This window comes from Choloepus didactylus, chromosome 9 (assembly GCF_015220235.1).
Source record: "Choloepus didactylus isolate mChoDid1 chromosome 9, mChoDid1.pri, whole genome shotgun sequence".
In the NCBI taxonomy this organism is placed as follows: Eukaryota; Metazoa; Chordata; class Mammalia; order Pilosa; family Megalonychidae; genus Choloepus; species Choloepus didactylus.
This window is the reverse complement of record NC_051315.1, coordinates 49,404,337-49,476,425: the sequence shown is the minus strand read 5'-3', so window position 1 is coordinate 49,476,425 and position 72,089 is coordinate 49,404,337. Positions and strand designations below refer to the sequence as shown.

At 38.7% G+C, this 72,089-nt stretch overlaps 2 pseudogenes; one reads left to right on the top strand and one right to left on the bottom strand.

Annotated features, from left to right (window-relative positions):
- Positions 1 to 25,957: 25,957 nt before the first annotated feature.
- On the bottom strand, positions 25,958 to 27,303 carry LOC119543730 (annotated as a pseudogene).
- Positions 27,304 to 54,202: 26,899 nt separating this feature from the next.
- LOC119544975 lies at positions 54,203 to 55,457 on the top strand (annotated as a pseudogene).
- The last annotated feature ends 16,632 nt before the right edge of the window (positions 55,458 to 72,089 follow it).

Below are 72,089 nucleotides of genomic sequence, written 5' to 3'. Positions count from 1 at the left end.
AAACAAACATTTGCATAAACCCACAAAGGGGATGATGAGATGCATTTCAGTAGCAGTTGGCACAAAAATAACTTGGGAGTTTTACTTGAGGTGGTAATATGGGGATGGTAAAAAAAAATTGCAAAATCAACAGGACCTTAGAATTCCCTCTAGAATAAGGGAAGCCCTTCTCCTGCTTTTAGACCCATCTTCCTGGGTACTACTCTTTATAAGAAGACCATAGACAAACTAGTTACTAAATGTTCATCCATGTTACATGTGTATGACTGTAGAAATGGAGAATGTTTACCCTGGGGAAAATGGGAAGGATAAACCATTTTGAATATTGATGAAATTCTGCTAAACAGCTACAAAGTAGAACTCAGACCAGAGAGAAAGAGCTACAAAGAAAATTAATTTTGCTTAATTATAGAAAGATCAACATTCCATAGTCAGGAGACAAGACAGGTCCTTTTGGGAGGTAAAGAATTCCCTGTACCTGGGAATAATCAAGCATAAGATGAATGGCCACTGCTTGGGGATACTCAAAGGGGATTCAAATCTCAGATGAGCTAATATTGACTAACACCTATGTAGCATTTTCTACGGTCCAGGAGCAATTCTGAGCAATTTACGTTTGACTTCTTATAATTTAATCCTTATAACTATTCTCTGAGGGAGGTGCTAACCACAATTCTGACTCTCTGTTTGTCTGTTTAGTTCTGTGTACAAATGGAATGTTGTGGAGATGAACCCTCCCTGTGCCCACTGGTCCCCTTCCCCCTTTCCCCTGGTCCTGGCCACTCAGGTGGAAGCAGGACTAGTAAAGAAGCCTCAACTGAAAACAAACAAGCAAAAAGTCAAAAGAACAAAAGAAATTGAGGTATAAAGGTTAAGGACAGAAAGCTAGTAGGTAGAAACTCAGGCATCTGATTCCAAGTCCATGCTCTTAACAACTTTACTTGAGTGCCACTATAGTGTACTTTATTTAGAGCAGATTGCTTCATTTGCTGAATCCATGGAATTTCAAGGAGGTAAAAAGAAATTTGGATGTTTTCCTTAACACTTCTGACTCTTCTACTTGATTTTGAAAGCTTCCAGCCTGGCAAGAGTTAATGAACTGAGAATATAGCACCTCCTATCCCTGCTTCAACATCTACATTTGGATTTAAGTGGGTATATAACAATGGTATAGTTGGGGACAGCCAGAGAATGGGAAAGGAATAGGAAGGTGATGCAGAAAGGATGCTTTTGTTGCTGAATTGGACTTTCTGCCTTTTTTCAAATATGAATTTAAGAAAATGCAGCAGCCTTGGAGCAGATTCAATACCTTTGGTTAAGGAAAGACGACAGTGTACATTTTGTTTCTGCTGATTTACTCACCCTTCAATTTTTTCCTTTATAAATATGTTACGGATTTATCAGTAAGTCTCATAAAAAAAAATCCATGATACTTTCTACAAGGTACATGGTGAACTCTTCAAGTCACCACAAAAATCTCCATAGGTTTACAGAATGTCATTAGGGGATGAGGGCACCTCACCCTAGAAAAGTCTGCCTCAGGTATTGTACATTCTACTTTCTCTTTTAGTGGCCAAGGTAGCAATAGATTTAGTTCATTGCCAAACAATGCCCCCCCCCCTTTTAAAAAATGTATGTACTAGGATTTTTCCTGTCTAAGGTTAATGAGAACTATCAACCAAAAGAATGAGTCTTGCAGATATTTTCTTACTAAACAGAGAAACCCAGAAAAGTGGTCTTGCTAGTAGAACAAAAAAAGGAGCAGAAATTACTTGGCTCACTTCACAGTGGTCCAGAATTTACAAATGGTGGAAAATAATTTTGCCTTTACTCTAAGTTGATATCATTTGAATTTATAAATTATAAATTTATAAATTCATGAAATTGAGATGGCTGTGGTCATCAATAATTTTCTATGTGAGCATGCAGAGTACAGCAATTTAGTATTGAAATAGTTTCTAATATTAGCAGGTTTAATAGATCATAAGTGTAATTCTATAAATGAGGAGATAAAAATATGTTAGCCTATCTATAACCTCTCAGACACAACGACAGTGAGAGAGAAATAAGAGCAGAGAAGAGAAAAATGGGAGAGAGAGAAAAGATAATCCACAAACTCTTTTTTTTTCTATGATCCTAATAAAATAAGGCAGACTCTCAGTGGATATCTGACTCTTTAGCTTGACTACACAGGGATGTTGGGAGGGTTAACTCGCTGAAGCTGACAGAGATATTTCAGGTTTCCTTGTGTGTTCTTTATTCTTTGATTCACCAGTTAAATTCCCTTTTAATTTGATCATATTTGGAAGGATGCCAGAGCCATGATGCAAGATTCAATAAACATGGGTTCCAAGTAAAACCACAAGCTGTTGTTTGAAGGGGAAAAGACTGAGTGCTTAAAGTATAGGAGTAATTGTGTGTGTGTGTGTGTGTGTGTGTGTGTGTGTGTGTGTGTGTGTGCGTGTACATGCTATTCTTTAGATAACCTGGTTGAATCCCTTTACTTCCAAAAGAAGGAAACTGAGACACACATTAATTGGTTTTCTCAATATAGAACAGTTAAATCTGTGTTGACAGATTTCCACTGGCATTAAAGGTCTTAGTTTCAAAGTACTCGATCATCTCTGACTTTTTAGGTTGAGAATGATATTGAGATTTGGAGGCTGAGTGGGGTGTGATTGGAGAACTTTTAAAAATTACCCTTTTGGTGAAAGACCTGTGTGCCTTGTCTCTTCCTAGTCATTGGGTTTTAGATTTCAAGTATTGGTTGATTAGGGGAAAAAAAATCCTTCTAGGAACACCTCCTTCCCATATCATTTGTTCATTATTCCTTCATTCATAAGTTGATCACTTCAGGGAAGAGAGAGACACACAGAACCAAGCTTAATGGCACTTTTTGTAGCACGCCAGAGGAATTAAAAACCACCTCTTTGTTGAGAGGCAGTTTAATAGAAGTCACAGGGGCTGGACTCATATTGCTGAGGTTCCACATCCTGGCTCTACCGTTTCCTAGTTCCTTGCCTAACTTGTATGTAATTATGAGGATTGAATGAATTAATGTATGTAAAGCATTTAAAACAGCATCTGGCACACGGTGAATATGGCATAAGAATATTTGGTTTATTCTTCGCTATATTTGTCTTCACTGTCTATAAAATAGTAATGTAAATTCATGCAAGTATTGCAGAAAAACTAGACAGAGGGAAATAATTTAAGCAAGATCTTTTTTGTTTGTTGATGCAACACCCATATTCCTTTTCCTCTTCCTAAATGCATCAAGATTTTTGTTTGGATATTCATCTCTTCTGCCTTATAGCCTACATGTTATTTGGGAAGCCAACTTCATCCCCAGATGCAGGGGTAGGCTAGGATTGGCTAAAACCAGTCACCACATTACATTTTGTTGGACTTTTTTACTGGCTCAGGGGTGCTCACGTGATACAAACCAGTTGCATCTGAATGAATTCCAGGACTCTTGATTGGAATAGAGAGCTCACTTACTCCCTGACAGCATACAGTGAAGCACAGCCGTCATTATTGCCGACAGTCAGCCTAAATCAACAAAGGGCTTTATTGAGCCTTAGGATAAGTAAATATCATGGGATGGCCAAAAAGAAGAAAAAAGCAGGTCTTTAAAATGACTCTGCCATGCCACTGAATCAACAGATCCTTCTACTTTCCATTTTCTCATTATATAATCCTCAAAGTCCCCTTTTATTGTTTCAGCTAGTTTGAGCTGGATTTTCTGTTTTGAGCTATAATACTCAAGAAAGGGAAAAAGAAGTCAATAACCACAACAAACGGCTAAGGAAAAGTTGCTACCCGGCAAGCACTGCCCTGGGTAGTAATCTTTACAACCCCAAGAGACAGATATTATGATTCTCATTCTCTTCCAAAGTGTGCGACTCTGAATGCCATGTGCAAAGTATCATGACTACAAATCTTATATTTCAAACATGGCCTATTTGTTGTCTAATTTGTGCAACTATTTTTGCAGAAAACAAATGTATAAAGCCTACATAGGCAAGGTCCCCTTTCCCTGCTCCCCCTCCAGTTTAATTTATAAATTAAATACAGGAGGTATTAATTTGGGCACAACTAGACTGAAACTTGACTGTTGATTAAGGCCTTAGTATGTTTTAGTTTGTTTGAAGGTTTTGTTTTATTTTATTTTGTTTTTCTGTTGATTGCAGGTTTAATATGAAAATTTAGTTTTCTAGGATTTGAATGCTCATTGCTTTTTTCTGTCTCATTTATTGAAACCAAGGCATTTGACTCATTTGCGATAGATAACTTTGGCAGAAAGTCAAACTATCTTTGGTTCTTTGCATACTTTGGGCTTTGAAACAAATGCTTTGAAGATTGATTCATCAGGAATGAAGATATTTTTCCTCTAATATCAATCAGTGTACAATCAGGAGACAGAGACCATATAATAATTTGAATAGGGTAAGTTTGACATTAAGAATTATTAACTAATAATAGGTGATGACCTATGAAGGTGTAAAGAAAGCTCAAAAGAATACCCTAGGCCTCAGGGAGGGTACCCAAGGCAGGAGTAAGTGTGGAAAATGGCTATTCTCTCCAAGGCTGGGATTCAGACCATGTTGGAGAGGCTATGGTTATAGCCTCTGGATGGTGGTTTTATGGGTTGCCAAGGCCTGAAGTGGTCCACAGACCTTGGGCAAGTAGTGAACACTCCTCCAAAGTGCAGGTGGGTCAAGGCCCGGAAGGTGACTTTGGGACACCTGTGAGACTTACTGGGAAGCTGTCAACAGGAGTGCCACTGAAACTTGAGTTGTCCACCTGGGCGCCACTTGATGGGGTTGAATGCCAGGGGATGTATCCTACACATGCAACTGGCAGTCATGAGATAGGAATAAGAAGAAGCAAACAGAAAACACCAGAATCAGGGAAAGAAGCAGTATTCCTCTTGTAGTGTCCCTATAGCAACCTATTCTGACGAAGCTTAACATTGTGTTCACGACAAAGGAGAAATATTTAAAGGTTCCATCCGTCTCCTTTTTTGCAGAGCAGACAATAAAGAGTGGCTTTAGTGCTTAGAAGCAATAAAGTTTTAACCAGCATGCTTGAATGCAGGGGATTAGTTTCCAGTATACTTTTTTATGTCAACATTCAACAATAGCTTTTATTTAAGTATATTACTTAGGCTTTTTAAAGGTAGATAAAGTAGGTGTTAGCTGTATAATATCTTTTCAGGTATGATCCTCGCCAAAGCCTTAGGGCTCCCTAAGTCCTCTTTGATTGATGTTGATATAGGTTAGATCTTTACTTGTAACATAAAACTTTGGCCATAATTAAAATGTAACTACCTTGTGAAAAATAACTATTACACTGTTAACAGTCATTAAACCTTAAGGTGACTGAAGACTCTAATGACAACTATTGAAAAAAGAAATGAATTTTTGAGGAACTGGGATGTAGGAGAGATTACTGAAGAGGAAATGCACTAAGAATGAAAAGGCTAGGAATACAAAAGACAGTTTGTCCATTTCTTAATTTAGTCTAGTCTGATAATCATGGAGAAGAGGCAGGGGATAAGAAACTTAAGGATAGTGGAAATTTCTCAGAAATACAGTTATTGGGAATTTTGTACATGATTGGGTGGCTTAGATAGTTTATATCTAAGTGAAATTATGAATGGCTGAATGATAGTGGAAGATGGAAATGCCTCTAATGCATAGAGTGAATGAAAGAAGTAAGGCTCTGTGATGTCTAAGACACCATCCAGTTCTCATACACCAGCAATTTATTGTTCTTTTTCTTGGCATAATTGAATTTCCCACACATGGACTTGTTTATGAGGACATAGGAGAAATTGAGAAAAAAAGAAGGTTGAAGCAAGGGTAAAGGTGGGAAAAGGAAGGTTAGGTGTAAAGATGGCCACATGGACGGAGGAGGACTCCATTCACTGTTTTTGAATTACTCTATGTATTTTGAGCAGAGGTCATGACTTGTTCATCATTTGTACCTTCACAGCACCTAGAAATGCTGTATCTATGCTAGGTTCTTAATGATATCTCTAGTATATGAAGGAATCTATCATATTGGGGTTTGAGACCTGACTGTAAAAGTATAATAGTTCTCTTCCCTAAGAAGCATCACTATTATTACTACTGAATATATGGTCTTACAGGATGAGTTTATATTACTGAAGGAAGAATATCTTATTTGGCATTATATGTTAAGACAAACTTCCTCTAGCAATGAGACTCTTATTCTAAGAACAAGAGGCTAAAGGATTTGGAAATTCACTCTTCTCTTGAAATGAGTTCTACTTAAAAACACGAGGAACCTACCCTATTAAATAACTTAGCCCTACCCACTTACAAGAATTATGGTGCAAGATAGTGAAGAAAGAAACCTTATGACAATATTCAGTACGATCTAATGTTATCACTGGCAGAACTCAAGGCTCTCTTCCAAGATCCTCAAAGTAAATCATGGTAAATGAGAGAGCTGAAAATAAATATAAATGAAGAAAAAGGAAGAAATATTAAGTAACTTCCTTGTGCCAGCCATCACCCTAGCTTCTGTATGTAAATAAATTATCTTGCTGAATCGTCTCAACCACACTATGAAGTAGATTTTATTATCATTACAGGTGAGTAAACAGGCTCTAGGCTTAGTAGCCAGCTACTGAGGGTGGAACCAGAATTTGAATCAAGGCTTTACTCTGGAGCCCATGCTCTTTGTACCACATGACATAGTTTCTCTTATGAAGAAAATCTATATTAATCACAACCAGAGGAAAATTCACTTAATTAGTGTATGCCTATAACTTAGGTCTCCTCCAAGAGCAGAGAAAATTTCCATGGGGTTTGGGTTGTGGCTTTGAATAAGATTGGCTTGGGTGGAGTCAGAGCTTGTCAGAGTGCTGGCAAGACAAGAACCACAGTTGTAGACCAGTTCTAGAACACCTCCAGTGGGAAAGGAGAGCAGTAGTGAAGATTTTCTCCAGTTGGGAGGGGGCTGTGATCCTGTGGAGCCATGGCTGGGATAGCTTTGGAGCCTTGTAAATTGTTGAAGATGAAAGTACCTTAAATATTTATCTGTTTGGCTTTCCCATTACATTTTATTTTTGACTTCCGGAGGAACATTTTTTATACACACACTCTTTCTGAGATTTTAGAAGAAATGATTACTTAATAGTTAAAAGCTGGAATTAAATAGAACAAATTACTGTACACTACTATGTGGGATATAGAAAAGAATAAAACATTATCATCTACTCTAGTAAAAGGAAGGGAGATGAGAGGCAGGGAGATTAATTGGGGATAATTATTCAACTGTATAATTGGCAGGATATGGGAACTGATTAAATGTAAGAAACCAAGGAAACAGAGAAGCTGACAATGCCACTAAGTGAGTGACTGGGAAGTTGGTGTCACTAGGGACTGAGAGTAACTGTTGTGCCACGCACTGTTTTGGCTGCTGGACACAAAGAGTTGACCTCATTGAACTTTCTCAATCACACTACCACCCAGATGGGAGGCTGCAAAGAGAGGAACAGAACCACGGTGGTGGGGAAGAGATGTTCATTTTTATAGAAGTTGATATTTAGGAGCCAGTAAAGCATCCATGTGGAGATGTCTAGTAAGTAGTTAGATATGAGGTCTCTCAGGATTTCAATTCACCCATAAAACATTTAAGAATGTAAATCCTACCAAGGGCTGAGGAGAAATTTTTAACTGAAGTTCTGTATCTTAACCATCATTGCCTTTTGAAATGTTTTGACAAATGATATATCAAACTGAGCTCTCAGAGAGAGTGCCCTCTCTTCTTTTTTAGCCTCAGATACTTGGTTAAAGTCTTGAATGCAGTACTTCTGTCTGAACATATGTTTATGTTAATGAGAAAATGTACTTATCTTTATGTAGGAGGAAAAATTTATTATTCTTCTGACATATGATAAGATGCAGTATGAGGCTACAAAACTTCAGATATTATTGATAGAATATTTGAGGATATAGAAGTTCATTCCTTGTACTAGTAAGATGATAAAAATACTGAATTCTAACTTTTAAAGTTAATTTTAAGTTTGATAGAGGTATGATTCAAAATCTTTGAAGAAGCTATAAGAGACAAAGTATTTAAACCAATAAGCAAAAGAATTGGGAGCCATACATATGTTTTTTCCTCCATTAACTGGTTTATTAGATGAACTGGACTTGGCATTTCTTTTCTTACTACTATCTTTCACCTGTGCTGTTTGAATTTTTCCCGTCCCTGTATGAAATTTAGGTAAATTCCAAAATGTTTCCAGTCACCTTTCCATTTTTAATGTAGTCTTATTTCAAGTTTTGAAGAGTCTAGTTCTACGTAAATCAAAACTTTAAACCTTATGCCAGCTTGGGCCTGACTTGGATTCGGAAACTGCAGTGAGGAAAGGGGCAGAAAAGGGGCTTGATAGGCCTCTTCATTCTTTTCCTACCTCACTCCACTGCTCCCAGATCCCCTCTCTCACTGCTCTACCTCTAGGTCTTCCAGGCTTGGGGGTGGGGTTCGGGGAGGGAGGAGAGAGAGAGGACAGAAGATGCCGTGCTGGTCTGCTGGGGTGGAGGCTGACTTTGGGGGCCTCTGGGTAGCAGATGTCTGGTTGTTTGTGAGACTCTTGCCCTGCCCACTGGTGGTTTAAGCAAAGCAGTCTCTTATCTGACTTCTTACTGTGGTTACTCAGCTGCTGCTTCAACAGTACATAACACACAGTCTTTTTTGAGACTTTGTCTTAGACCTGGTTTCTCCTGCAGTGTCCAGTTGAACCACCAGAACACTCGTGTCTTTGTTCTGCTGAACTCTAGAAGTGTGAGCCCCTTCCACAGCAACTCACTCTTCTTTCTCTGTTTTCAGGTTCAGCTCCAGGTCAGCCTCTTACCTTTAAACTTTTCCAAATAGGATTCTCTGCACCTCACCAGCTTCAGCGGATGCAGAGCAAGTGCTCTAAAAGTTCCTCTGAAGAAAACAAAAATGCATTGTGCTCTGATTACTCTCTCTGAATAAATCTTCTCCCCCACCCCCTACTTAATCTTATTAGGATTCACCACCTTGCCTACTTTTATTTTTGGAAACTGAGTCTCTAGATAAGCTTTTCAGTGACTCCTGAGCAAATGTGGGCTCTTAACACTGTTCTCTGCTTTGGGGCCTCAGGTGAAAATCAGGCAACAGCAAAAAGCCCATATCGTGTTGTACACGTAAGTAATTTTACTATTGAGGCAATTTAACCACAAGGTTTAGATCCAGGCTATATCTAGATATACAACAAGGTGGCTTAATAGACTTGTTTTCTCAAGTATTGCTTTAGTCAATATGGTCAGACCAGTTTGGTGTGTAGAATTAGCCTCAGAGACTTTCATCATTCTTTCTGGGAGGTTCCAATACTGACAAGCAAGTGGATAGACTGAGCAAATGGGACTTATTTTGTAGGCCAGGGCCAACAGAGGAGATGATTTCCAAGAGGTCTGTTTAAGATCTCTTAGGCTGTCTTTACAGAAAGCCTGGAGCAAGGGGCTTCACTAAGCATCCATGTGCCTCTGGAGTTCTGTGTTCCTGATCCTCAAATAATGACCTAATTCTGACCATTCAGTTCCTACTTTTGGCATGGTCACCAGACTGAAACAGCCTATGTGCTGGTGCTGTTTCTGATTTACTCCTGATCTCGATGATCAGATTTCCAATCCTGGATTTACAATCTGAGCCTGATTCCTACTCCTGTCTTGCTTGCTGGTGTTCACGGCCTTTGTTTTGCTTCACCATGATTCATCCTGTTGTCCTGACGCAGCAGGAAGGACCCTAACACTGCTTCCACACCCTCCACACAGCTTACCTACTGTAAACGTTCCTAATTTAGTACTTCCCTACTTCCAAAAGCCTTTTCTTTGGTTTGATCTCTACTGTCACTGAAGATAGTTTTAAAACATGGGAGAAAACATAGTTTTGCCTTCTCTTCAAAGTAAACACAACTTCTCAAAGGTGATGGCAGAATTAAATCCTGATAGAGACCCAGAAACTTGTTCCTTTTCTACATATTTATACAGTGTGGGCTGCTTATAAATGCAATCTGTGACAACGTGATGGAAGAGATCCACATTCTGGAATGACTAAAAAACAAAAAGCTCTTTCCATCATAGCCTGGCATTTCCTCAAAAGATAGGAGAAGGGGTTGCTGTAACTTGGACATAATGGAACCCTGTCAATACAGACCAGCAGATAGGAGAGGGAAGCTGGGAAGGGGTAGAATGGATATAGAGATGGCCTTCTGGGTGCAGCCGGGTGTCTAACGCACAGAGCACATGAAGCATGATACACATAGAGTGGTTCAGGCAGGTACTGATTATCAAGCCTGGTTCAAAAAGAGCAACATCATTCACCAGGAAAAGACCCTAGTACTCACTGTTGATGAGGAAAACATTAGCTGCTGTCAAAAGTTCGTATTACTTAAGCCAATAGTACCCAAATGATTAGTGTATGGACTGTTGTACATGATGAAGTTTTTACCAGACAATGTGAAATGAGAAGGATAAGGATAATGTAGCAATTTTTCCTCTAAAGCTATATTTATTCACTTTAAACAGTTATTTTTATTCTGAGATTAATTTTTCCTGCTTTATTTTCTGGTATTAAAATAAGCTTTTAAGAAATAAAACAATGGTGTTTGTGGATAGTAGTTATTATTTTTATGTCCTTGTTTAGCATATTAAAGGATGACAAATGATCCCAAAATGTTTGTGAAAATATTATTGGTTCACAAAATCCAAGAGTTTTGGAAGTTCTAATTTAAGCCACAGAATATCCAGTGATGTGTACTAGTTGACAAAGAAACAGGGAACCTAATCAGGAAGAGACCAACTGTGTCCTTTGAATGGTAGTAGAGTGTGAGACAAAAGTGGCATCAAAGTCCAGACCCAGTTCTCTAAGTTGCTGCAGGAGCTGAGCCTATCATAGAAGCCACATATGGCTTTTCTAACAATACCACTTCTGAGTTCCATTTGAAATTGTTGTTATTAATCTTATGGAGACGGAAATCAAGTATTTCATAAGAAGCATCAATAAAGCACCAATTATAATTGCATAGTTACAGGTAAAATGAATATTTAATGTTTCTATCTTAAGTGTGTGAGCACTTAAAGATACTAGTTGATTATCACTAGCAGATTGGTGTCACAAAGCAGGAGATGCTAATGAATTGCCTGGTTTAGACAGCATCAAAATCAGTTCCCGAATTTCTGGGAAGACGGCAGATTAGGAGAGACAGAGCAAAATTCTCCATGAAATACACTAGATAAAGGACAGAAAGTGCTCCAGAACAGCAGTTTCATGGTGCCACTGGCTGGCAGGGACTTCTACACCACATAGTGAGGACGTAGCTGGAGAGGCTGAGAGAATGCATTTAGGACAGGTGAGTGTTCAGCCTGGAACACTGCTGGGACAGGCAGTTGGAGCCAGTTGATGAGTGTGAAAGGGAGCAGCCTTCCATGCTTCATGCACCCTTCTCAGCAGCTGGCTGGGGTGATAAACTTTCACAGCCCTGTGGCCAAGAGTCCCTGTCCTGGGGCCTGGCGGTTGCAGCCGGCAGACGAGTGTGGAAAGGGGCAGCTTTCCATGACCTGTGCACCAATCTAAGCAGTTGACTAGGGAGATAATTCTTCACAGCCCTGCGGTGGAGATCTACCGAGCCGGAGACAAAGCTTTTGTGACAGAGCTGGTCACAAAGCGTGGAGCGAATAGTTTTCTAAGTCCATGCGCCTATCTCAGCAGTTGGCTGGGAAGATAACCCTTCACAGCCCCACAGCCAAGAGCTCTGTGAGGGAACTCGGGATTTGGCAGGCTTGTGACTGCAACCACCCTTCCTCCACGGAAGCCAGAGGTGTGCACAACTGAGAGGCAAGGGCACTATATAGAAGTGCCAGGAGCCCCTCCCCAACCCCAGGGGCATTTGAACTGGAGAGTAAGATGCGCAGCCCCAGAGTAGCCTACCCGCAACCCCAGGAACTGCTGGGACCACTGTGCCCTGGAGCCAATTCCCTTCCGAACTGCACAGGATGAGCCTCCCTCCCACAGGACAGGCAGTCCCCAGTGCACACAGAAAATTGGTGTGCTGATTGGATTTCCACCCAGTTTGGACCCTCCTCAGTGCATAGATGGAGTTGGGGAAGAACTAGTGTGAGGGTAAGAGGTGGCTCAAGAGTGCCATTTGCTGGTAGGACAGGGAGAGTACACTCCACCAAGATGTAGCTCTGCCAAGTTACAGATAAATGTTTGAATGATCCTGCATATCCTAAAATAACCCTATCAAGATAAGCAAATGTCATGAGGCCAAAAACAACTGAAAATTATAAACAACATGAAGAAACCAGAAGACCAAATGACCAATTAAAAAGCCAGAGGAGACACAGATGTTGGAGCAATTATTCAAAGAAGTATACACAAATCTCCAAAACAACTTCAAAGTGATGTCTAAGGACAAAGAACATCAAGAAAACCCTAGGAGAGCATAAAGAAGAAGTTGAAGGAGTAAATTAAAATACAGCAGATCTTATGGAAATAAAAGACATTGTTGATCAAATTAAGCATATATTTGAGACACAAAACAGCAGATTTGAAGAGTCAGAGGAAAGAGCAAACTAGAGGACAGAGTGATGTAATGCGAAAGCACAAAAAACAAATGGTGAAAAAAAATCCCTGAATTTGAAATTGTTCTCAAGGGAATGATGCACAACATGAAGTGCACAAATATAAGAAACATTGGTGTTCCAGAAGGTGAAAAGAAGAGTAAAGGGCTAGGAAGTGTATTCAAAGACACTGCTGGGGAAAACTTTCCAACCCCTCTAAATGACATAAATATGCAAATCAAAGATGCCCAACTAACTCCAAATAGAACAAATCCAAATAAACCCACTCCAAGACATATTCTGATCAGATTGTCAAATCCTGAAGAGAAGGAGAAAGTTCTGAAAGTAGCAAGAGAGAAGCAATCCACCACATATAATGGAAACCACATAAGATGAAGTACCGACTACTTAGCAGCACCAGGGAGGTGAGAAGGCAGTGGTATAACATATTCAAAATTCTGAAAGAGAAAAATTGCCAGCCAAGAATTCTTTATCCAACAAAGCTCTCCTTCAAAATTGAGGGAGAAATTAAAATTTTCACAGAAAAACAAACGCTGAGAGAATTTGTTAACAAGAGACCTGCCCTGCAAGAAATACTAAAGGTAGCTCTACTGGCTGAGAGAAAAAGAAAGCAGAGAGAGGTCTGGAGAAGGGCACAGAACTGAAGAGTATTAGTAAGGGTAACTTAAAGGAAATAAAGATAGAGAGGGGAAAAAATCTGGCAACAAAAACCAAAGGATAAGATGGCTGATTCAAGAACTGCCTTCACAATAATAGCATTGAATGTGAATGGATTAAACTCCCTAATTAAAAGATACAGATTGGCAGAATGGATTAAAAAATATGACCCAGTGATATGCTGTTTACAAGAGACTCATCTTAGACCCAGCGACACAAAAAGATTGAAAGTGAAAGGATGGAAAAATATATTCCATGCAGGTTACAGTAAAAGAAAAAGCAAGGTAGCAATATTGATTTCAGATAAAATAGATTTTAAATGCAAAGATGTCATAGGAGACCATGAAGGACACTATATACTAATAAAAGGGACAATTCACCAAGAAGAAATAACAATCATAAATGTTTATGCACCCAATAAAGGTGCTCCAAAGTACATGAGACAAACTTTGGCAAAACTGAAGGAAGCAATAGATGTTTCTACAATAAGCGTGGGAGACTTCAATACACCACTCTCTCCTATAGATAGAACAACCAGACAGAGGGCCAATAAGGAAACTGAGAACCTAAACAATGTGATAATGAATTAGACTTAACAGACATATATAGAGCATTACAGCCCAAATTACCAGCATATACATTCTTCTCTAGTGTTCATGGTATGTTCTCCAGGATAGATCATATGCTGGAGCATAAAACAAGCCTCAATGAATTTAAAAAGATTGAAATTATTCAAACACATACTCTGACCACAATGGAATGCAACTAGAAGTCAATAACCATCAAAGAATCAGAACATTCACAAATATGAGGAGGTTAAACAACACACTGCTAAACAATCAGTGGGTCAAAGAAGAAATTGCACGAGAAATTGCAAAATATCTAGAGATGAATGAAAATGAGAATACAACATATCAAAACTTATGGAATGGAGCAGAGGCGGTTGCAAGGGGGAAATTTATAGCTCTAACTGCATACATTAAAAAGGAAGAAAGAGCTAAAATCAAAGAACTAACAGGAAAACTGAAGAAGCTAGAGAATGCCTAGCAAACTAACCCTAAAGCAAGTAGAAGAAAAGAAATAACAAGGATTAAAGCAGAAATAAATGATATAGAAAAAAATAGAAAGAATAAATAAAATCAAAAGTTGGTTCTTTGAGAAGATCAACAAGATTGATGAACCCTTAGCTAGATTGACAAAGCTGAAAAGAGAGAACCAAAAAACAAAATCATAAACTAGAGGTGGGACATAACTGTGGATCCCGAAGGAACTTAAAAAATCATAAGAGGATACTATGAACAATTGTACACCAACAAACTAGACAATTTAGAGGAAATGGATAATTTCCTGGAAACACATGAACAGCCTAGACTGACCTGAGAAGAAATAGAAGAACTCAACAAACCAATCACAAGGAAAGAGATCCAATAAGTCTTCAATAAGCTTTCTACAAATAAAAGCCCAGGGCCAGATGGCTGCACAGGGGAATTTTATCAAATATTCCAAAAAGAACTGACACCATTCCTGCTCAAACTTTTTCAAAAAATTGAAGAAAAAGGAACACTACCTAACTCATTTTATGAAACTAACATCACTGTAATACCAAAACCAGGAAAAGATGCTACAAGAGAGGAAAACTACAGGCCAATCCCCCTAATGAATATAGATGCAAAAATTCTCAACAAAATACTTGCAAATCAAATCTAAAGGCACATTAAAAAAAATCATACACCACAACAAAGTGGGGTTCATCCCTGGCATGCAAGAGTGGTTCAACATAAGAAAATCAATCAATGTAATGTAATACAACAAATAACAAATTGAAAGGGAAAATTCAAATGATCATCTCAATAGATGCTGAAAAAGCATTTGACAAAATTCAGATCGTATTTTGATAAAAACACTTGAAAAGGTAGGAATTGAAGGAAACTTCCTCAGTATGATAAAGGGCATATATGAAAAAGCCAGTATAATACTCAATGGTGAGAGACTGAAAACCTTCCCCTAAGATCGGGAACAAGACAAGGATGCCTGCTGTCCTCACTGTTATTCAACATTGTGCTAGAAGTTCTAGCCAGAGCAATCTGGCAAGACAAAGAAATAAAAGGCATCCAAATTGGAAAGGAAAAAGTAAAACTGTCATTATTTGCAAATGATATGATCTATATTTGGAAAATCCTGAGAAATTGATGACACAGCTACTTGAGCTAATAAACAAATTCAGCAAAGTGGCAGGATACAAAATTAACGCACAAAAATCTGTAATGTTCCTATACACTAGAAATGACCTAACTGAAGAGAAACTCAAGAAAAAAATTCCATTCACAGTAACAACTAAAAAAATCAAGTACCTAGAAATAAACTTAACCATGGATGTAAAAGACCTCTACATGAAAATTACATAATTTTACTAAAAGAAATAAAAGGGGACCTAAAGAAATGGAAAGATATTCCATGTTCATGGGATAGGAAGGCTAAGCATTGTTAAGATGTCAATCCTACCCAAAATGATCTACAGATTCAATGCAGCTCCAATCAATATTTTAACAACCTACTTTGCAGACTTGGAAATGCTAGTTATCAAATTTATTTGGAAGGGGAAGATGCCTAGAATTACTAAAAACATTGTAAAAAGGACAAATGAAGTGGGAGGACTTATACTTCCTGACTTTGAAGCCTACTGTAAAGCCACAGTAGTCAAAACAGCATGGTATTGGCACAAAGACATATTGATCAAAGGAATTGAACTGAGAGTTTGGAAATAGACCCCTAGATTTACAGTCAACTGATTTTTGGTAAGGCCCCCAAATCCACTGAACTGGGGCAGCACAGTCTTTTCAACAAACGGGGCTGGAAGAACTGGATATCCATATCCAAAAGAATGAAAGAGGATCCCTACCTCACGCCCTACATAAAAATTAACTGAAAGTGGTCAAAGATCTCAATATAAGAAACAGTACCATAAAACTCATAGAAGATAATCTTCAAGACCTAGTATTAGGAGTTAGCTTCTTAGACCTTACACCCAAAGCACAAGCAATGAAAGAAAAAAAATAGGTAAATGGGAATTCCTCAAAATCAAAAGCTTCTGTATCTCAAAGAAGTCTGTCAAAAAGGTGAAGAGGCAGCCAATGCAATGGGAGAAAATATTTGGAAACAATGTATCTGATAAGAGACTGATACCTTGCAAATACAAAGAAATCCTACAACTCAATGACAATAATACAAAAAGTCCAATTATAAAATGGGCAAAAGATATGAAAAGACATTTCTCCAAACAGGAGACACAAATGGCTAAGAACTACATGAAATAAATGTTCGTCTTCACTAGCTATTAGGGAGATGCAAATCAAGACCACAATGAAATATCATCTCACACCAATAAGAATGGCTGCCACTAGATAGGAAACAAATGCTGGAGAGGATGTGGAGAAACTGGAACTGTCATTCATTGCTGGTGGGACTATATAATGGTACAGCCACTGTGATACTGTGGAAACCAGTATCAGAAAACTAGATATTGAGTTCCCCTACAATCCAGCAATTTCACTTCTCAGTATATACCCAGAAGATCTGAAAGCAGTGACACAAACAGACATTTGCACACCGATGTTCACAGAGGCATTGTTCACAGCTGCCAAGAGATGGAAGCAATCCAAATGCCCTTCAACAGATGAATGGATAAACAAAATGTGTTATATACACACAATGGAATACTATGCAGCAGTAAGGTGGAATGAGGTCTTGAAACATGTGACAACACTGATGAACCTTGACGATATAATGCAGAGTGAAATAATGTGAACTCTGAAAAACGTAAAATAAGTGTCTTATAATGTAGAATATAGGGGACCTAGAGATAGACAGAAGTTAGTGAAGGCGGAATGATTATCTAATATGTACAGATATGATAATGAATGTGAACTCAATGGTATGGGAACGGACAAGTGTGATTATGGTTGACTAATGGGATTATAAGTATCAGTGTGACATTGAAGGCAGACATGATCAAAAGTGGTTGTTTAAAGGCATGTCACCCACAGAGTAGCACTACAAACATAAGTAAGAGTTAGCATGATATACTTATAAGATACGACATTGATACAAAGAGTTAACAACAGAGTGGTATACAGAAAAACTACCCATTTCATATTATAGACTATATTTAATGAGAATATCTTATCAGCACTACACTAGTAGCAGGGATGAATAATTAGTGGCTGATAAGAGCTCTGGAATGTTTTATGTTAAGATAATTGTTTAAAATTAAGAATGGTGTTTGTACAACTAAGTGAAGATAATGTGAGAAACTGACCATTTATCCTGGGATAGAATATATGTTATGTGAAATTAGGAACCCACTACTTAATAAGTCAGGTCCTTGATGATGAGGCTTGCTCCTGTGAAACTTAGGGTTGTAAATAGGAGGCTGAGCCCTCCTATAAATTATTCCTAAGAGGCACCTCCAGAGAACCTCCTTTGTTGCTCACATGTGGCCTTTCTCTCCAGCCCCAATTGCAGGACGTGACTCCCAGGTGAATGAATCTCCCTGGTGACATGGGACACAACTTCCAGGAATAAGCATGGCCCTGGCAGCAAGGGATTGAAAATGCCTACTTGACCAAAGGGAGAAAAAGAAAGGTAACAAAATAAGGTTACAGTGGTTAAGAGATCTTAAATAGAGTTGAGAGGCTACCCTGGAGGTTTCTCTTATGCAAGCTCCAGTTATGTATCTCAAATGGCCACAGTATGCCATGCCCTTACCAATAGCAGTCCCAAAAAGCCTAAGTCTGTATCTGAGATTCTATAAAAGATTCACTCATTAAATTTTATCTCTCAGAAACTTAAATCCACCAGAGGGTTCCTATGCCAGACAAGTCCTACAACCCAGAGTCAAGAGCCTCTTTAAGAACAACAATCAGATACAGCCCTCTTCCCTTACTGTTGACACCCCCTTTCAATATGAACAAGTTAGGATGGTCATTGCCTAGACACCCCTGTAGATCGAGAAAGTGATTAAATGAGAGGAGGAAGGGGTAGCAACAGACAAGAAGGATTTAACAAAGGATTATGAATATTGAAACCTTGTATAATATACATATGTATATATTTAGATGCTAGGGTATGAGAATAGCTAGAAGGAAATAACTAAAATGGTGATCCTGTAACCTATGACATTCTTTGAAATATGCTCTATAGCTATTCATTGACTTGTGCTTTGAAAGTTTTCACCTTTCTGTATATACTCTATATTTCACAATAAGGAAAGAACTGAAACTGTGGAACTGTAACCCTTAACATTCTTTGAAATTACCTATATGACTGCTTGTTGGGCTGTACTTTGAAAGTTAACACCTTTCTGTATATATGTTATATTTTACAATAATGGAAATTACTGAAATTCTGGAACTGTAACCAATAAGGTTCTTTAAAATTTGCTAACTACTTGTTAAATCTTACTTTGAAAGTTATCACTGTTATGTACATATGTTAAAGTTCACAATAAAAATATGCATTAAAAATCAGTTCCTTTCAGGAAATAAGTTTTGATTGCCCCCACTAAGAATTGATTTTTCTTTCTCTGTACTCTTCATACTTATTATCCATATCAGGGATGCCAATTTCAGATAATGGGCACATTAAGAAAGATTCTGAGGCTAAATATGGGCTCAAAGAGAACAAGTGCCATGACTGATCACTGAAACCTGCCAAGGACTCATAAGGGGAGATAGTGGGCAATTTGTCAACCCAGATCAATACATTCATTTGACACTTAGCAATACTGCTTCAGATTGTACTTACCTGTTTATTTATACAGAGAATCCTCCCCTTCTACCATGGTTCCTCCTGTGTACTGAATATAAAAGTGGCTTATCTTAAAGTGGATTGTATTTTTCCATAGGAGCAATACTTTTAACCATAGTGCATTTCCATCCAAAGTCTCAACATCAAATATATTTTTTGAAATGGTATACAAACAATATCTCACAAAAGAAAAAAGAGCTTGAAAGGTTAGAATTCTGTTCTGCTCTGGAATTTAAAAGTGAAAAGAACCATCTAAGTCCTTGCCATGTAATTGTGGTTGGCAGATCAGTAATACCAGCATCTCCTAGAAGCTTGTTAGAAGAGCAGAATCTCAGGCCCCACCCCTGGCCTTCTGAATCAGAATCTGCATTTTAACAAGATCCCTAGGTGATTCTTATGTACATTTGTTTGCTTTATGGGGAAAACCAGGACCCAGAGGGCTAGCAGATGAAGTTTATGATGACCTCAAAACGAGAGCGATCTTAGGACAAGGTTGGAGAGGAGTCCCATCAGCCAGGACACAGGGCCAGGCCAAGTCATCAGGAGGATTGAAAGGAATAGATGCATCACAGGGAATGCAGCCAGGTGGTGCCGAGAAAGTCACTGCAAACTCAGAGGGCCTCTTCCTGGGAAGTGTTGTGGCTAGAGTTGGGATCAGGGATTAGTCAGTGGGGAGCAGGGCTCTGGAATCAATGTCAGGGGATTCCAAACCCCGGTGAGTCAAGAGGAGTCAGGATATCATTCTGAAATTGGAGGGACAAAGGTGGGAGGCAAAGAATAATCAGAATAGCAGAATAGAATAATTAGTCATAAGCAAGGACTGTGGCTTGATGTCAGACAAAGAGGCAACAGAGTTTGCAAGTACTACATTTTGAAGCATCTCTCTTTGTCCCTTAGATAGCCAAGGGCCACATAGCATGTGTTTAAAGCCAACAGAATTTAATTTAATCCCTCCCTTTAAAGATGAGAAAATAGAAGTCCAGAGAGATGAAATGATTTATCCAAGGTCACCTGGTTAGTTAGCAGCAGAGCAGGAACTGAATTTGGATTTCTTGATGCCTAGACCACAGTTCTTCCTTGTAACGTTTCTGTAAAATGGGCATAAACAAGTGCTCATATTGATAGTCCAAGGGACCTCAGTATTATAAAGAATGTATACAGTATTTTAAAAACACACAAATATTGTATTGGGTACATAAGTATATATATTTTTTTAATTTTATTTTGAGATAAATTCAAACTTACAGGAACAGTTGCAAAAACAATACAAACCCCATACACAGAACTCCAGCATACCCCGACCCCCCTCCCTTGATACCCCAATCCACCAACTTTAACTTCCTGTCACACCACCATTTCTTTCTTTCCCTCCCTCCCTCCCTATCTATCATCTATTGCTCTGTCTTCTGAACATATGAGAGCAAGCTGCACACATCCTTGAACAAACAGTATGTCACATATACATTTTCCATGAACAAGAACATTCTTTTATGCAATCACATTAAGTGCAGCTAAGAAGTTCAAGAAATTCAACATTGATACAAAGCTTACATTCTATATTTCTTTTTTTTTCTTATGTTCCAACCGTGTACCTTTGGGCCTCCTCTCCTCCATCCTCAGATCCCATCCAGGATCATCCTTGGCATTTAATTGTCATTATCTATTTAGACTTTTTTTTTTTTTAATTGTGGAAACATATACAGCCTAAATTTTCCCATTCTAACCCCTCCCTAGCATTCTATTAGTGGGATTAATCACATTTAGAATGTTGCAATGCCATCACCTTCCCATCATCCATTACTAGAAACTTTCCTTCATCCCAAACAGAAAACTTACACTCATTTCTTAACTCCCCATTGCCCTTTCCCCCACTTTCGTAACCCATACTCTACTTTTCATCTCTATGGTCATATTCTCTGATACTTTCTTTGTGTTTACCGTGGGGCTTAAATTGAACCTCTTAAATCTATAACAATCTTGTTTTTCTTTGATACCAACTTAACTTCAATAGGACACATAAACTATGTCCCTATACTCCTCCATTCCCCCACTTTTATGTAGTTCTTGTCAAAAATTACATATTTTACATTGAGTCCGAAACCATTGATTTATCATTACAGTTTATGTATTTTAGATCCTGTAGGAAGTAAATAGTGGAGTTACAAGTCAAAAATACAGTAGTATTGGTATTTATATTTACCATGTGATCTTTACTGAAATCTTTATTTCTTCTGGTTTCAGGCAATTGTTTAGTGTCCCTTCCTTTCAGCCTGCACAATTTCCTTTAGCATTTCTTATAGGTCTGATCTACTGGTGATGAAGTCCCTCAGCTTTTGATTATCTGGGAATGTTTTCATCTCCCCCTCATTTTTACCGTCCAGTTGTTTGAGAATTTTCTTTGTCTCTGATGGTTATTGACTTCTATTTGTATTCCATTGTGGTCAGAGAATGTGCTTTGAAAAAATTCAATTTTTTAAAAAATTTATTGAGGCTTGTTTTATGTCTCAGCATAAGGTCTATTCCGGAGAAAGACCTGTGATCACTAGAGAAGAATGTGTGTCCTGGTGATTTGGGATGTAATGTTCTATATATGTCTGTTAAATTTTTCTATATCTCTCTCTCCTTTCTTTGCTTCTCTGTCGGTAGGGCTCCCTTTAGCATCTGAAGTAGGGCAGGTCTTTTATTAGCAAAATCTCTTAGCATTTGTTTGTCTGTGAAAAATTTAAGCTCTCCCTCAAATTTGAAGGACACTTTTGCGGGATGAAGTATTCTTGGTTGGAAATTTTTCTCTCTTAGGATTTTAAATATGTCATGCCACTGCCTTCTCGCCTCCATGGTGGCCGCTAAGTAGTCACTACTTAGTCTATGTTGTTTCCTTTGTATGTGGTGAATTGCTTTTTTCTTGCTGCTTTCAGAACTTGCTCCTTCTCTTCAGTATTTGACAGTCTGATCAGAACATGTCTTGGAGTGGGTTTATTTGGATTTATTCTATTTGGAGTTTGCTGGGCATTTATGCTTTGTGTATTTATATTGTGTAGAAGGTTTGGGAAAAAATTCCCCAACGATTTCTTTGAATACTCTTTCTAGACCTTTACCCTTCTCTTCCCCTTCTGGGACACCAATGAGTCTTAAATTTGGATGTTTTATTTTATCTATCAAATCCCTGAGATCCATTTCAAGTTTTTTTTATTTTTTTCTCCATTCTTTCTTTTGTTCTTTCATTTTCCATTCTGTGGTCCTCGAGGACACTGAGTCATTGTTCAGCTTCCTCTAGTCTTGTACTATGAGTATCCAGAATCTTTTTAATTTGGTCAACAGTTTCTTTTATTTCCATAAGATCATCTATTTTTTTATTTACTCTTGCAAGTTCTTCTTTATGCTCTTCTAGGGTCTTCTTCATGTCCTTTATATCTTGTGCCATGCTCTTCTTCATGTCCTTTATATCCTGTGCCATGCTCTCATTGTTTGTCTTTAGTTCTTTGATTAATTGCTCCAAGTATCATGTCTCCTCTGATCTTTTGATTTGGGTGTTTGGGTTTGGGTTCTCCTTATCGTCTGGTTTTATCATATGCTTTAAAATTTTCTGTTGTTTTGGCCTCTTGGCATTTATTTTACTTGATAGGGTTCTTTCAAGATATGAAAAATACCAGTCTCTAATTTGTCAGATCTACAACTTGGTGGCATACACTTTCTCTAACTAACCAGCAGATGGCATCTGTGAGTCACTTATTCCCTTCAAGTCAGTTCTCCCCAACTTTGTCTTTGTGGTGTGTGGGGGTCTGATTCTTGTGGGGTTCAATTGGTGCACCAAATCTGGGTGTGTTGTTGGTGCTGTCCGCCCTGAATGTGGGGTGTGTGTCTGGGTGGATAGGAAGGCAGAGCAGCTTTAATAATCAAACCTCCCAGGTGTTCCCAGAGATTTAAGGCTGTTGCAAGAGTCTGAGCTTTCATTTCAGTCTTGCCATAGTTTGTCTCTGCTGCTGACCCAAAAGTCCTTGGTATTGGTGTAGGGTCCCTGGGATTTCCAAGCAGGACCCCTTCCCAGCCGTGCTCTTCCAGTACCTCTGCTGAGGGAAGGCTGTGCCACATCACAAGTGTGTGCCAGCCCTCCAGGGAAGCCTTGGGCCGCTGGGCCATGCAGGGGTGTTCCCAGTCTGCTGTAAAGATGGCTGAATTGGGCGTGTTAATTTCCCCATTTTCGCACAGCTCTGCCTTCCCAGCTCTGGGACAATTAGCTGTGGGTGTACATGAGTACATTTTAAGAGTTTAAAAATCACATAGGGAGAATTCACACAAGTATCAGGATACTGGTTACCTCTGGAGAGGGAAGGGAGAGAGGGATTGGGCTTTTTGCTTGGTGGTTCTCAATATAGGCTGTTCATTAGAATCAACTGGGGGAGCTTTTAAAACCCACTGCTTCCTGGGCACCACCCCCAGAGACTCTGATTTACTCTGATTTATCTGAGGTAGCTCTCAGGCATTAATATTTTAAAAATTTTCCCAGCTGATTGTTATATACAGTCTGCAGAGTAAATTGTGACATTTTATTTCTTTAAAACAAAGATCTTTCAAGTGAGACCTGAAAGGAAAAAAATAACAAGTATTTACAATCTATATAAAAGCAGCTCAACTCTGGCATACCTACACTCTGTATAGATTAATAGGAGTGCTGTAGTAAACATTTAATTAGAAATACCTTTTTATTGTGTTAGAATTTCGAAGGATGAGGGGGCGCATGAATTTGAGATATACATATTTTTAAACTATAACTAAAGTATTGTGTTTTCATTTTATTTAAATTTCCTGTAGCAACTAGATATTCAGGAGTATAAATTGAGATTAGGAATCAGGAGGCCAGGTCTGCTCTGCGACCTCCTGCTAGTGATTAACCGTTGTTGAAACTGATGAATGCGTGGGTGAAGGTGAAGAGTGGGTGTTAATTAGACTGCTTTGAAGTGGAGCAGCTCCACAAAAGGCTAATCTTGGAAACCCAGAGATTCTTTTTATTAGTTTAACACCTAGTTTGCAGATTCCTATTAAGGAAAGGAGCAATAAACTAACTTTTACTGGGTGCCTGACTAGGCTTTTTCATTTTCTTTTCACAACCACTCTGTGAATTAGGTATTTTTCAGAAGATAAAGCAGGCTCAGAGAGACTAAGTCACTTGGACATGGATAGTAACTGGCAGATCTAGGATTTGAACCCAGACATGTCTGTTTCCAGGGCCTCTGATCTTTGTATGGCACACCTGCTGTGTTCCCCAGAATCAGAGGGGCCTTGGATCATGTTTCTTTATATCCATAAAAATATGCCCTACCCATAACAGATGGCTGAAGATATTTCTTTAAGAAATGAACAAATGAGCTGCATGTGAAACATCTTTTAGGTACTTGTCTACATGGCTATGTCCTATATCATGGCAGTGTGCTGTGGTCTCTGTCTCTCCTTGCTGTTTATCCTCTCTCATCATTCTCTTTCAGGTAATCCTTCAACTATTCCTATCCTGCGATATGTGCCTTCTCTCTCCTTGGAGCTGAAGAGCCAAATGCCGGCCCAACTCTCAGACCCTCTGTGAATCCTGTAGCTACTGATCCTGGCCTGCCTGTCTGGAAGTTTAAGTGGAAGGCCAGATTGGCTTGTCCTGGAGATACCCAAGGGAATTCAGTGACCTGCACGGCGTCAAGCCTTGAATTGAATTAGACCAGGTGCGACTGGAATCGATCTAGAATTGTGGGCTCAAACACTGTAATTCAGAGATTAGTTCAGGCTGAACACTTAAGAGTTAACATCATGGTTCCCTGAGACCCTGCATATTTCTGAATTATTGATGGGATAAAACAGACTGTTCTCAAAGGTTAATTTTGGGGCTGCCTTTTCTCTTTAATTTGGTGGACTCAAATCACTAAGACTGAGTACAGGGGGACTCTTTGTTTTTTTTTCTTTTTAAATACTATTTCCTAATGGGCATTCTCCCTTATTAAACAGCTAATATTATATGGTATACAAATCATATATTTAAAACATGGAAAAATGACCAATATTTTGATTAGGAGACAAACATTAAAAATATCTAACATAACTAAAAAGATCTCGACTTTACTTACAAATTACTTAATTCCAAAAGGAATTAGTATTTAAGAAAATATTTAGCTGATGGAAAAATAAATCTAACAAAATCAGTATGTAATAACATACTCGTTTACAAAGCCAACATATATCTTAGTTTCAATTCGTTCATGTCCTAAATAAGGTTTATATTAAATGAAAATGTTAAATGTCTATCAATGTGTAAAGAAATGAATTCAATTGTTCAAGTATTTGGTACAACTTGAAATTCTTCAAATCAATTTCAAGAATTGTGAATTGACTCCTAAAAAAATTTATCAGCTACTACCTAATGTTATTAACAATGAGAAGTATTATCACTGGATATAATATGTCATTTGTTTCTGCTGTTGTTTTTTTACCACTACAGTACAATATAAAACTTCAAATCCAATATTTTATGGCTCTGTTTTAAGTCTAATTAGTATCTTTAAAAAAATAATGTTTCAAATATAAAGTCGGTGGTTTAAGGCTTGGTAAATAGTAACCAAACAAATGTCTCATAAAAGATTTCTGCTCATAAAGAGAACACAATAGTCAAAAGATTTTTCTTTTCTTTCTTTTGTGAGCTTGATTCCTGTTACTCTGTACTGTCCAATTTTTTTTCCAGTGAGAAAACCCCAAAGAGAAATAAAAGCATGCTGAAGGGCCCCCAAGCCTTATTAGGGTTTGTTTGTTTTTTTAAGCCAAAAACTGTTGAAAATAGGTCTTTAGTTCTGGCAGCAGATTAGAACAAATGCTCAAATATTCACATTTTCTTTAAAAAATTTCAACTGGCGAGCTTCCACACTGCTAGTCACATACATTTCATCCATGTGCTCCCTCAAATGCACCTCTCTCTCTCTAATTCATCTTCTTCTTCCAAAAGAAATCCTGAACACCCAGGCCCCAGATTAGATCAGCTCTCCAGGCTTCAACTAGTCTCCTGATCTTTTGAGAACATGGCACGAAAGCTGAAGGCAGCTCTTGAAAATGGAGCTCCACTGCTTCTTCTGCAACTTTCCCATCAAGTATCAGCCTATCCTGATATTTCCAATGAAGTGTGAACTCTGCCACCGAATTTGGTACTGGGAGATCTTCACAGCTCTCTTTAGAGTTCAGTCTTAGGGTCTGAGTCATCAATTGTAACAAGTCACTCATTTCATTTGTGTGACCTTCCTTTTCTCTGGAATCCCCATCTGACTCATCAGTTGAACTTACAGAAGAATTTCCTCATTCTTGGACAATGGATCGGTTACTTTCCTGAGCAGCACTGCAGTCAGAAGAGAACCGTCAGGCAGAGATAGTTTGTCCTTCTCTGGCCCTGCTGCACTCAGAGATTCTCTCCACTGAAGGGCCTAGAGGAAACATTTCTTCCTGTGACTGCCTTACTTTCTCTTGCTAATGGTTGATCTTTTGATGATGAGACCTCACCGCTCCTTGAATTCCTCACAGACCTGGTGACTGCTCTGCTTTCGTTTTCAGCATCCTTTTGTACTGACGTGAAATCTGCTTTTCCAACAGCAGGAAGAGAAGGCAAAAGTCAAGGAAGAACCTCTTGGAATGGTCTCTTTCCCCACTGTGCTCCATCTGTTCTCTAAACTTGTGCTATCACTGTCAAGGTGGAAGTGTTCAGACCCAGAGCTGTATGGCCATAAGCCTGAGTGGATTCTGTTCTGTTTTTCTATAATACATTCACCAGCAACTTGATGCTGGCCTTTTGGCTCTTCATCTTTGTTCAGGAGCTGCAGAGACTTCCTTGGGTCATTCCCTTCCCTGGTGGTGTAAAAGCTCCATGTGGGAATCAGATTTTTAGGTTGAGCACTGGACTTAGCATTATCTTGCAGCCTCTCCTCCTTGAGAATTTCTCCTTTTACCTTACAGCTCATTTGAAGGATCTAAGTGTCTTGATTCATTCTGCTGAGTCCCTCCTTTCTGCAGGTACAATATCCATATTTGCCCTGCTGATGATGGCTAGTGAATCTAGTGACTCTACAATATTGCTCACAGCTGGTTTGCAGGGGTGGCCTTTCAGACTAGCAGATGTCTGCACGGGGCCAATGACCATGGGTTTCTCCTGGGACAAACATTTGTCTTGACCCATCATATATAAATAAATTCTCTCCCTAACTTGGAACCCTAACAACAAAAAGGAAGCAAATATGTCTGATTTTGATAGTCAATCAGTGGCTTTTGTACCACAGAGCAAAACTTATTATGAATTCTAAGTTTGGTCCATGATCTGTGGGATTTCAGAGAGGGAAAATGCAGGTGTTTTCTGGATGGTGAATCTTTGCGCTATCTTTTGAGAGATGGCAAGTGCCTTGCAGAGATGCCATTACTTGAGGTCATTAGGAGAGGTAGGAGGAGGGTGTGAGAATGTGATTTCTAGTTTGAGAAGTGAGTTAAGTAGTCTTGGTGATAAGTGGCTGAATATTAGTGGGAAGATAATGGGAAATGAAAAGAACTTAATATGTTAAAGTGAAATCTAGGACCCATCAGAAATCAAGGTAAATGGATTTCATCACCTCACCTGTTCTCTTGTCTCATAATAATTGTGCAATATAATGTTGTTAATCTACTTAGAATTGTCAGGCAGAGACTGAGATTTGCATTCCCAGTCTCTGTTTCTGGCTATCCCTTTAGTTTAAATTATAGGAAAAATACAACATTCAATATATATGTTTTTAAACGAGTGCGTGTGTGTGTGTGTGTGTGCGTGCGCGCGCACATGATCTTACAATTCTGGCCTTTTCTCTTTCATTTTTTTCCAAATGTATGTATCCAGTTGCAATCATATATTATACATGCAATTTTGTGCTCTTCATTTTTGTTTATTTTCTCAGGCATATTATACATTGCTTAATAGTTCTCATAATGTTCATTTACAACAACTGCAAAATATTCCATTAAGTGAAAGCACTACAATTTAGTTAACTATTTTCCTATTGCTAGCTGTTTAATTCTTTTAGACTCTTTGCCTTTTAATAAAGGAAATCAGACTATTTTTATGTATTGTTAAGATGCACTTGGTTTTTATAAATCATCCTATTGAATTAAAATTTTTTTCTTTTGCCTTTTTTTCCTTCTTGATGAATGGCCTATGCTTGTGTCTTAAATTATACAATTTAGGAAATAAGCATAAATATTGACGTTCCATAGGTGATTATTTTAAAAGAGTGGTTCTCAAACTTTAGTGCCTACAGAATTACCTGTGGTGCTTGTTAAACTGCATATTTCTGGGCTCTATCTGCAGATATTCTGATTAAATAGATCGGCGGTGTGGGCCTCCATTCTCATTTAAGTGGTTACAGAACACATGTAAATAAAGACTGTCTTCAGGAACATTTAGGACATCTTTTAGCACAATTGCTAGTAGAATTAACCAGAGAGCTCTGGAAGCTCTTTACTTGAATTTAGGTAAACTTTTTAAGGCAGCCTGTGAGTCTAGTGATTCATGCATCTATATGAACTGAATCCATCTCTCTTATTCTGCCCTTATGCCAAAGTTCACTATGCAGCAGAGAGGAAGTTAAGACTTGGAGAATTAAGAGTCCATTAGAATTGAGAAGAAACACCAAGCCAGAAAACAGAAAACGTGTGAGGCCTGCCAGCTCTGTGTGCATGAGATGATGGGCTGGGGAAGATGTTTAAATGAGGACTCAGAGATAATGAATCTGTTCTCTTTTCCAGTTACAAGGTTCTCTCCAGCTACAAGGTGATATGATAAAGAGACAGCGACCCTCTTTGATTTCTATAGAAATGAGTATCACAAATTCCCCCCAAACAGCACTTCAATAAGGACAGAGTGTTTAAACACATCTAACCAGCTTTATAGTTTGATGGAACTAATGGCTTAAAATCATGTTCCGCACTTACAAAAAAAAAAAAAAAAAAAAAAAAAATCAGAATTTTTACCTTATCAGAATAAAATATCTGTATGTTTATCACACTTCCCCCAAAGGCATCAAAGAATAAAAATGCGATTAGAACTTGGTATTTTTTTTATATGATATTCTCCTATTTTGGTGTCCATTATGAAACTCAAAGCATTTGTCAGACTGTTCTTTTCCCTTTATTTCTCAAAATAAGCAGTGAGTGGGCAGATATTTCTATTTTATAATCACAGAAAGAGAAGCATTAAAAAGTTGAATTCTTTGCTTGTAGTCCCAAATCAGCTAATTGATCTCTTTCACCAGATTCTGATGTTTGGGGTCATGTTGCTTTAGCCTTTATAAGTGCTACAGCAGGCCGGGCCCTTCTGGGGGACAGTATTGCATGGTGTCTCAAGTTTCTGCACATCTTGGGAGCAGAGTCACCAACTACACTTTGTACTGTACTATCTTTTCAAGGAGATTTGGATAGCAAAAAACCTGTGAATATGTAGTGTCTCCCTCCAGAGAAAAGGGCAGGTGTGCTTACTGTGCAGTATAAAAGATTTGTGTTTCCTGTGTTCAGGATTCATCTCCTGAAATGCAGTCCACTCCATGTGCAGGCATCCATCTGGGCCTGTCTGCATTGCCTCTGTGGGATTTGAGGACAAGGGGATGTGACACAAATATGTTACTTATGCTGCTTGCTGTGCTATGGTAATAAAGTCCTTTGTCTCCAATCCAAGAGTCTCATGTCTTCATCTGGTATCCATGAAACTTCAGCAGGCTCTTTGTTAGCTAATCATTAGAGTAAAATCTCAGAACCTTCACAGCTTTTGACAAGTTCAAATCATTGTTCAATTAAAGGTTGTAGAATAGACTTAAGACCCAAATAATAGGCTGTAGGTCTTTTGCTCATGATTTCACGGCAGTTGTAGAAGTCAGCCCTGCCCTGTACAGTGCAACCAGAGAAGAGATAAGAGCAGCCATTCACATTCCCAGAGCCCCAAAGATACCGGAGTTGAATGAACTTGAATTTGGAATCACAAATGTGGGTGAATAAGAAAAGTTGTATTTATTTATTTTCTATAAATCCCTGAGCCAGTAGAAACTCTGATATTTGTCCTTATTGTACTCATTCTGTTCCTTTCAGGGTTTCAAATTGTACCCGGAAAATGGGGGCAGACCCTGCTGCTTCTGTGATAAACTTAACCATGGTCATCTCTGCTGAGGCTCTATCTAGGGAGGGAGGTGAAAGCCCCAGGCTGCTTACTCTCTTTTCAGATGAGGGGAAACATTCTCTATCAGGCCAACTTGTCTCCCATCATCTCCATAGCATAGTACCTTCAAAGAGCTTACAATCTTTAGATAATAAAGCTGGAAAGAAAATCTATCTTGGAGCCAAGGAGTCCAAAGGGCTTGGCTCCTTTTCTGCAAGGGGGCTGGAGAGGAAAAAATAATTTGAGAATAAAGCCCAATTTAATATCTCAGTAAAGATCCTGCCATACTGTGTTTTATATTTTTTCCTTCTTTAAATTCTCCTTGGATTCTTTTCCCTGATTAAAACAGTTGACCATTTTAGAGTGTTGAGTGGACTGTTTTAGGGATTCAGGGCAGCAGTCTGGGGGGAGAAGTGGAGTTTAAGGAAAGAGGTGGCATGTGCAGAGAGTGAGCAAAATGATTAGGAAACCCATAGGCTGGTCCCTTAGGATCTGGCACTCTCTATTCTTTTCAAATAATAACCCTTCCTCCCTATAACAGACTCTCAAGGTAAAACCAACCAGCAAAATGCCTGCTTAGCCAAGGCTTTCACATTTGAAGACTATGTAAATGACAATAAAACACTGGCAGTATGTGCAGATTCTCTTGCATACTAGATTCAGAAAGGAAAATATGGTCTGTCTTGACTCTCACTGCTGTCAAGTGTTTAAATTGTCCTTCCAGCATATATTTAAAACACATTGTCATTGCAATGTTACCAAACAGTGAGCAAGTCAATGTATCTGAGACCACACAATGATTGACATTTTGTAAGTCAAACAGAGAGACATGGAACCTCATATTGCGACTGCTGTTTCCAGCTCTGAGGACTGCTGATACAGTTTCTGACAGTGTGGAGAGATGTGTAATGTTAGTTCACAACCACAAGCTGTAAAGTCAGAAGGTAGCCTCAACTCCTTGGTTGCTTGGCACACGTTGTGTTGCTTCCTTGAGTGGGAAAGAACTGAGGCAAAGGACAGTGATGTCACCAACACATTTTTGAGCAACTGTTCTTTTTTGTGCGTGTTGGGGACTTTCTTCTTTTGTTATTATCTGCCTTTCACTTTATTTGGGTTTGGAAAAGATGAGCGTATCTAGGTTACATGTTTAGGTAGTATCGCTTGTAGGATTGCAGAGTGAGCCAAGGGGAAACACAGGCTTTCTGGATCACTTGGTCATCCATGGATGAGTGAGGTGCTTGCCCCATTTGGGTCATTAACCAGGTTTCTCACAAGTCACCAGAATTCAACTAATATTCAACTTTAAAAAATGGAATTTTCACTTGAAACAAAAGAACAGACTAAACTTTTCAATTAGAATGAAGTTCTGTCCACGTAGTTGCTCCCACCTCAACAGAATTATGGCGAAACTTTTTTTTTCACCCCTAGATTGTGAGCCTGTGGAAGGCAGAAACTGTATTTTTTATCCTTGAATTCTGAATGTATAGTTCAGTCACAGGCACAAAATAAATTTTAATAAATTTAATAACTTTTTGTCAAATGAGGGAATGCCAACAATTGAATAACAATGCAAGTAGAAAAAGAGGCTTCAGTTTCCCTGGGTCTTGTTTTCAGAGATTATTCTTTCTACTGCCATTTTTTTTCCCCAGCTCTAATGACTACATCTCATTTTATTACATCTTTTTTTTTTTTTTTTTCTATTAAGCTTACCATGGTTCACAAACCCTGAGAAAATAGCAAGGTTATCCAGCAAAGAGTGTTTCTTGACCTGCATTCCCTTAATAAGCATTCCTGGCAATGTTTTTGACTTCCCCAAAGAGTTGTTACTTAGATTTTTGTATTATTTCGGTGGAGAAAGAAGAGAACAACATGATCAATGAAATTAAGGCTTTTGCATAATTAGGGAAAAAACACCCTTTGCCTGGCACAACTTCAATCTTCTTTTTCACCAGCTGCTAAGTCATTTTCATATCCCTAGCTGCTTCCTCCAAGTGCAAACACACCTGTTCTCCCAGCTCAGTACCCATTTTATGCTGGCTCCTTGTGAGCAGGAGATGTGAGTGTATTTTGACTTGCATCAGAAAGCTGAATAACCGTATCTTTATTCTGAGATGACAATAGTCCTCTTTGGCAGAGCTGGGCAGCTAAGTAGTGGTCAGCCTCAGAATTTTTCTCCTGAGATACTGAACAGGACAGTTTACTTAGCAAACCATTTGTAGGTGTAACTACAAGTTTGAATTCCTTTCATGGGTCAACTTGTTGCTGTCTCAATCTGTGAAACCCCTTTGGCCGGGTTGTACTTTGTAAAGGGATCAGAGTCTGTTATCTGGTGGCCAGTCCAGAAATAATTAACCTTGTGCTTCCATGTCTGCTGCAGATAAAGCAACCAACATTGGGTGACTGGCAGCCAGCATGGCATCTCTTGCTCTGGCACTCAAGGAAGGGGACTTGATCTAGTGCATAAAGGTTGCAGTTTATGTGTAAATGGGAGCAGTGCAAAAGACAATGTCAGAGTATGAGATTAAGGGGAGGCCAAAGGTATGGAGGATTAAGTGTGTTGATTGGCAGTAATATTAGGGAAAACTAGGAGCTATTCCCAACTTCCGTCTCTGCTATTCCTATTATACTTCCATCAGGTATGGATGAATTATTTGGAATTCAGGTATCTTAGCCTCAGCTTCCTTAACCCTTCTACCACTGAACATTCAGAAGTGACTGACTCATTTTTTTATTGGGAGTTGCTTCTAGGTCCCCAACTCCATATTATTTATAATAATTCCTAAAATAATGGTGTCATTCTGAGGATTTCTTTCCATTGTTCCACTTTGCATTCCTCCCATCTGGTTAGTACACCATTCATCTTAATTAGTAAAATACCATCCTGTCTGGTTCTCCCTTGCCAGCAAATCATTCAGTTCCCAAATCACTTCTTCACCTCCTTCATATTGTTTAGCATTTTGCAACAGAAAAACTGCAACATAGCACATTCTTTCCCTACCAGGGAAAAGCGAAATCCTCTACAGCAATGCTAATTAAGCAGAGTTTAACATTAGCTTTAATTTAAAGCAGCCCTCCTGAGACTTCCTAGCATGTACCCAGGGTGTCATAAAATATGAAACCACACTCCCTCTCAATTAGCATCCATTTATTTGGGAACAACAAAAAGCAGCAATAAACAGGCACAACCTGTTCCTCTCTGGGATTCTGCCCCGCAGCAGCCTGCTCATTGGATACTTGCTTCACAGGCAGCAGCCTCTAGGTGACTGGTTTAAACCAAATTGGGGCAATTAAAAATGTCTTGCTAGGCATTTCCCTCCCATGTCTTAGGTGTGTTTTTCAGTTTAAAGCTGCATCATGGCAATGAATTAGCTGTTGAAATACTTGCCTTAAAGTGAAGACTAAATCACACAAATTGGAATTGGTCAGAGGTTATTTTGAGCAGAAAGCAAGCTGGCCATTTGTCTGCTGGAGGTGAGACTGTAATTGTGTTAATTCTAAGAATAAGGCTGTTTTTTTTAAGCCTTCCTGTGCCTGCTGCTGTTCCTTCACCTGCCAGTTCTAGCACTTCCCCCTCTTCTACCATCTCTTTCAGCAGCCGGTGCCCATATTATGGAGCCTTCTTGATCTCCCTCCTTTGTTGAACTATAAATGACTGGTATTTCTCTGTTTAGTAGTCAATGCTACTCTACTGGTTTATTCTAAAGTGCTCATGTTAGACTTCCCAGATAAGCATTTTTAGTACAGGTGGGGTGTTTAAATTTTTTCTTTCAATTTTTATTGCACAAGTGTCAAGCATCAAGAAAGAACATTTTAAAAGAAAGAAAAGTAACTCACAATCCATCCACTCATCTGCATCAAATTCCTAGTTCTCAAAATTGGAAACTGCTTAATCCTCCTGTGTGATTTGTTTCTGCTGGTAAGACCGCAGCACATTTACAAATACACAAAAGTCATATATTTTAAATTGACTGGATAAGGTGACCTTGGCAAAATCAGCCCAAACACAGAAGCCTTCTGTTTCTTTCCTGTTATGTAAATCAGAGCCAGAATTTTAATAAATAATAAATAAGAAGGTGGGAAGAAGAAAAAAATCCATGGGAAGTATCAGTAATATCCAATGTTTTCTAGGCCCCATCTGTTGCAGAGTCCATGCATAGGTCCCTAATAATAGTACATGGGATTTAAATAGCACCTTTTAACAAAGAGCTTTGCCATCACAAAGCTTATCTATCTTTACAACATCCTTTTAAGGTAAATGCTTGGGACAGGTATTATTATCCAGGGTTTTAAAAATAGAAGTGCCATGACACACAGAGTTTAGTGGTTGGAGCAAGGCCCCACCATTAGCCAGGGACAAATGTAGGACCTGTACCAGGTGCTATAGCTATGGTATACGTTTGCAGCAGCCACACTGTTTAGACCTATGCAGATCTGGATGTAAATTAATGACCTGAACAGCACAGACTTTAAGCTTCTTGTGTAGAGATCAGATACTCTGCTTAGGAGAATGCCAGTTGCATACATAGTAATGCATAACAAATGTTCTTTGTCTGGGTGAAAACACTTAAAGGTCTTTACAAAGTACAAATTCATCCTTTGGATGTTATTAATCTATGTTTATCACAGCCTGGGTTCACTTCTGTCCTTTCTATATATAGGTGTGGAATTTCTTAATATGCTGCTCAAGTCTGAGGCTGAGCTACTGTTACTAGAACAAATCTAGGCAAAAAAGCAGCAGTCAATCTGGTGAGGGACAAATATATAACAAAGTTGTGTCAGTCTTCATTTCACTCCAGCAGGTTTCTGCAGAGCTCTGCAATAGGACGTAAGTATTATTATTTGGAGACCCAATAGACTTGGCCTTGGGCAATACCACAGTGTCTCACAAGAAAAACCACAGGGAAGACAGTGGCTTCTTTAGTATTTAAGGTGTGTTTAATATTTCAGAAAAGAAAGGAAGTATTGTGTGTTTGTTTATGTTCTTTAGGCTTCCCAGTTTTCTCAGTTGTATGGGTCTGGAAGCAAGTAATTAATAGATTTAGCCAGTTCATACAGCCAATCAACAAATATTATTTAAGCCCCTACCATGTGTCAGAACTTTATCTTGGTGCCGGGGACACAGCATTTAAATAAGACATCCAGGGTGCCTAGGGGGTTGCAAGGAACTGATATTTGAGTGTGAGAGAGAAACAATGAACAAGAAGTGGGGGATGGGTGTGTGCTATGGAAAATAAAAACACAGAAAACCAAACAAAGAAATAAGACAATTAAAGATGTTGTAAAATGCCGTGAAGGAAATAAACAGGGTAAGGAGAAAGAGGATAACTCGGGGAGGCCTCTTTATACAGGGTAGTAAGGGAAGACTTTTCTGAGGCCTAAAGGCACTGTTAAAATGATATCTATGCTATTTATATGTCCCTTACTCCATAGCAGGTCCAAAATGCTATAAAAATACAGCAATATTTCATTACTGATTCCTTTTGAATTATGCTTACTGCACAACACACTCCTTGGTTCTCATAGAACAGTGGTTCTCAAACTTTCTTTTCTCAGGTTCCCTTTACATTCTTAACAACTACTGAGGACCCCAAGGAGCTTTGGTTTATGTGGGTTATATTGATATTTACCACACTAGAAATTAGAGAAATTTAAACATATTTATTAATTCATTTAAAAATAATTTGTGATGGGCTTGTTATTTTTAACTAAATAACATAATATATTTTATATTGTAGGTTGCTATATAAATATAAATAATTTTTTAAACAAAAAAATTAAGAAGAGTGACATCGTTTTACATTTTCACAAATCTCTTTAATGTCTGGCTTAATAGATGACAGCTGGATTTGCTTGTCTGTTCCTGCATTCAATCTGTTGTGAAATATTTTGAAGTGTATATTTAAAAAAATTCTGGTCTTAGACAGCTATGTAGTTGGAAAAGAGAGGACCTTGTGTACCCTCTGAGGACCCCCTGTCCTAAAGTAGCTGTAACTCAGCAAATCTATACTGCAATTCCAAATAAGTAGAAAACAGTCATGGCAAGCTAGATATCTGGTGATCTTAATCATTTTCACATTTATTGCTTTCAAGTAGTTTACATCCTTCATTACTATGAACATGAATCAGGTTAAAGTCAGATAGCAATAAAACTCAAATCTGATTTCCAGCAGCTTTTTCCTTCTTGAGCAATTGACAAAGTGACTTTAAGTCTCTGAATGCAGAAAATGTGGGAGCAGGTGGTAGAAATTTAGACACTACAACTCATATTTTCACTTTATTTTCTATAGCTGATTTCATTGCGCTCTGAAGCCCTCATTCCCACTGATGGCAGAACACATTGGCTATGCCTATAATGCATGCCTCCATCCCTGCAGGTTCATAACAGTCTCTTTTGGGAAATTACTCAGTTGATCACAGTCTCTTTCCAGAGGCAGATTTATGGGAAGCCTATGCTTCAGGGATCCTCACTTTCCTGGGACCCTTTCAAGGCCATGGGAGGAGTCCTAGCCATTTTATATTGGTAATTTTGTGTTCTTTTTCCTAAAGAGGACTCCTTGAATTGTACAAGCTTCAGGTCCCCGGAAACCTGGATTTGCCCCATGCTTGCCCTTCTCAAGTGTCTTCCCTTCTCCAGCTTCCCAAGATGGCACCTGTATGAGAGGAGATGTTAATTATCCTTTGGGCATTGGGGGTTGGATGCCTGGCCCTCGTGCTGTGTTCTGGCCGTTGCCAAAAGAGCTGCTGATGTGTCCTGGATCTGGATTATCTATGGTATAAATGTTGACTTGGCCCTCACCTCAGCAGATGTAGTCTGGATGTGATCCCTGGCTGTATTAGTTAGGGTTCTCCTTGGAAACAGAATCAATGAGAGATGTCTCTTATTATCAAATTGTAAAAGTGACTCACGCAACTGCGGGAGCGCACGAGTCCAAATTCTGCAGAGCTGTCAACAAGCTGTCAACTCCAAGGAAGACGTCCGACGAACTCCTCAGGAAACGAACTGGCAACTTTGATGAACTCCTCAGGAAACGAACCGACAACTTTGACGAACTCCTCAGGAAATGAACTGATAACTTTGATGAACTCCTCCGGAAACGAACTGGCAACCTCGACGAGCTCCCCAGAAAATGCTTCACCGAGCAGCTGAAGAAGAAGTGAAGGTTCTCTAACCCTCCGGCTTATAAGCCTCCAACGGATCACCCAGACCAAATCCAGCCAATTGCATTCTCTCACTGTGGAAGCACACCCCTTGATGAGTCATCAGTCAGCTGCAGTCAATTGACTGATGATCCGACAAACCAGCCCGTTGGTTTATTAACCAGCCTCAAATATCCTCATAGCAATTGTCAGGCCAGTGCCCGCTTGACCAGACAGCTAAGCCACCTAGCCAAGTTGACACATGAACCCAACCGTCACATTGGCTTATTAGACTGCTGCAGAGTTACTGCACCCATAATCTTGGTGAACCTCTAGTGAGCTTGACAGCCACCCCTGGGGCATGCGGCATCTTTGGGATTGCATTCCAGCCATTGCTGGCCCTGGGTATGGGGGCACTGTCCTAGGTCCATCTGGATGGCACCTTGTTTAGTTACTTCTCCTCTACTGTTCAGGTGCTGTGTTGGACATGGCCTCATGATAGCTGTAGGAAGCAGCTTCTCTGAGTTGCTTACAGCCAGTCCAGGAGAAAGGCTCCTGCTCTGGTCTTTCCACCCCCACTCTCCTCAACCAATCTGGATATACCCCATCTGAAGTTTTACCCTGAGGAGGTAAGGGGAAAGTGAGCTTGTGATCTGATCTCTTGCCCCTCTCTTCTTTTTGCTAACATCTAAACTGCTCCCCCACCTCCACTCACCTCATAGAATAAGTCTTCCCTTTTTGGGTCACGAAATTTCCATACCGAATGTAGTCTTACCTCCCTTGCATCATGGTTCCTTGTAAAACTCTGTGCTCCAGTCCTCCATATCTGGCTCTTGTTCAGCTTATCAAGTAAAGTGTGGCTTTTGCAAATCAAAATAACTTTTTTAGACTATTATTGTCCTCCTATTGACTTAAAAATTCTATTTTAAAACTCAAAATCAAGTGATGAGTGCCTATCTTAAGGTTTATTGTAGAAGGAGATTCTCCCAAAGCAATATACAAATTCACTCAGTAGGCTATCTTAACACACCTGCTCTCCACTGCACCCCAACTTAACTTCCATCTTCCCCCTTCTTGGTTCCAGGTCAAGCCCTGACCATTTTTCAAATGAACTATTACAATTGTCTTCTTCTAATTGCTTTCCCTATCTCTGGTCTTGATTCTTCCAGGCTATGCTGTTTTCCATTGCTGGAGTGCTGCTATTTACAAAACATGATTTTGATAATTCCTCACTGCTTAAAATATTTCGATGGCTCCCTAGCCTACGGTTAGAAACATCATATTCCTTAATGCAGCATATAAAGCTACTTATCATCTTAAGTTTGACTTCTGGTTTGTGTATCCACATACCCTGAATACCTTTATCTCATAGTTCTTAATTACTTCTCTTCTCATAGTAAACATCTTGAGGGCAGACACCCTGTATTACACATCTGTATTTCACATATAGACCCAACATAGGTACTTGATAAATATTTGTTTAATTAAAAGGAAAATAATAACCCTTAATTATCCATTTTATTATTTATAATTTTTTTGAATTATACCTAAAGCTGGAATATATGTATATATAATTAAATAGACTTTTCCTAAAACCATTAAGAAATATTATTATGGGATACATAAAATTTTGAGCAAGTTCTTCCCACTCTAAAAATCAACATTGAAAATTAATAAAATTCAGAGAATAAAAATAAATGAAACTACGTGGTTAATACTCATAAGAGATTTACAATCTGCTAACAATTCCATAGCAGAGTTTTAATAATGTTCTAAATAGTCAAGAATTATGTAGGAAAAGGGAATCATTCCACATCTAATTTCATCCCCATTTATTTTAATAGACTGGGTGCTGCTGTTTTCACTGTTGCTTTCTTCTTGTCTCAGATGAACAATCCTGGGGATTAATCACGTAGGGCATTAAGATCTTCTTGATATTTGTGAGCTCTTGGCCCTAATTTACAAGCCCTTAACTTTGCATGCTGACCTGAAAATGACAGAATCAAGTCACATGGTATGTACCATGTTTTTAAAGTCATTTGTCCCAAGTAGATCTCTCCTGGCCCTCAGTTAAACCCCCATCACGATTTACCATCAGGAAGCATTGTCGTGACTGAAGTTCAGAAAGCCCTTTCAGCTGCACCTCACATGTTCTTTCCCAAAATATTTCTGTGCCTCAAAATTCCACAGCCAGTAGTTACCTGGCAGGGAAATGTGTCTCATCTCTTCTGTGTACCTGTTTAAAGAGCTACACAACCATAAGGTGGTCTCATTATTCTGTTCTGTGTCCTACATCTGTGCCTTTGACAGCTAGCTCCTGACGGGCCTGGGAATTGGTTGCAGATATTTATGTCACCAATAGTACCTTAGGTCTCAGTTTGAAAACTGACATGTTTCTAGCCTGGCAGTCAGGACTGGATGTTTCTCACATTTTCTTTCTTTACTGCCTTTATTCCTGTTCATCCACTTGTTTTCCAGACTCATAGGCTTACATTGATTTTTAATTTTTTTCAGCTTCTTCTGTAATTTAGAAACCTGAAGGTATACAGGACTTGTGTGCTGACCTTGGATTTGGGGAATCTGGGGTCTGTGCAGGCTCTGCTACCAATTCAGGGAATTTGGGTAAGTCATTTGACCGGAGTCCCTGTTTCTTCATCTGTCATATGGATTTATTATCACCTGACAAAAGGATTTCTGTAAATTTCAATGAGATTATTTATGAGCAAGTACTTTGAAAGGTGTAAAGTGTTCTACTTTGACTTAGTATAATATTGTATTTTTCAGCCTGGGGCTATTACATTTCTGTTGGCATTATATGGATTAATCTTTGCTGTATTATAATAACTAGCCATTTTAGCTAATTCAGCCAAACATCTGGTCAAATCCATTGTAATGGTATTTTGACTGAATTGATTAATTGTCCTGTGTAGAGAAAGTCCAAAATAGCCTGGAAATTTAACTTTGCTATTTAATAAAGTTTCCTGTTTGTTTCGTTAACAGCACCTGTATGACTCAATTCAGAGCCAGATGTTGTATTTCATCATTTCATAACGTGTCATTTCTGTGCACTGACTTTCTTTTCATAGTTTTTGAGGCAAATCTATTTCATCCCATCACAAGGATATTGTTGGTGACAGCTGTAACACCTGAATTGGTAGCTTTAGTTTTCACATGGACATAGAGATGGAAAATTTTCTCAGAATCAAACCAGGAGGGAATGAAACATATGGTAGGAAATGGAAGAAGTGAAGACTACTTTCTATAACAAACCCCTCTGAGTTTTGACCAGGCTCTGTGATATACTTGCCAAACCACTCCAGGGCTGAGAGGCAGGAAATGCTTCTTATTTCTAGCCTGAGCACTAAGATTTGCCTGGGGGAAGAACTTTCTAACACTGTTATCCGAAAAGCTGTTGGGGAGGCAGTGAGTGCTTCTTTACTGGGTATAATAAAGAAATAGCTTATAACCCTAGGTGCACATCAGACTCACCTGTGAGGATGTGTGGACCTCCATACTTGGATATTTTCATTTAGTAGGTCAGGGATGGAGCTCCCATATTTATATTTTAAAGAAGTTCTTGTGTTTCTGGTGTACAAAAACCACAGTGTTAGGACAAAAAACTAGGCAGAAATATATGAGAGACTCTAATTACCTAATGGGCAATTGTTCTAGAAGATAGACTTTAAAGTACCTGCCAATTCTGAATTTATTTGAGTGGATGAAGATAAATATTCACTTGCAAGGGTCAAAATCTAAAATGCATACATGGATTAAGAGGTAAGACAAACGTGTGAAGTATCCCTGTAAAATATAACAATAGGTAGTGGTGGGAACTGTGGTAAATTGCAGAGGATATTTTACTGAAAGGCACTCAAGTTAACAAAACACACCTATGGATAGATACGGCCTTTCGGTTGACACTTTTACCTGAGTATAAAGTATAATGGAAGGTGGGGGGGGGGGAGCTCAGGTGAGGGGAGACGGGGATTCTACTCATGCCTGGAATTTTCCTTAGCTTCTCCAGTGTGAAATGCTCAGTACATTTTTTTTTTCTTTTTTGAGGTTTCTGAAACAATGCTAAAGCATTGAAAGTAAGAGGCTTATCTTGCAGTTTGCTTTCACAAAGATGGAGGAGAGAAAAGGATGTGCTTAAAATGGACCCATTTCATTAGCCCATTTCAGCCCTCAGCTTATGTCATCTGATTATATGTCTGAAGCAAATTTAAGTTAGACATGGATAATAAGCAAAGTATGGTGAACTTGACATTCAGTTTATCTTGATTTCTTCTACTCCTGATTCCATTCTTAATCTTATAGAACAGTGGAAAGAAAATGTCAATAGAATAAGAGAAATATGAATGAATAGGAAGTACTTCAAGAAGAGTTGAAGAACTATTTTAAAGTTAGAAGAAGTAATTTGGGGGCATCTGCTGAAAATGCTGCCTAACTGTGATATTCCTTTTCTTCACTTTGGGGCAATGAAATTTTATGAGTCACTAAATACATATTTTGACATCTGGCTTCACTGTTTTTTTTTCATGAATGCTGTAAATTCTCATCATAAGAGTTTCCTTCTTGTCATTCTTTTGATACTACACTTTCAATCATTTTCTGGGCGATTTACAGATGGTGGTACCTAATTGTTTTAGTCTTGTTATGTCTTTGTTTCCTATTAATTCTGCAGGCTAGGATAAGGTATGAGGGCAAGGAATGGAAAAGTTAAATTTTATGTGAGGACAGACTAAGTTTTGGCTATCCTTAACTGCATAATTTTTATCTTTGTGCCTGTTTCATTTGTTAATCTAAATTTTTATATCTAACATCATTTAGACATGATTTCTTACAGACTTGAAAATTCTCTTGCCTTAAAATTTCATTCTGACACCTCTAGTCTTAACTACAGCTACCAATTTTGGAACTCTGATCCATGTGGGATTCTGAGATGTGGTAATTTTGAATTAGTCTGTTAATTTTCTGTGGTAGAGAAATTAATTTTACATCAACATGAGGTAATGATTGCTCTTTTTTATGAGTACATTTTAAAAATACTAAACTGAAAATTTATGATCATCAAAAAGGGTTGCAATTGCTATAACAGATAAAGTATGGCTATTTATCCTGTTCGATATATGGGAAATACAGATTCACAATAGTTACTACCCATGTTCATGGCGATGAAACGAAAATTTCTCCTAGGATTTTGCATTTTAGATTATCGGTTCAAAGGTAAAGAAAGGACTAGATCACAGTTCTCTGTTTCTGACCACAGTGCTCTTTGTTTTCCCTCCTGACTGTGCTATCTGATTCTCCTGTCATTTGTATTATTTTATTGGAGTCCTGGTTCTGAATTTGTGGATTCATGCTTTAGTGTGTGAACTTTGATATCAACAGCTGGGTGATGGATAGGAAATAACTCTACTGACAGTACTACATCAAAACTGGCTGCCCAGTTGAGGCGTAATGCTTAGAGTATGTGTGCATCCTTTGCTCTTGTTTTCCCCTCTTCTCAAATTTTATAAAGATTCCTCTAGCAGTATCTTCTAGTGTTTCATTAAAACCTGATCATTCTCATGGGGAGATGGGCCTGTGAAGAGTTACCCAATAATAGTCAGCATAAGACAACCTCCTGGGAAAGTACACAAGGATGGTTCTGGGTAAGGAGTGGTGGTGGTGGTGGAGTGGTGGTGAAATTTGCAATCATGCGCACTAGAAAATTCAGGATAATGTGAAGTCCCAGCTCTCCAATAACCACTCTAATTAGTGAAGCAGAGAAAATGTGATGGGATCCCTGCATATGGGATCCCTGCATGTGTATATACACTTTAGGACACTAACTCAGGATCTCTCAAGAACACCTCAACATCTGAGATGTCAACATAGAGCTGGTCACATTAATTCCTTAACCAATATTGCCTAATCACAGGCAATTCTGGAGTGTGAAATAATGTGTTTTGGGTAGTTGTTCTTTGCACTTGTAAGTTACTCCTTGAATTTCTAAAAGCTCAGTGTTAATTCCTGAAGCAATCTAGAATTTTCAATGACCATTCTTAGGACTGCAGTAAGAAGCTTGAAATGGGTTCCCCCCCTGAGTTGCTAACATCTTCTAGTAACTCTGATTTCTAGTAGCACTCAGTGGAGTGGCTTTCACTTTTGACTTTAGAATTGGTGAGGAAGGTTTTACCAGTCGAATACAGGATCTTACTGGCCTGGAATTCTTAGTTGCTTTGGGGAGGATAGTCGACTTACCTGCCTCAGGATTAATGACCAGTTCTGCTTTCCTGATGCCCTGAAGACAACTGCTTCATTATGTAGCTTGGCTTTGGTCACAGCTAGAAATTAGGAAAACTGAGGTCCAACTCTGAAGGGCAAAGCTTGAGCTACTTGAAATCAGTTTTGCTTTTTATTTTATAGGCTGCCCCCATGCCACTCACTGATTTTTTTAACATGCAATTTTATTCAGATATATTCACATACTAGATAATAATCCAAAGTGTACTATCAATGGTTCACAGTCTCATTATCTAGTGCATTCATCACCACAATCAATTTTTGAACACTTTTGTTACTCCAAAAAAAAAAATAATAAAAAAGAACACTCAATATCCCACACCCCTTATCCCTCCCTACCTATTATCTATTTATTTTTGTCTTTATTTTCTTACTCATCTGCCCATACACTGATTAAAGGGAATGTGAGTCACAAGGTTTTCACAATTACACATTCACACCGTATAAGCTATATAGGGATATACAATCATCTTCAAGAATCTAGGCTACGGATTACAGTTCAACAGTTTCAGGTATTTCCTTCTAGCTATTCCAATACACTAAAAACTAAAAAGGGATATCTATATAACCCATAAGAATAACCTCCAGAATGACCTCTTGACTCTATTTGAAATCTCTCAGCCACTGAAACTTGGTTTCATTTCTTTTTTCCCTTTTAGTCGAGAAGGCTTTCTCAATCCCATGATGCCAGGTCCAGACTCATCCTCAGGAGTCATGTCCCACATTGTCAGGGAGATTTACACCCCTGGGAGTCATGTTGCATGTAGGGAGGCACTCACTAATTTTTGCTTTCACTAACATCACATAAAACAATCGTATAAAATTTGATTAACATATTAGGATAGATTTTTATTTTATTTCCTCTTGCATCTCAGTATGACAGCCAGTCACATCACAGTGAGCACATTACTGATTATTCATGAAGTCACCTTAGGCATTGTAATTATTAGCTCATCTTTAAATCGAATAGGTCTAGTCATATAAATGATAAGATTAATAGGAGGAAAGTCAGGGAATGATGAAACCGGGAAGGCTAACTTGCAAATCTGATTGAAATGTCTAGTATATTGAAACTGAGGAGAACATGTAAAATTAAGAAAGTTACAAGCAGGAAATGGCAAACACCAGCTGAGGCGATAGGGAATGCCATATGTTATATGTTCTTCATGCTTTTTTCCTCTTGCTTTTTTCAAAAAAGACTATATATATAATACATACATTATATGTATACACATGGATACATTTCCCTGGCACATGGATCATTAAGGATCTCCTTGGAAAGGCAAGTTGATATATTTATTTTTTTGGAATCAAAAATCCAAGTTATTTTCTGCAGCATTAGGTTTGCATTTATACCACTAATCCCACGACTGTATTCATTGTTAAAGATTTAAAATTCTAGTCAGTTTTCTTTTGGTTTTTCTGTTAGATTTTATCTGTCCAAGTTCTGAGCTCTGCTGTCTCTCTGTGTTTCTGTTGATGAGCATCCAAGGAATAGTTTTGAAGCCTGTTCCAATCTATTCTTTCCACAATATTTGTTTAACACGGAATAAACAACTGATCACAAAGGGTAAACAATGATAGAACATTCTTAATCTTATTGTATTAGGGCCATGCAAATCTGGGCAGCATTTCTTACATGGAGGCAATTGTGAATTTTATGTTATTTCATAATGTGTAATTAGTTTTGGGTGTCAAAATGAATTATCCCATTTATATTCCTGGTTTAGATTTATTTAAAATTTTTGACATTTTTCCCCCTGCAACTCACTGTTCAGAACCCGTCTGCATATTTATAGTCTTTCATCGTATGCTGCTAAAAACAATAATCAATAAAGCATCCAATAAAAAGTCTAGAATTGCTAGTTGTTAAGAAAATCAACAGCTTTTGAAAAAGGAGCAGCTACTCATCCTATCTGTTCATCTACATTTTTTCCAGGCCTTAGATGTTTTTGACCTCCCTAGTTTGCCTTCCAGATGGCAGTAGCAACTATTTTCTCTACATGTTCTCTATTCATGATTTCACAGAGCTAAAAACACAAAAAAGTAAAAGATCTCTTGGCCCTGGTTAACATTTTATTATCATTTAACAGACTTAAAAAATTTACATCAGTGCGGCTCTCCCCCCAACCACCACCAACTCTCTCTCCCATCCTGCATTAGGAGAGAAAGCAACTATGCTTTCTATTTTAGGAAGGTGCCCACCATTTGAGTGAGTTATCTTGTTCCATGGTTTAGCTCTCTGTTGTTTTGCAGTCCTGGAACCTGTAGGAACTGTTCTCCTTTTTGGGAGACAATGGAAGTGGGCTCTACTCAAACAAAGAAATATGTTTCCTAACCATCAAACACTCATTCTGGATGTGACATTCTTTTCTGAAAGACCCATTTGTTGGAAGGAAAGCATTCCTTTTTCAGTCAACAGTTGGCAGTTGACCTAGCATGTCAGCTTGTCAGAATTAGACTACAACAGAAGCTCTACTTTAAGTATTTTCTAGATAATGATGACCTTAACGAGCACAGTTACCTAGCTCAACATTTTAAAGGGAGTTTAGTGGTATGGATACAAACTATAGTAATTAATTCAAAATGTTAAAAAGACATAGGATCTAGGGATTACAAAGGTCTAGGAACAATATTTTAAGGTTATATCTACAAAGACTATTAAAATCTTTGGATTATTCTACAAAGTCCTGAGTTTCTGGATGTTTTAAGTAAGTGTCCTTTCCTCTTCCTCCTCCTCCTCTCCTTTTGCCTCCTTCCCTCTCTTCCTCCTCCTCTTTTTTTTAAAATAAGTAAATTATCTACCTTTGTCTTAGTTGTCTATTGTCTATTTCATAAATGACAGTCTAGGTCAGGAAAATGGAAGCAAGACATGGGGAAATAAATAAAAGGGTTCCCTTATTATATTGTAAATAAAGTATCAGTTGTAAATGCAACACCCAGGATAATTTGACTGACAAAGGTATCAGACCTAGCTAGTTCTTTGTCTCAGTCTTCACAATGAGAGAAGAAAAACAGCTGCCAGGAATCAATGTACCCTCTGTTTCTCAGGAAGGAAGAAGAGAGACTGAAGGAAATAAGGATTATGCCAGACAAGATGGTTAAGAAATTAGAACATTGTGATGTCTAAAAGAAAAACGGTAGTATCAGGAGAACCATTGAGAGAGAATACAAATAACTGAGAGCAAAGGAGTCAGTAGGTTTTGGAAATATTGAGGGGTGGTGGGTGAGGAGACAAAGAAGACATTTTGGGAAACTTAAGGAAAGATGAGAAGTGAAATAGACCTGTTTCCCTCCTTCTCTCTCTTCACTTCTCCCTGATCCACCGAATCATCACGTTGAAGGACTGTGAGATGAGTCCATGTGGGGCTGTTTCTGATGATAGTGTATAGCAGTCATCCAGAATGTCAGTGTCCCTTATTCAGAGTGATTTTGAGTGCTTAAATAAACAAACATCCCCATTTCCACTGAGTCATTTGGTGGGAATCATGGGACAGTATGCCATAGTGTGAACTAAATCATTACACTGATCCCCTGAAATTGAAGGTGGAATTTTTGTGCTTATAAATACTGATTAAAAAAGTGTTTGATTACTTGTTTTTTACAATGATATATGCATTCTGTGTGATGTTCATGTACTGAGGATTCCAGTGGTAGAAAGGAAGATGAAAGGACAGGCAAGAAGGGGACAGAAAGGAGACGCTTTGCACAATTTTACAACCTTTCCAGAGTATTGATGCCTTATTTTTTAATTTAAAAATTTGCATTAATTGATTTCTCTCTCTAGTATATGTACCTAAACAGAATATCCTTGTGAGTGAAGTGTTAGTTTTATGGTAGGATTTAAGTAGAACTGGGAGAGCCCTATTTCTTTCAAAATATTTTCGTTTCTTCAAAATGTCTTTAACAATGTCCCATTGAACTGCAAATATCCCAGGGGAAGTTTACACCCTGAGATACGGTCAGTTAATACCATGGTGGGTGGGTGGGGATGGGCTTACTTCAGTGAGATAAATCCTGCTTGAATATAGTGTCTGAGGATGGAGAAGGGACAACAATGTTCCAAGAGGATAGCTGAGCAGGGAGGTGAGACGCTATTATGTAGATGGGGGTGTTGCAACTTGCTATGAGGAGAACCAGTTAGGAGTTGAATATAGCTTCCATTCAAGAAGTGAACAGACGAGTTACTTAAAATGGTTGCCTTTGGAGGGCAGGCAGAAAAATTTTATGTCATTTATCGCCTTACTGAGAGTCACTGATAAACAAGCTTACTTTTTATTTTAAAAGCAAATAAAACAAAGGGCTGTGACAGAAGCTCACTGTAACTGACCATGTGTGAATCCCAAATATAGGCCATAACAATATTTCTACCTGCCCCTGCAGGATCTAAGACATTTAGTGTACTACTTTCTGAAACTTCAAATATAAGAAATTCAGAAAATATAGGAAAGTAAAAAGAAAAAAAAAAATACATGGTTTCATCTTCTAAGGACAACTGCTGCTAATATTTTATTATATTTATTTCCAGTCTTTTTAAAAATTTTTTCAGTCTTTTTTCTTTTCTGTTAATAACATTTTTCATTATCTGATTATGAAGGAAATAGATAGCCATTGCAGACAGTTTACACAATTCAGAAAAGTGTACAGTGAAAAAAATCTCCTCAAACCCTATTACCCAGAGATGCCCACTGTGAACATCAGCGAAATTTTCTTTCTGCATTTCTTAGGTGTATAATGTGATATGGCAGACTACTGACTGTTTCCAAATCTATTCTGCCCTCTTCCTGGAAATATGATCATCCAACTGAAGACTACATTTCCCGGGTTCCCTTGAGACTAGGTGTAGCCGTGTAACAAAGTTCTTCCCAATGAGACATGAGCAGAAGTTGCGCTTGCAATTTTGGGTCATTTTCTATAACGTGATTGACCAAGACCTGCCTTGTTTCCGTCCCACTCACAGAGCTTGATTGCTGGGGGTGGGAGCAGGAGTTCCAGGATGAGCAGGAAAAGGCACGCACACCCACCCCACAGGACTTGCCCATGCTCTTTGCTTTGGAGAACGCATGCCCTTTGGAGACTTCTACAGGGATACTCATGCAGAAGGAAGCCTGTGGGTTTGTAACTTGGAAGTTAAGAGCTTAGATTTATAAACTCTTTACAGACTTATTGATGGGACCCAGGGGACATTTGGATTTATATATGAATATTTTTGTGACTACTCCATAATTTTTACTCTATAAACAGATAGTGAAAGTGGAATTACTGGGTCAAAAGACTTGTAGATTTTAAAGACTCTTCACATAATTTGGGGTTACTAAACTGTGACCACAAGTATGAGGTACAGGGGATGGATCTGTGAGTTTTTTCTTGAAAGAGAAATTATATACATATGGCAGCAAGGGAAGGGATCATGTAATGTTTGCACAAAGATCATGAAAATCTCTCATTATCAAGAAATTATACTTGTATACTCTCTAAAGTTTTCATTAGAGAAGAGAAAGGAACTTTTCTTTCAGTGCACCAAATAAATCAAAGAATTTGTGATTGGATAGCATCATGGATCTTGGCTTAAATAATGTAAGACCCCTGCAAGCACTTGATTTCTGCTCTAGTGGTGATAATGGAAAGGGCTGGAATCTTCTCCTTTTGAAGCAAATGCTCATTGCCACCTTGGAGCTTGGCTGTAGCCTGAGAGTAAATGCTTCTTTGGCGATCAACACTAAAACCAAGGGGAGTAGTTGATGGGGGGTGGGGAGGTAGGGGAGCTCCTGGGCTCCAAAGTATCCCACCTTCAACAAAGGCAATATTTAATGTTTAGTGTTGTATGTTTTAGGGAATAAGTCAAATAAAGCATTTGGTTTAATTAATGTGTGCCAAATCTCCCTTGGACCTCTTGATTTCTACCACAGTTTTGTAAAAGGGGTCAACTATAGAGTCACTCTATTGGCTCCTGACACAGAGAATTTCATGGAGAGTGACTCCCCACTACAAAGTCCAGTCAGATTTGAGCATTGCTAAGAATGATGACTTGGACTTGTGTAAGGTCACTTCTGCTTTGTTTTACTATCTAACTAGCAAACAAATATGCACCTAAAGTTTGGTGGCCTTGGTAGTCTGGGCAGAGTGAAGACTCCACCAAGTGAAAGTAGCCTGTAACTGTGGGTTCTCTGTCGTAATTTAAGATGGCAATGGGGAATGACCTCATGGCAGCACTTAAGGGTCCACTCTATCCCTATATAAAACAGTTCTTTCTCTGCCACAGTAATCTACTCCTGTGTTCTATTTTCTTCCTGAGTCAATGAGCCTATTAAAAATTTCAGTGCAGGAAACCCAGAATATTGGTGCAGAATTTGCCAGTATAAAGACAATTTCTCACTCATTCTCTTGTTGGGAGAGAGAACTTGTTGAGTCTTATATTCTCCCTCCAGGCAGAGGCAAAGAAGTGGTGAGAAACGCTCCCCCAAAGACTCATGATGCTGCTGCAAAATTTTCATCTCCATTTTGAAGATTAGGAAATTGAGGCTGAGATTTACCTACGTTACACAACTAATAGGATTTGAACTTGGATCTCTGTGATTCCAACTGTGCATTCGTTCCTGACTCCTTGCTGAGAGCTTATGGAGATGGGGAGCTTTGTGTCTTCTGGAAACACTGTGGCTTAATAAGTGTTTGCCCCTTTTGTAGTTCTTGTAAGTGGTGGGCTAAAGTGAATAAGGGGAGATAGCCAGAAGTTTTTGCCCCGTTAAGGGGCTGTTTGCTTAAGGCTAGTCTGTCTCTTTCTTGTTTTAGTCCTACCAGCAAAACAGACAAAACCTACTTGCCTGTTTGCCTACTTTTCAATGTTACTGAGGGAGGCCCTTGTTGCAGATTGCCAGTACAGATCCTAACTTGTGGGGATACCAAGTTATTTGTAGTTAATTAGATGTATTGCCTGGGTTTTCTTCTGAAGGGAGTTCTACGTGGATCCCTGAATATGAAGAGAGAAGAGACCTGGGTAGTATGCATGGTATCAAGAAGGTGTTTTAGTATGAAGACTTCTTTTTAATAAAAATTATTTCTTTGAATGTTCCTTCTTCTCCATTTTTTCTTCTCCTTCAGGGACTACCATAGTGTTCATATTATACACTTGATGATGTCCCATAGGTCTCTTAGGCTCTCTTTGCTTTTTTAAATTCTTTTTTCTTTCTGCTCCTCAGCCTGAATCATTTCAATTATCTTGTTGAAAGCTCTGTTTTAAGACACAGCCCACTGTGCCAGCATTTCCTGCCAATGTGTTGGATATAAAAGCTGTATAATTTTTTTCCTTAAACAAAGCTTTATCTATAATCACAAACCAGCTGGAGGAAACAAAACAAAACAAAACAAAACCCTGAAAAATTGAATTCAAACACCAGCAGTTATTTTGAAGAAAAATGATTGACTAAACTTAACATTTTCCTCCAGCAACAAGTACTAGTGTGAAGAAGAAATCCTGGAGAAGAACAGCAAGTTCATGTACCACAAAGCGAAGGAGAAAACTGACTCATTTGGTTCATGTTGTCACTGTGCAGTGCACCAGTGGTACATAACTACTGAAAAGTGGCTTTTCTTGTTGTTTAACTTTTTTTGTGTAGCTTCAGCTGAATGAGAAAACACGTGGAGACAGATTCACCAGATTATTCCCATTGCACAGAAAGTATCTTGCTTGTTTACTTAGTGGGTCTGTAGCAAATCCACCTTTCCTTATCTCATTTCTTCCTTGGTAATTAGCATATTTTTTTCTTAGAGGAGCATATGGCATTCTTGTAAACAAACCCTGCAAACCTCTTTCCATGCTGTCAAGAGCTGAACTGAGCTATAATTTCATTGAGTCCTAATCATGAAAGCACAAGGCAGTCCCAGAGATGATAAAATTTAACACACAGGCATAATAGGTAAAATTAAATCAGAAATTGGACTGATTTGGTCTTATTTTGTCAGAGTCAGAATATGCACAATGTATAGTACTGAAGGATGAAATGCGGAACCCACTTGCAGCAACCTCAGCCTGCAAACAAAGCTGGGAGGGTGAGGGGAAGTCAGACAGAAATAGAGAGCTGCTGCCTTTAAACCACATATCTGGATTCCGTGACTTTTAGGAAATTGAAGTTGTTCTTTAAGCAAAACAGATTCTTGCTAGGAAGATTCCTGTTGTCTGAGATAAAGAGGACTAGAATATGATTTTGAAATTCCTGTTTTGTCATAATCAGTAGGAAAGGGGCAGTTATATATGGTCTGTTGTCTGAAACTGCACAAGGAAATTTTGCTTGACATTGTATTCAATATGCTCATCACAGATGCAGCATGCAAACAACATTTATCTACTTCCTAAATGTACAGGTGTAACTGTAGTCGTTCTAAGTTGAAAGACAACCTACAATGTTTTTAAATTCTGGCCTTGAATTTGGGAGGGCAATTGTGCATAAAATCATGTTGAATATTTATAAAATGGTCATGAGGAAAACGGGATAATTCAAATATGTTATTTTTGGTACCGTGGTACCTGTGTATACCCAAAGAGAAGCACAGGTAATTAGAGAGGTTCTAGTGGCTGCTTGTCTTTTTGTCAAGGAATCTTTCTATCACTTTGATGCTGTGTTTTTTCTGGAACACCTTATATAAAATATATAAGACATAGGATAGAGAAAAAAAGGTTAATTGTCCATATCAAAGAATAGGGGGAGGGGAGGTGATGGAGACTATGAAGGGTCTAAAGATTCTCCCTTGTTCCCTCTCTCCCCTGCATCCCTTGATGCTGTCATGGGATGCCTTAAAGGCTAACCAAAAGAGCCTAGAAGATCCATATGAATTTATATCCACCCACTTTAGCTGTTAGCCTCTCAGGAGAACAGATGGTTCTGGGCCTCCTCAGGAAATCTGAACTTAAGGGGTTGGAAGTAGGCTGAGAAAAAGAAGATATTGTGAGGTGTGTCAGAATCCCTGGGATAACCTCAGGACTCCCAAGCTGGGGAGTAAGGATACAGGTTGGGATATGACAGATGCCACAGCTGATAGCCCATAAAGAGGAAAGAGACAAAAGTAGTTGAGTCCACTCAGTGGAGTCACTTCATTAATTGTTTCCATAATTTCTGGCTTGATGTTGGTCAGAAAAACACAATAAGCTCAAAGGTATATCAATTGCCTAAGCTAAATCTTCTATCAGTGGGTCTCAGCTTTGGCTACATGTTAGAGTACCCTGGGGAGCCTTAAAAACTAGTGCTGCCTGGGTTGTATTCTTAGACATACTGATTTAATTGGTCTGGGTTGCAGCCCAGGCATTGGAATCTTAAAAGCTCTTCAGGTGATTCTATCAGGTAGCAAGGTTGGGAACCACTGCTACATAGTTTTCATTAAATGATTCAATTCAGGTAAAACCATTGAAATTTACCTTCTCTAAGAAGATTTAAAAAAATGATTTTATCTTTACACTGAAATTTCAGGGAATTCCATGGTTTGCCAACATTTAAGAGTTGAGAAGTGCATGTTTGAGACTAACACCCTAGGGTCAGGTTTCCTCTGGGACCTTCTGGGTAACCTCAGCATGATAAAACTTGCCTGCTCCACACCTCAACCTTTCCTGCGGTGTGTTTGCTCACCAGAGTCACAACACACTTGGTGACTGCATATCTGCTTGCTTATCATGAATAAATAATAGGCAAAGCAGAGGGCCTTGGAACCAAAGATAGCTATCGTACACTATCATCAACTTGGGAGTTCATTGAATCATTTGTTTTGTGTGTGTGTTAATACTTTGCTTTTTCTTTTCCAAGAGAAAAATATGTCTTGTAAATACCTGTCAACCACACATAACTGAATATCATCTCTCAGGATTTAAATGGTGGAAACTCTAAAGAATTTGGAAATCTGGCAAGAAGAAAAATGGCTGAAAATCACTTTGGTTGTTCCTGGGTGATGGTGAAGAAAAGAAGAAGAATGGAGTTAAGTGACTTGGTTGTACTGTCAAATCCTCTTTAATGTTCACAGACCTTGTCTTGAGACAATTTCTAAGGGATTTTAGAGTTGCTATTATATCATTGGTCATCTCTTCAGGCTAGTTTATAAGGCTCAGGATTCCTATTCCCAATAGGTGTCAAAACCTCTTGAAGGCCATGATTACAAATTTTACTCCTTGGATTATTTGCATTCAAGATGTAAGGAGTCAAGGCCTCTCCTCCGCCAGGGCGCGGGGGGCGGCCGGCACCCCCTCACTGGCTCGTGGACCGTGGCTGCAGGTGTCGCACAGTGGTGTCCCCTGCAGCCGCAGGCCGAGGCAGCAGCACCAGACGGTGGAAGAGAACAAGCAGCCCCTGAAACCTCCCTGTGCATCCATCGGGAAGGTGTGATGAGTGGGCTCTGCTGGTATAAATTCGCCAATGACCTTCCCTTCCCCTTCTCTGTGGCCAGCCCTGCAGAGATCCGTTTGGAGACCTTTTGCTTGCATCTGAATTCTGGGCCAGATGGGTGTGCGAAACTGAAAAGCGACTGCTCAAGACCTGCCCTGCAATGGTGCATCCTAGCCCAAAGCAAGATGAGGAGACTCAGGTTGTTGTTAAAAGACATTCTCAAATGTACGTTGCTTGTATTTGAAGTGTGGATCCTTTATACCCTCAAGTTGAATTACGTTACAGAAGAATGCAACATGAAAAAAAACTGCACTGTGTGTACCGTGACCGGGTAAAGAAAGCTGAGAAATTTGCTCAGTTTAAGTCTTGCAAACAGGAACAACGGCCTGAGTTTGCTAAGCAGTCAATGGCACGGTTATCTGAGTGCAACTACATTGTGGACTTACTGCCCTTTGTGAAGAAGACAGCCTAAGGGATGGAAGCCGAGTACAAGCACGATCCTCCTCTTGGATTTCAGAAGTTCTCCAGTAAAATCCAGACCCTCCTGGAACTACTGCCTGAGCATGACTTTCCCGACCACTTGCAAGCAAAGCGTCCATGTCCTCTGAGAGCTGCATTACTTCACAGACTATAAATGCGTCAAGCCCTGAACAAGTATGACATTGTCATAAGGTTATACAGTGTCCCTGCACTCGGAGCACATTGGAAATAAACTACTATGAGGATGACTTACCCAGAGGGCACACCGCTGTCTGACCTTGAATATTATTCCAATGACCTGTTCATTGCTGTCTTATTTAAGAGTGTTGACTTCAACTGGCTTCAATTAATGGTGAAAAATGAAACCGTGCCATTTTGGATGCAACTGTTCTTTCGGAAGCAGGTGGCAGAAAAAGTCCCACTATAGCCCAAACACGTTAGGATTTTGTACCCAGTCATCATCCAGGAGACTGCCTTTGACATCCTTCAGTACTCAGAGCCTGGGTCCAGGTTCTAGGGCTGAGATAAGAAATGCCCAGCAATGGTGCATCTGAGCCCAAAGCAAGATGAGGAGACCCAAGTTGTTAGAAGACATTCTCAAATGTACGTTGCTTGTATTTAAAGCATGGATGCTTTATATCCTCAAGTTGAATTATGTTACAGAAGATTGGCATCATCGCTGCTGTCTTAGCCACACATCTGTGTGACGAGGTCAGCCTGGCGGGGTTTGGCTATGATCTCACTAAACTCAAAAAGCCCCTGCACTACTTTGACAACCTCTGCATGGCTGCCATGCACTTGCAAACCATGCACAACGTGACCACATAGACCAGCTTCCTCGCCTCACTGGTCAGAGAAGGCGTGGTGAAGGACCTCAGTGGGGAGGTCCACTGTGAATTTTGAACACGGGAAACCTCACTTGCAACTGCATACTTGAATGAAGGGCTGTGTCCAACAGTCTTCCTGATGCATGTCAGCCCACAAAGACTGGGAAATGTGGCTGGTGTTTTTAACTTTCCTTTTTTTCCTGTTTATTTGAGGTCCATCTTTATGCATGTTCTATCGTCAGTTAATTTTGAGAACTGAATTGAGCTGGAAAGATTTTTCTGTGAGAATTTTATGTAACAATGTTTCGTTGTATTTTAAAAGAGTAATTTAATTTGTAGAAACTCTGTCTGCCTGCTGCACTTGGAATACCAGATAATCGAGTGGAAGGAGAGGAAAGGCGGCTCTTTGGATGACAGCCCCAAAAGCCTTGTCCTGGTTCTCTGTCACCCTGTTTGGTGGGACAGAGCCAGGAGCATTTCCAGGAGGACATGCACAGGAGTTGGACCGCACTGGTCCTGCAAGGCTGCTGAGTGAGCTTCGGGGTCCCTCTCCCTGGGAGCTGTCCTGGAGGCCCCGAGTCAGGCGGGACACAGAAGACATTGTCTGTGTCCTCTGAGAGCTGCAAAGCCACCCCAGGCTGCAGAAGCCACCTTCATCCCAGCAATTAGGACAGCTCTTGAATTTCTCAAGTTTCTTGCTGCCCTTCCAAAGCACTTTCGTGTCCCATCTAAGGCGTTCCACCGTCTTTCTGAGGTGGCTTACAAAAAATTAGGTTAAAGTCTCTGGTATCCAGAGTCAGGGGAAGATAAACTCTGTCCAATAATAATCACCTTTTCTGGAACACTGTAAGGAAATCCTCCACATGTTTAACACTGTTTATTAAAAATGTTTTTTTTTTTAAATGCCTACTGGCTATATATGTTGGGCACTATGCTGGTGAAGAAAAGAATAAAAGGTTTTGAGACATGTTCACAGTCTAAAAAAAAAGATGTAAGGTGTAAAGCTGTGATGGTAGAATAACACAAGGCAGGGTGGAAATTTTGAGGTTATCCATATCACATCTCCTAGGTGGCTGGCCACCCCAATACTTTCAAAGTTAGCCCCGGGAAAGTCTCAGAATCTGCTTGCAAGGGAGGGATGCTAGCTTGTCAAAGAAATAAAAACTTGGAAAAGACCATCATGACTTGGCTCTTAGATCAGATTCTACAACATTATTTACTTAAACCATTAAACTGTTTGCAAAATGTTTTTGTTGTTCTACTTAGTGAAAGGGACTATAGAGATCTTTTGTACACTCATGATATTTGGACAGAGAAAACCAAGTTGCCAGACTCAACACTGTGTTGTAAAAGAGATAGGACTGGAACCTGATTCTCCAGCTTCAAATTCCATAGCTATTTTCCCAGCCTTCCTCCTTCTAGGTGGTTGCAGCTTCAGCATAAAGTAAAGAACCTTACGGTTCCATCTTATAGTTCAAGAAAGCTTATTGGGAACCTTGACAATATTAAAGAAGGTTTTTTCTTATAGTATTTATATGAGAGGGAAAAACACCAGTCATTTACTCTGAACTAGATGATATTATAAACTAGTATAAATCTGTACAGAACTTCTGGCAATATGTATTTGGCAATATGCATCAAAAGCTTTAAAAATGTTCACAGCCTTTGACTCAGTACTTCAACTTTTGAGAATTTTCCTAAGGAAATAATCAGAGATGGTCATGAAGATTTATGTTCAAGAATGTTCACCCACCATTTATTTGTATTAAAAGAAATTGGACATTGCCTGAATGTCCACAGAAGGGGGTTATTGCTGGTAAAATGCTGCCTTCATCATATAATATGACAGAATATAATTCAGCCACTAAAAATCATATTCCCTTGCAATTGTCCTGTATATTTGAAATTATTGCTAAATAAAAAGTTTCATTAAAAAATGACCTTGAAAAATCAGGTTCTTGAAGTATATATATATTTTTAAATTAAATTCAGTTTTATTGAGATATATTCATATACCATACAATCATCCATGGTGTACAATCAACTGTTCACAGTACCATCATATAGTTGTGCATTCATCACCCCAATCTAGTTTTGAACATTTTCCTTACATCAGAAAGAATCAGAATAAGAATAAAAAATAAAAGTAAAAAAGAACACTGAAATCATCCCCCCCATCCCATCCTATTTTTCTATTAGTTTTTGTTCCCATTTTTCTACTCATCCATCTATACACTGGATAAAGGAAGTGCGATCCACAAGGTTTTCACAATCACACTGTCACCCATTGTAAGCTGCATTGTTATACACTTGTTGAAGTATATGTTAAAGACATTGAAAGATGATCACAATAAATGGTAAGCAAAAAATCGTGATTACAAAATATTATGTTGGGTATAGTCCCAAATTTATAAAGGAAACCCCAATATATTTAGAGTTTACACATATATATATACACACACAGAAAAAAGGCTATAAAGATAGAAAGCAAAATGTTAACTTTTCTTGTCTCTGAGTGTAGGATCATGATTGAATTTTACTTTTTTTACACTTCTCTGCATTTTTCTATTTTTCTACCTATTATTAGTTTAATATAAATACACAAAATGAAAATATTATTGAAAAATAGTTGAGATGGACTTTCAAAGGGTTTATATCTATGTTCTTCAGACAGAGGAACACTGTCCTAAATGAAGCAAAAGACAGGTTTTCTGTCCTCCAAAGAGGTTTGAGAAGAGGGACAAAAGGCCTTGTCAGAAATACCCAAGACCCTTGTAAAAAGGAGGCTGAACCCTCCTATAATTATGCCTAAGAGGCACCTCTAGGGAACTTCTTTGTTCCTTAGATGTGGCCTTTCTCTTTCCAAGCCCAACTCAGCAAATAAATTCATTAACCTCCCCCCACCCACGAGGAACATGACTCCCAGGAGAATGAATCTCCCTGGTGATGTTGGACATGACTCCCAGGAATGAGCCTGGCCCTGGCAACAAAGAACTGAAAATGCCTACTTGACCAAAAGGGGGAAAAAAAAGAAAGGCAACAAGCTGAGGTCACAGTGGCTGAGAGATTCCAAATAGAGTCGAGAGGCTATCCTGGAGATTTCTCTTATACAAGTTCCAGGTAGATATCCCAAATGGCTACAGTAAGCCATGACCATACCAAAAGAAGTACTCAAATACCTAGGTCCCCACCTGAGATTCTATAAAAGATGCACTCACTTAGTTTTATCTTTCAGAAACTTAGATCCACCAGAGTGTTCCTATACCTGACAAGTCCTAAAATCCAGAGGCAACAGCTTCTTTCAGATCAACTATCAGATGTGGCCCCCTTCCCAATACTGTCAACACCCCTTTCAAAATGAACAAGTTAGGGTGCTCACTGCCTAGACACCCCTGAAGATGGAAAAAGAGATTAAGTGAGGGGAAGGGGTAGCAGCAAACAAGATAAGATTGAACAAAGGTCTATGAATACTGAAACTTAATTATATATATATATTTTTGGATGCTGGGATGCTGGAATGGCTGGCAGGAAGTAAATGCCATGGTGGAACTGTGGCCTATGGCATCCTTTGGGGTTTGTTCTACAGCTGCTCGTTGAATCGTTCCTTGAAGGGCTTCACCTTTCTGTATATACCTTGTACTGCATAATAAGGAAGGAACTGAAACTGTGGAACTGTAACCCATAACAATTTTTGAAATTACCTATATGACTGCTTTTTGAGCTGTACATCGAGAAATGATACCTTTCTCTATGTATGTTATATGTTGCAGTAATGGAAATGGCTGAAGTGGTGGAATTGTAACCCATAACATTCTTTGAGATTTGCTCTCTACTTGTGAAACCCTACTTTGAAAGTTATCACTGATATGTATATAGGTTAAGGTTCACACACACACACACACACACAAAACAAAAAACAATTAAAAAAAAAGAGAAATACCCAAAACCCAATGTGAGTGAGATTTCCAGGGCCTGCCTTAGAAGAGTAAACATCTTAAAAGTGCATAGGGATAAGAAAATCTGAGTCTAAGAAAGAATGCAGAATTGAAAAAGCATTAAGTTTAGATGCTAAGCATTGTTTCAAACTACTAGCCTTGGTGTCTCAGACTACATATTTACAGAGAGCCTTTAAATGTCAGCATCATTTTTAGCCCAGAGCTCTTTTCTTACACATCTAAAAATATCTATTAGTTTAAATTGTTAGCATGTAACACATTTGCTATGACTTTTTCTCATCGTATCATTCAAATCATGTCAGAGCTAGAAAGAAAAAAAAATGCCAGGATAATGTGGCAATTACTAATATTTTTTAATGATATTTTCATGAGGATATTTAATAGCATTTTTTCCCTTCTCTCTTTTTTTTTTTTTAAATTTTTTATTTTGAAATACTTTCAAGCCTACAGGACAGTTTCAAAAATAATGCAAACCCCATACAGAGAACTTCATCCAGATACTCAGATCCACTAATTTTAACATTTTGCCACATTTGCTGAATCTTTCTTTCTTTCCTTCTTTCTTTCTTTCATCTATTTTATGAACACAAGTATAAGTTACATACATCATGCTCTTTGATCACTTAATACTGCCATGTACATTTCCTAAGAACAAGGCTATTCACTTATGTAACTACTTTAAGTGCAATTATTGAGTTCAAGAAATTTAATATTGATATAACATTTACATTCTACTTATATTCCCCTTTTCATATGTCCCAATAATGTCCTTTTGAGCCCTCTTTCCTCCCTTGTTATATCCTGTCTAAGAGCATGTATTGCCTTTGTCATTATCTCTATGCTGGTTTGGATATATTACGACCCCCCAAAACCATATTCTTTAATGCAATCTTGTGGGGACAGACTGATTAATATTTTTGATTAGGGTGTGACCTCTTGATTGAATGTTTCCATGGAGAGTTGACCCCAACCATTCAGGGTATGTCTTGATTAGTTTACTGGAGTCCTTCAAAGGGCTCTCACACAGAGAGCAGATAGACAAAAATGCCCCAGGGTATGATAAGCCAGGAAGTGACCCAGATGCTGCTCATGTTTGGAGATGTTAGCCCAGAGTCTGCTCTGGAGAAGCTAAGAGAGGACAAAATGCCTCAAGAGCAGCTGAGAGAGACCCAGAGACATTTTGGAGAACACCATTTTGAAATGCAACTGTGGAACAAAGTGACAGCAAACGCCAGCCACGTGCTTTCTCAGCTGACAGAGGTGTTCTGGATGCTATCGGCCATTCCTCAGTGAAGGTAGCCTCTTGTTGATGCCTTAATTTAGAACTTTAATGGCCTTAGGACTGTAAATCTGTAACTTAATAAATCCCCTTTATAAAAGCCAATCCATTTCTGGTATTTTGCATAACGGCAGAATTAGCAAACCAGAAAAATCTCTCTCTCTATATTTTTATTTTTATTGTGGGAACACATATACAACATAACTTTCCCTTCTCAACCACTCCTAAGCATACCATTCGGTGGGATTACTCACTTTCACTACGTTGCAGTACCCTCACTATCTTCCATTACTAAAATTTCCCCATTTCTCCAAACAGAAATCCTATACCCATTTTGCATTAACTTCCCACTTCCCCTGCACCTCCCACCCCTGGCAACCTGTACTCTAATTTCTGTCCCTATGAGCTTGCCTAGTCTCTGATATTTTCCTTGTATGTACCATGGGGCTTATATTTAACATCCTAAATCTATACAATCTTCTTTGCTTTGATATCAAATTAACTTCAATGGTATACACAAACTATATTGCAATACTCATCCATCCCCCCCACCATTATGTAGTTCCTTTCACAAATTACATATTTATACATTATGAACCCCAAACCACTGATTTCTCATTACATTTTATCCATTTGCCTTTTAGATCCTGTAGGAAGTAAAAACTGGAGTTACAAACTGAAAACACAACAGTACTGGTATTTATATTTACCCCAGTTGTTACCCTGACTGGAGATCTTTATTTCTTATGTCAATTGTCTGTTTTCCTTTCCTATCAACCTGAAGAACTCTCTTTAGCATGTCTTGTAGGGCCAGTCTTGTAGTGACAAACTCTCTTAACTTTTGTTTATCTGGGAATGTCTTAATCCCTCTATCATTTTTGAAAGACATTTTGCCGGATATAGAATTCTTGGTTGGCAGTTTTTGCTATCAGCACTTTAAATATATCTTCTTACTGCCTTCTTGTCTTTGGTTCCTTTTCACAATTTCAATTTTCCTATTGATATTCTCTGTGTGTTCATCTATCATTTTCCTAATTTCCTTTAGTTCACTGTTTTCCTTTAGTACTTTGAGGATAATTGGGGACATTTTTTACAAGTCTTTGTCTGGAATGTCCCAGGTCTGATCCTCTTCATTGATGGTTTTCTAAGCTTTAATTTTCTTCTTTGCCTGGGCCATCATTTCCTGTTTTTTTGTATGTTTTGTAATCTTTTGTTGAAACCTGGACATATTGATATTTTAATGTGTTATCACTGGAATTTAGGCTTGGAGGCGTCTGTTCAAGCTGGTGTCCTATATCCAGCTAGTGTTATGACAGAGCTTTCCTTGAATGCTAGGAGCTAACGAAAAAAAAAAAAAAAGAAGAAAAGAAAAAAAGAAAACCTGTTTCCCACTTTTTGTAGCTTGACCTGTGTAACTGGCTCTTCTTCGGGGCTTATCCCTACAAAGAGTTTGGAGAATAGTTCCAGGCCCAAGCATAGGGATCTGTTCTGCTCACGTGTCTTGTCTCAGGCATGTACGTGTGGCCCTGGGAATTCCTCCATTTATGTGGTTCCTATCATCCCCTCTTTCCTAGGAAACAGTGTCCTCATGGTCCCTTTCACTGCACTGTATGTCCTACAGAGAGCAAACCCTTGCCCCAGGCAGCATGAATTGACTGTTCTCCTTCAGTCAATGTTCTATAGAAGAGTTCCTTGAGTGCCTTCTACATGCAGGACATGTTCTGGGATGATGCGTTTCTCAGACCACTACCAGACACATTGGGCCAGACATACATGCTCCTGGTATGTGCATTAGGGTTACTCTGCTCACTCCAGAATCAAGACCAGGGGTATGCACTGGGAGCACTGGCCAGCTCCATGTGGATGGGCGGGAGATGAACCACATAGGGCACCAGGAGCTCCTACCACTTATAAGTAGCCTTTTTCTTGACTTTGCGTTCACCCTCTTACTGTAATCTTTTAACTGTTTTCTAGAGCTTTGAGAAAGATGTTTCTGCCAGTTCTTGCTGTTTGTTCCAAGCTTCTGTAGGGAGACAGAGCCTTGAAGTATCTCATTCTGCCATACTGATGGGGACTATCCTCGTGTCAAGCCCAATAAGGGGTGGGAAAGGGGCCATCTAGAACATCATGGGATGAAATCTTACTGCTTTTAAGCAGCCTTTCTTGGCTCAGCGCTCACCCTGTTACTGAAGTCCTTCAACTGTTTTCTGGAGCTTTAAGAAAGATGTTTCTGCCAGCTCCTCCTAGTTAATCAAAGCTTCTGTGGAGGGATGGAGCCCTAAAGTGTCTCACTCCAGCACCTTGATAGGGCTTCCTTTTTCCAATAGCAATTTAATCATGATGGTAGTAATCATAAAAAGCCTAAACAAGCAGTACCATCTACTGCACATTTCCACTTAAATGTCCCATGAGCACCTCAAATTCACAATGTCCTAAAATGAACTCAAATTCTTTCCCCCACACCTGTTTTTACCCTCTATGTTCTCCATCTCCATTTATAGTACCAGTAATGACTTAGTAGGCTAAGCCATAAACTTGAACTGTCCTCTGATATGTGAACTGGATTACTGTAACATCTAAGTGGTCTCTCTAAAGCTAAGCTTGACTCCCTCTAATCCATTCTTCATTCTGCAGATAGAATGAACATTCTAAAAAGGAAATCAGATTATGTTACTCACTTATGTATAACCCTTTATTGGAGTCCTATTGTCTTCCAGATGTGATGCAAGCTCTTTAGCATGGTCTTCAGGGTCCCATATGATCTCTATCCTGCTTACATCTCCAACCTCAAGGCTTGCTAGTTTCCCAGATATGTCAGACTCTCAGTTACTGCAGGACTGTCTCCTTCTCTACCAGAACCCAGTGAGATTTGCTTCCTCTCAGATTTGAAGCTGGTTGGGAGCCCCATCCAAGGAGATTCTCTGGCTCCATGATTGTAATGCTGTATTGTAATTGCCTGTTAACCTGTATGTTTTCTCTATTAAAACTGTAAGTTCTTGAGGAAAGAGATTCTGTCCATTACCATATCCTCAGCATCTATCATAGTGCCTGTCACTGTCTTTAAAAAAGAAATCCTCCTTTTTTCATGTCACTAGCAACCTGAAGGATTGTAGCAGAAAAGATTGCCTAGCTGGCATCCATGCCACATTCCCCTCCGCCATGCTCAGCCTTCCTTTTTCACAACAGAACCCAGATTGTGTACCTATATCCATACTCCAGGTATTTCAGGGGAGCCTGATTTGTTTACAACAATTATGTCAACCTCCTTCCTCTTGCCAGAGGTTGGTTTAATAACCACACGACATAGTACTGGCCCAGGAAGTTTGAGTAGTAGTCTGCCTGGGGCTTCCATGAAAGGCTTCCTTGCTCCCAAGAAAGAGATACTGGAAAAGATGGTCCCTTTTATTCCTCTGGAAATTTTTTTTTTAATTCAGTTTTATTGATATATATTCACATAGCATAGTATCATCCATGGTGTACAATCAGCTGTTCACAGTACCATCATATAGTTGTGCATTCATCACCCCAATCTATTTTTGAACATTTTCCTTACACCAGAAAGAATAAGAATAAAAAATAAAAATAAAAAAAGAACACCCAAATCACCCCCCCCATCCCACCCTATTTTTCATTTAGGTTTTATCCCCATTTTTCTACTCATCCATCCATACACTGCATAAAGGGAGTGCGATCCACAAGGTTTTCATAATCACACTGTCACCCCTTGTAAGCTACATTGCTATACAATTGTCTTCAAGAGTCAAGGCTACCGGGTTGGAGTTTGGTAGTTTCAGGTATTTACTTCTAGCTATTCCAATATATTAAAATCTAAAAAGTGTTATCTATATAGTGCATAAGAATGTCCACCAGAGTGACCTTTCGACTCCATTTGAAATCTCTCAGCCACTGAAGCTTTATTTTGCTTCATTTCACATCCCCCTTTTGGTCAAGAAGATGTTCTCAATCCCACAATGCCAGGTCCAGATTCCTCCCCGGGAGTCATATCCTGCATTGCCAGAGAGATTTACACCCCTGGGAGTCAGGTCCCACATAGCGGGGAGGGCAGCAAGATCACCCACCAAGGTGGCTTAATTAGAGAGAGATGGCCACATCTGAGCAACAAAGAGGCACTCAGGGGGAGACTCTTAGGCACAATTATAAGGAGATTTAGCCTCTCCTTGCAGTAACAAGCTTCATAGGGGCCAGCCCCAAGACAGAGGGCTCAGCACATCAAGCTGTCAGTCCCCAATGTTTGTGAGAACATCAGCAACAATCCAGATGAGGAAATCCAACACCTCTGCATCCTCCCCCAGCTCTTCAGGGGGGCCCTGAATATATGTTTTTATTTTCCACCCAAATTACTTTAGAATAGGTTGCTATTTCATTCTAATCTATACAGACCTGCCATAGCTCACTTCCTGTTCAAAGTTCCTTGTAATTGTAGTGTTTGAACATACTGACTGTAGAAGTTATATTGTTCAGAAAATATAGATCCTACACCAAATAAACATCTCTTCCCTTGGTCTCACATGGAAGTTGAAGTTTTAACATGCAGTCAGTTTCAACCTTTACCCTTTGGCCTGATTTGCTCTAGTCTTAACCAGATCTTCCTCTGGACATTTTTATGACTAAAATCACTGTAGCCCTCTTGTTCCAGTTAAGGGAACCAGTCTAGGAACAAAGTCCACACATTTAACAATGCCTGAGTGGAGAAGTGTAAAGAACTTGGGCCCCATTAGCATACATAATTGAGCCATCAATCATATCATTTGGAGCTCACCTAAACTCCAGACTTCTTATGTGGGATAATACATTTCCTCTTGTTCAGGTAAATTTGAGTTGGGGATCTCTGTTACTTGCAGCCAAATACGTATGACATGATTCAAAGATATATTATAAATAGGCTTTGTTCTACTGAGAATTATCATCCTGGTATAAAAAATGTAGGCTATGTACTATTGAGAAGTATAATACTAGACTTAATATAATTGTACAACAGTCAGATCTGGAATGGCAAATTACTACTATCTTACATTGACGTATAGATTTTTTACATGCTTCTGCTGTGTGTTTGGTGGGTGTTTGTGTTTTAAGCAAAGGGAAAATTATATATATATATATATATACATATACACACATATACACACACACACACACACACACACACACACACACATATATATATATATATATATATATATATATATATATATATTTGGGATTTGAGGCAACACAGAAATCTGACTTTGGATTTCAAGTTGCTGAAGTCTGTATGAACAATGAGTTGAATAAGCCATAACCTAAATACAAAAATAAAATAAAAATTTAAAAAATGGTTCAAAATCTTTCATGTGTTTCTCCTATTGAGGTACAGGTCTCCTAGATGCTTCCAATTGTAGGAAATTGGAAAATCCAAACAAATGTGGAAAAGAAAGTAAAAATTAACACATAAATCTATCATATACAGGTAGCTAATTTTAATACTTTGATGTATTTCTTTCAAATGTTTCAAAAATCAAATATGTCATATAAATGAATGAATATATATTTATATACTTATATAAATATATAAGAATAGAGATACATAGCCTTGAATCATGTTTTGTTTTACTTTATATTTTATTCTGAACATTTTCCCTTGCAATTATTGTCAAGACTATGCTTCTGTGCCAGTTTGAATGTATTAGGTGCCCCCAAACGCCATTATTTTTGATGTAATCTTGTGTGAGCAGGCCTATCAGTATTAATTAGATTGTAATTCTTTGGAGATGCAATTCCACGGAGATGCGCCCCACCCAACTGTGGGTGATGACTCTGATTGGATAATTTCCATGGAGATGTTGGCCCGCCCATTCAGGGTGGGTCTGAATTAACTTACTGGAGCACTATATAAGATCAGATGGAAGGAGCAAGCTGCTACAGCCAAGAGGGACACTTTGAAGAACACACAGAAGCTACAGATGACAGAGTTTGAAGATGGCTGTTGAAAGCAGACTCTTGCTCTGGAGAAGCACTCAAGTGCAACTAAGAGTGACATTTTTGAGGAACTGCAGCCTAGAGAGGAACGTCCTGGGAGAAAGCCATTCTGAAACCAGAACTTTGGAGCAGACGCCAGCCACATGCCTTCTCAGCTAACAGAGGTTTTCCGGACACCACTGGCCATCTTCCAGTGAAGGTACCCGATTGCTGACATGTTACCTTGGACACTTTATGGCCTTAAGACTGTAACGGTGTAACCAAATAAACCCCCTTTTATAAAAGCCAATCCGTCTTTGGTGTTTTGCATTCCGGCAGCATTAGCAAACTAGTACAGCTTCTAAATATGTATAATATTCCATCATCTAGATAATTATTTAACCATTCTCTCTGGCTGGCTATTTCAGGGGTTTCTTAAGATTTTTGTTATTATATTGAAATATTAAAACAAACAGTCTTGGGCACAAATTTTTATTATTTCCTTAAGGTAAAGTTTTACTTATTCTGGTCTGTCTTTGTGCTTTTTATTCTGTTTCATTGATCTTTCTGCCTCTTCTTACATTAGTCAGCATCACTTTTAAAAAATTATCATAGCTTTATAATATATGCCAGTTTCTAATAGGGCAAGTTGCCCCACACAAATCTTTTCTTGAATACATTTTTTAGCCTATTCTTATGTTAATTCTTCTAGATAATTTCTAAGGTAATTTGCCAAAATTCCAAAAAAACTAACTGAACTTTTGATTTAAACTGTATAAAACATATATATTGATCTGGCAATAATTAGCATCTCTACAATATTGATTCTCCTGTCATTTCCTGGTATATCTCTCCATTTATTGATGCTTCTTTTATGTGCCTCAGAAATATTTATAATATTTTCTCTTTATTTCTTTTTAAGCAGTTTTTCTTCTATCTTTTAAAAAAACTTTTGGTTGCTACTGTAAATATATGGGAGAAAATCTTAAAAGAATCCTACTGGAAGCTCTGTCCTTTTGTCAGGCTATTTTTCTTAAGATGCTTACTTTGGCATTTTCTGGTAACAAAACACAACTTCCATGGAGTATAAGGCAGGAATAGTACAGAGTTCTGAGTCCCAGTTCTGTCACTAATGTAACAAGTTATAAAAAGCAAAATCCTTCTTATCTTGTTTTATAAATCTAAGATTAAATATATAATATTCCTTGGACATATGCCATTTAAAAACTTCAATCATTGCTGTTAAAATTAAAACTATATTCTAAAATAGTTAAACTTTAAAATAATTTTTTTCTTTTCTTTTTGTATAAAGCAGTATAAGACCAGTTACATTTAGTTTTAGAGACTTGATGGCTCACCTAATTATGCAGAACTAATTAATTCAAAATCTGTTTATCAACAGTAGTCTGTAGCTACAGCATTTTCTCCCAGAGGCATTAACAAAGGCTTATCACCTGCTTTCTTGTTGCAGTTTGTCTCAAAGGCAAATCAATACAAGAAATATAAAAATGCTATTCCCAGAACTAACACTTTCAACAACTTACAAGAACTTTTAGTATCTGATACCAATTAGTTTTCTTAGCTTAAATTAAAACAGTTTTATTTAGCAATGAAATGTGTCAAAATACTACAGATTTTAAAAGCATAATAAAGTTTTCCCAAATAATTTTTTTTAAATTTAGGTTGTATCTTTATATATACATACATGCATACATTTTTTTTATTCACACACCACACATTCCCTCCTAAGTAAACAGACAATGGCTCCCTGTATAATGACATAGTTATGCAATCACCACCACTATCTATATGACATTTCCATTTCTTTCACAAAGAAAGAGACAGAGACAAAAAAAGAAAAAAGAAAGATAAAAAATGACAATTAAAAAACAATAAAAGAAAAAGTAAAATTAAAATAAAATACAATAAAAAGGCCAGACAACAACACCAATGCCAAGAATCCCATACCCCTCCCTTATATCCCCTTCTTATAGGCATTTAGCTTTCATATATTGTCTTTGCTACAATTAATGGAAGCATATTACAATGTTACTGTTAACTATAGACTTCAGTTTACATTGATTGTATTTTTTCCCTAATACCATCCTATTTTTAACACCTTGCAAACTTGACATTCATTTGTTGTCCCTCATGTAAAAACATTCTTATATTTGTACATTTAATCACAATCATTGAGCATTCTGGGTTTCACTAAGTTATACCATCCCAGTCTTTATCTTCTATCTTTCCTTCTTGTGTCATACATGCCCCTAACCTTTGTTTTTCAACCGTACTTATAGTCATCTTTGTTTGGTATACTTACAGTATTGTGCCACCATCACCCAATATTGTGCTATCCATTTCTGGATCTATACAATCAATTCCAGTGAACACTCTGTGCTCCTTCAGCATCAAATGCCTGATCTTTACTCTCTTTCTATCTCCTGGTATCTTCATTTCTACACTTTTCTCTGAACCTCTCCCTCCTGTCTTTTCCTATCTGTCTGTAGCACTCCCTTTAGTATTCCTTGTAGAGGGGGTCTCCTGTTCACTAACTCTCTGTGTCTGTTTATCTGTAAACATTTTAAACTCTCCCCCATCTTTGAAGGACAGTTTTGTCGGATACAAGATTCTTGGTTGGCAGTTTTTCTCTTTCGGTATCTTGAATGTATCATCCCACTGCCTTCTTACCTCTATGGTTTCTACAGAGAAATCCGCACTTAGTCCTGTTGAGCTTTCCGTGTATGTGATGGATTGCTTTTCTCTTGCTGCTTTCAGAATTCTCTCTTTGTCTTTGTCATTTGACAATCTGATTAGTGTCTTGGAGTAGGTCTACTTGGATCAATTCTGTTTGGGTACACTGTACTTCTTGGACCTGTAATTTTTTGTCTTTCAGAAGAGTTGGGAAATTTTCAGTGATTATTTCCTCTATTATTCTTTCTGTCCCTTTTCCTTTCTCTGTTCCTTCTGGGACACCTATAACACAGAGATTCATGCACTTCATGTTGTCATTCAGTTCCCAGAGCCCTTGCTCATATCTTTCCATTCTTTTCCCTATCTGTTCTCTTGTGTGTAAGAGTTCAGATGTCCTGTCCTCCAGTTCATGAATACTTTCTTCTGCCTCTCCAAGTCTGCTGTTGTATGTCTCCATTGTGTTTTTCATCTCTTCTATTGTGCCCTTCATTCCCATAAGTTTTGCCATTTGTTTTTTCAAGCTTATTAATTCTTCCTTATGGTCCCCCGGTATCTTCTTTATATCCTTCATCTCTGTTGTCACATTTTCTCTCAACTCATTGATTTAATTTAGAAGATTTGTTTGAACAGCTTTAATTAGTTGTTTTTACTCTTGAAACTCATTTGAAGTGTAAGTTTGTTCCTCTGACTGGACCATATCTACGTTTTTCCTAGTGTGGCTTGTGATCTTTTGCTTTCTAGGCATCTGATTTTCTTGATTAGTTTATTTTAGAGGTTGTTTTCTCTTTTTTGCCTTGGGCTTTCTTGTTGGTTTTCTTTGATCTCTATATTTCTTTGTTTCTTTCACTGGCTAGTTGTCAGATTGGCTGTGCCCCTTGAGATTTCCCCCCAAATCAGGCAACCACCATGGCCTGCCACAGGGATGGGAGGTAGGCAATGGGCACCCCAGCAAGTGTGGGGTAATATAGATCTGCTGGCTTCCAGTGGTACTCTGTTTTCTGCTGGTCAGCAAGACCTGGGTTTGCTTTAGAGCCCTGCTTTGACAGTTGGGTTGTCTGTATTTCTCAGTCAAAACCAGGCTGGGTTTCTGTGCAGGGCATGTAGACCAGCTCCTGCAGGCCTAATAAAGGGTCTTGAGCATCTTTTTAAAAGTGTTTCAATTCCCTGGCACTTTCTGGACTGTCCAGCAGACAGTGCTCTTCAGTAACGTACTCATCCTCAGAGGCTGCTTTGTCTTTGAGCACAAGCTGCATCTACATAGGTGAGCTGAAATTGCGGGATTCCTGTGTTCTCACTTTGCTGGCCAAAATATGGCTTGATGTGGGGCTATATCTGTGGCAGAGTACTCCCTCAGCTGACCCAGTACTGCAGTCGTCCCCAAGGCAAGGAAACAGCCACTGCTGCTGCTTCCCTCAAGGGTGGGGGAAGGGTTTTCAGACCCAAGGCTGGAAACACAGTCTTTGTCCATGTTTTCTCAGTCTCTTTGTCCCTCACTGACCTGGGCCTTGAAATGTCCTCCCCCTATCCCCTGGGTCTTCAAACAGTGGGGGTATGTCTCACTGCTGTGAGAGATTTTAAAATCTGTGTCCCCAGTGGGAGGGTTCCCGTCTGCTGATTCTGTGCCTTTCCCTGCACTGAGCCCAAGGGAGGGGGAGGGGAGAGGACAGGCCGGTCTGGGACGGAAGATTCCTACCTGATATTTCTTCTCTTTCTTCAATTTGGCATCTGCAGGGTCCTTATCCAGTCTACATCCTATTCCAGAGTTTCAAACAATTCAGAATTGCCCTTTTTTTGTTGTTGAATCTCTGGAGAGGAGTTTTCAGCAGCTGTTTATGTTGCCCTGTTAATGATGTCACTTGACCCATGCATACATTTTTAATTATTATATTTTTCTGGACAAATCACTGAAACAGATGGTAGAGGATAAGAGGATATATGTCTTACAGATCAAATAACATAATGCACATTGTGCATACCCACATGTGGTACATGCATAAAGGAATAAAAGTATCCACATCGTGGGCAATGTCTTCCTTGGCATAATAGCAGCAAAGCAGCAGAAATGAGTTATCAGTGAATGTGTGTATCTGATATTTGGTTTCCTGATCAATTAGATTCCCTTAAACTTTATGTTCCCTCAAACCAATTTTCTGGGTGCTCATTTGATAGAAAACTAGTTAGAATGAGAAGTAAAAAAAAATTTCTGGAAACATATGCTTTGGGTTAGAAAAACCAATATTTGTTTATTTATTTCAGATAAAAAGATTGTTTTTTTTTAAAGTGGATTAGTCTTTTGAAAGGTGAAAAGTATGCCTCATAAATTAAGTGAACTTCTGTTTCTGAAGCTAGTTTTTATAGTTGGCCTTATCAGGCTAAAGGAAGGATTAATAGCTGGTTCTGACCTTTTACTACTGCCTCAGGGATGCCTGAGGATTTGACGCTTGGTCATATTCTCCTTGCGAAACAGCTCAAGGAACTGTTAGGGGTTTCTCTATGCCAGATCCAAAATAAAGAATAATCCTACTATATACCAAACCAAGCACCTGTACCTCATTGTTGAAATTGTTTTTCAAGTAATGAGTAAATAGTATTGATGTAATGAAGCTGCACCAGAGATGGGGTGCCAGTCCAGAACCCCTGCGAGGGCTGTGTGAGAAGCTGGATATAAAAGCAGAGAGTGTTCCAGAGCTATGACTTCCATGAGCTGAGAGGGGCTGCATCTATTCAACCTTGTCCATCATTGTGCATATGTGTGTCCCAAGAATGGAGAGACTGGAACATTGAGAGCCGTTTCTGGGAGACATTAGACCTTTATTGTAATGTT